Here is a 72,089-nt window from a genome sequence, read left to right as displayed (position 1 = left end):
GAGGAGGACAGTGGATTCAGACAGCTCTAGGGTGTGAATTAGGGGCAGATTGAAAACTTAAAGTGACCCTGGAAAAAATTCTGAAAGTGGCCTCACGTGGGCAGGACCAAATCACTTGTAAGAAACACAATGGTTGGCAGAGTCACAATAACAGAAGGAGATGCCTGTCACAGTTGGAGGACTTAAGACACAAGTAGATGAGGTATCCCTCTGACAGGTGGAGCAAACACAAGTAGGCAAGATTAAAACTGACAACCTCAAAAAACTCATTGAAATAACAGTAACAACAAGGGCAGACTGTGCTGTTCTCTCTTACCTGTTCTTGCAGCTATGACTACATGCTGTTCTGTCCTATCTGTTCCTGAGCACTGTTGCCGTTTGGCTTTGGAAATTGGGGTCTTGTTTTGAAAGTAAGCAAAAATTGTATTTTAATACAAAATATTAGCACACCATGAATGATTAGGCTATTTCATGCAAATACAATAATTCATTATGGCCAGATAAAACGACCTCCTAGCACAGCGGTGGCCAACTCACGGCTCTCGAGCCTCATGTAGGTACACCAAGGAGCACCTTGGTACCATGGCATGGCTTTGACCGTGAGGTAGACTGGTAGTTAAGGCCATGGAAGTGGAGCAGATGAGACCCAGGGACAGGATATCCAGGGCCAAGCAGTAACAGAGGCCTTGGCTCAGGAATTGTGCATGGCCAGATCAGGAGCCTCAGCTGGTGAGGGTGGAAGATCAGTGCAACTCCAAGGTACAGCTTTTAATCTTTACACAAAAGGGGGCGTCTCGGTATGGGAGAGACAAAGGAGAGAGAGGAAAACAGTGTTAATACTGATGGCACAGAGAACATGCTTGTTGAGTGGATTCAGGGAGTATTGAATGCTATGAGCAGTAGAACGCAAGAGTTTCCTTGCCCCTCCCAGTGGTATAAAGATAAAAAATGTCCCTGTGGGAGCCAGTATATCGGGGGCTGTGTAATAGAAATAATAATAATAATTTTATTTATGTAGCGCTTTTCTACTAATTAGGACTCAAAGTGCTTTACACTTGACAGATAAAGAATACATGAAACAGTAACATATAAAGAACATATGATACAGAAACATATATAGTAAATGTGAATTATATACAGGTCATACATAGGGGAGGCAGCCATCTTAGCTGCACTCAGGAGCGTAAGGGGCAAAATTAACGGACAAGAGACAGGGATTAGATAGTAGAGAGCCAGCTTGGGCGCACTTGAGTTATGCATTTAGAGTGTAGGGGCCGGAATTACTTACAAAAAATTACAAGGCCCAGACATGAAACAGATGGGACCTGTGGGTACAACAGAATGGAGGCGTAGTGGGCTTAAGAACACCCCAGGAGCAAGCTTGGCGGACTTGGGGAGTGGGGCTTGAAAGTCAGGGAATTATGCTCTATGTATGTTTGGAAGGAAGGCTTGGTGCCCACTTAAAGCAGAAGGTAAAGGAAAAGAATTGGAGGGATGAGTGTGTTGAAATATTCACACTACTCCCATTTGAACTCTTTAGACCATGTGGGAAGGGACGAAAGCAGAAGAAATGAGGACAATAGAAGGCATTATAAAATTATAGTTCACAATAAAAAAAACAGAGTGTTAAAAATATGTTGAAGAGGTTAAAATTAGATTCTCAAATCAATTTGATAAACTTGAATCTTATTAGCAACTCATAGCTATAGTACACAATATGGCCTCACGCAAACAATATATACATACATAACAAATACCTCATTTAATGTTAATACAATCTCTTTATTTTACTAAAAAAACTAAAAAAGTCCCACATGTTCAATAGATATATCAGTTGTTTGGGGTAACCTAGGACAGCTATATCTAAACAGTAGTTTAGTCATATGTTTGCATGAGTTTCCACCGGGTGCTCCGGTTTCCTCCCACACTCCAAAAACATACTAGTAGGGTAATTGGCTGCTATCAAACTGACCGTAGTCTCTCTCTCTCTGTCTGTGTGTGTATGTTAGGGAATTTAGGATGTAAGCTCCAATGAGGTAGGGACTGATGTGAGTGAGTTCTTTGTACAGCGCTGCGGAATTAGTGGCACTATATAAATTGATGATGATGATGATATGGAAAAATCCATATTAATTAGGAACATATTAGTCCAATTTATTCATAGATATTTATAATAATGTCAGACAGACATTTGGGAATTGGTCCCAGGACTTTGATTTTGGCCAGTGTTAATTGGGGTATGGAAGCTGGAAAATTGCTTTGTCCTTTTCGTTTATATGGATACCCTAGTCTCGGTTTCCAGCTCTAAGCCAAGTTACTCATGTGCATATGCTCCCACATTAACTTGACAGAACGGTAAGCTCAGCCCTGAGGGAAAATTGCAGCAATAATAGATTTTCTTTCTCTGCGATATGCGATGATATAAAATATATGTTATCACTGCACATTGATAAATAGGGGCCATAGAGAGAACATATAGTAAATTTGTAACACCTACTATCCAACACTTGCATATAATTTTTAGATGTGTCTGTACTTCAACTACATCTGTAAACTCTTGTATCGCCCCACATATCCTCATGTGTGGTCCTTTTTTGCTGAACACTTACAGCTTCCAAAGCAAAAAAGGACACAGACTAGGGACTTGATGATTGGGCCAAGTGTGATTTCAGTTACATTGGTGAGATTGGGGGCATGACGGGTTGAATCAGGGATGAGGCCTGGGCAGTCCAGAGATTTCTTTTGTATACAATTATTTATATGTATGAGACATGTAAGGGCTTGATAGACTACTGTAAGGCCTGTATGCAACCAAGCGCATCTTTCACATGCGCAGTGTATATGTCTGGATGCTTTGATATATGCAATCATGGCATCAGTGCTTGCTATCAAACATACTTTTCAACGTGATCCATATCACAATTGTCTTCTCTCATCTTTACCTCTTAATTTCTTTGCAGTGACTTGTACCAAATTAATTAATTGATGTTAAACAAAACTAACTGCAAAAGGAAAATCAGTCTGAAATACAGAAGCAGAGTTCAATAGAAGATATGTTATTGTGAATAACCCTGAAATATGCAATCTGGGAAGTACGACAAACATCATCACTTGGTTTACACCTAGAATCCATAGAGTGGACCATGGGTCACTTTTTAAACTTTGATATGTTTCAATTTTGCTCAACAGACCACAACTGGTGATTTTTAGACTATGCTTAAGCAAAACTCTGTTATTCCCAGAACTACATATAGGTGATCCTACGAACTAAAAGTGTAGCATATCAGTGAGAAATATAAAAAAATATTATTTCCAAGGGTTTACAAGACATGGTTAAAATATTGTGTGTTTATTAAAAAAGAGTTATCATAAATATAGTTATTAAATCATTCTGTTGGATGCTTTGTATGGACAGTAAAAGTGTCCATTACCACATTTTTGATATTTCTTTATGCTGTGGTACTAGTCGTTACAACCAGTGGTAGAAGTGTGCTGGTGTACGGTGGAATGCCATGATGCCACTTCTCCTACTGCCTTCAATGTAAAACTGTCACATTCCATTCACTTATATTTCCCATACCGTCACTTCTAAATTTGCACTTCGACCACTTGTTACAACTGTAAAGTTTAAAAACTACCTGAGTCTAGAAGTACAAGAAACACTAAGGGCTAGATTTACTAAGCTGCGGGTTTGAAAAAGTGGGGATGTTGCCTATAGCAACCAATCAGATTCTAGCTTTCATTTACTTAGTACCGTCTACAAAATGATAGCTAGAATCTGATTGGTTGTGTAACGCCCCCTGCGGGGAAAGACAGGGACAGACGCAACACAAAAGAACTTACCTTGTAAACGATGGTCACCTCCAGTCCGCTTCCGATTTCCCAGCTGCGATCCAATCCCAGCAGATCCGCAGCCGCAGTCACCTCCAATCACGTCCCTCTAAGATAGAGACAGAGATTACGGCCGTGCCTACCAGGTAAGGGCTGTCCGAGACTACGGCAAAGAACAAGGGCACAGTCAGTCCAAGCTCCTTGCCGCCTCCTCACTTTGTTCTTGCCAAGACGCGGGGGACTACAGGCACTGAAGGCCAAGACTAGTCCGAGGACTAATCCCGCCTCAAGTACCTCACACACCTGCCGGTGAGGGCCTAACCGAAAGGGGGGATCGAGCGTGATACTCACCGGGACACTCCCACTTCCGATCCGGTTCTCCTGCACCTTCCCGACTCCTGCGGATGACAAGAACACACAGCCTCCCTCTACGCTCTCCGTGAGACTAAGATGGCACCCACCAAACTGGACTGACTACAACAGCGACCCGACCCTAACAACGTTCTAATGGTCGGCAACGCAACTAAGTCAAACCACTATGACTAACTAGGTGTGGTGCACTAACGGAACTGCTCACTTACACGCTACGGGGAATACCAGCCGGTGTTCACAGCCTAAACCGGAGGGCGGTTCCTAACCCCCTCACCCAGGTCGTACCAAGAAGCTGCCTTCTTGCTATGGGGTCACCCACGGACCCTAAGGACCGGTTCTTTAAGCCCGGCTGAGGCTCAGTAGAACAGCACACTAACCCGCGGGCCGACTGCCGCACGGAACAGCCGATCGAACTGAACCGCCCGACTGCCTGTACTCGGGTATCTCACACGTGTCCCTACGTCCGGAACCACAGGTCCACCTGCACGGAACCGGCCTTGAGGACCCTTGATCAGAACCACGGCCGCCCCTGGAACTGCCTCAAGGTGTGCTGCACTGCCACCGACTCACTCAGCCACCCCCTCTGGGTACCAGTGTGACCCCGGGGACCTAAGGGACAGGGAAACTACGTGTGTTCTCCCCTGACTATGTGTATGCTGGTAACTACACTTGTCCCCACAACACGGGTTAGCACAGGAAACACAGGGAACAAGAGCCTACCTTTAATGGGGGCCTGACGTCTTGCCCCTGGACACAGTTATGTAGCACACCCCAAAATACCGTAATGTAAACTACACTCGCCGCACAGACAGAATAAATACAGTATACGGTACTTTGCACGCTACTTACCCGAGCACACCGCTGTTAGCCAACCAGCAGGTTGCTACAGCACCACAGGAGCCTCCGCTCTACTGTACCTCCTAACCACGTGTGCTCACCTCACACAGGACCGCGCCTACACTCACGAGGCTCCCACGCCTCTACCACACACCACCAGGGCCTTATGCCCTACACACCATGGGTCTCTGCCCAGCTACACACAGAGCCTTCTGCTCTGTTTCATGGGCCTCAGCCCCCTCTCTAACTCAGGGCTCTGAGCCCACTCACTAGGGCCTTATGCCCTACTACCTAGGGGTCCTAGCCCCTGCCTGTGGCCTGTGGCCTCCCTAACTGACTGAGGGCCTTGTGCCCTTAATAGCCTAAGGGCTACCAGCCCCTAACCAGGCCCTCTGGCCTTCCTATGGCCTCTAGGCCACTAACTACCTAAGGGCCTTGTGCCCTTGTAACTGGGGCTCCCACGCCCCCTGTCTAACTAATAGGGGCTTGTCCCCTTTATCATCAATTCTATGGCCTACTGGCCCACTAACTTCGTTGGGGCCTAGTGCCCAGGTCCCTGGGCCTTGTGCCCCTAATTTACCGTGCCCACGGGCCTTGTGCCCGACCGTGGCCCCGGGCCTAGTACCCGAATTTAACGTTGAATATACTTACCTGCTCTGCGCAGGATACTCAACTTGCCACGCCGTCTTCTGCTTCTTTCTCCGGGTCTTCCAGACCCTCCAGCCGGCGGCGCCTCTTCTCCGGTTCGGCGCTGGATCTCCTGTTGCTGCTGGGGCGGGGGCGCTCTCAGCCCTGACAAGGGCTCCCCGCCGGCGATCACTGCTTGCTTGTAGTCTTCGGGCGGCAGGGTAGCTCACGGCCCTTACAAGGGCCCCCTGCCGCCGCTGCCGCTGGTCCTGTTGCTGGACGTCTTGAAGGGACGTCCTTCCTCTTCTCCGCCGACGGACTTCTGCCAAAATGGCGCCACGCGGCGACTTATATAGTCGCCGGCGTGACGTCATAAGCCGGCGCGAGCACTGATTGGCTCGCGTCGGCGCCAATCTTTTGAATGGCCGGGCGCGAGCCGCGATTGGCTCGCGCATCCGGCCGCTGATTGGCCAGCGGGGAAAGATGAGCCCTGATTGGCTCATCCTTCCCCCGCTCACAGGACCTGCAGGAAAGAAGCCACGATACTCACCGCTGGATCGCTGGACGGGTGAGTACTTCTCCTCTTCTTTCTTCCTGCTGGGCACCATCGGGGACCTCTTCAGCCCCTCCAGGGGCACAGCGCTGGCGGACATCTTCGCCCTCTTCATGGGCACCGGCTCCAGCATCTTCTGTCCCTCCAGGGACACATCGCTGGCGGGGGTCTTCACCGGAGACACCCCCACATTTCCGCCGCCTTTTTCCATTGTGGTCCCCACAATCGACGTCCTCTCCTCTACGTCCACCTCCAAGGGTCGCTTACCGGCATCCCTGACTTGCGTCCACCGGATCCTTCGCGGTAAAGCCCTCTCGCGCAGGATCCACACCATCCTGGCAACTTCCTCGCCCGAAGTCGGTATCCAGGGAGTCTCTTCCTCGGCGCATGCCGGAACCTCCCATCCGTCCGATACCTCCTCGGTTGTGCGGGAAGCTTCTTCAGAAGGTGACAACATCCACCACTCTCCAGCTGCGCTCTCTAAAGTACAGTCTTCGTCAGGCAGTACTTCTTCAGCAGCTCTCTCTTCCGGGGTACTGATGGCTTCCATCCTCTCAGGTACCACCGGGCAGACATCTTCACATGTCTCCGGACACAACGTTGCCCCGTGGAGGGTCTGCTCAGTTCTCCCTTCGTCTTCAGGGACCAACTCTTCCACAGCCACGGACAAGTCGTCTGACGTATCCGAAGTCTCCAATACCCCGGCTCCAGCATCCGGCTGACGCGGGTATCCCTGTCGCGAATCTTGCTTGGACGGGACGATCACCTGCGATCCAACAGTCAGCAGGCTCTGCCGATCCTTCCCTCCAGACTCCGACTTCTTTTGAGACCATTGATGGAAGGCTTCCTCGTCCTTCCACTCGAAGACTTCTTCGTCTTCCCATTCATCGGAGACTTCTTCGTCCTCCCATTCACCAAAGAGCTCCTCGGCAACTGGGCAGTGGTATGCGAAGTGTCCAGGCAACCCACACTTCCAGCACAGCATTTCTTCCACCGGTTGCCGTTTAGTACCTCTGTTCTTCTTCTTCCTTGTCTCACAACGTTCCAGGATTTGCTTCGTGAACGCTGCCACTTCGTCACGAGAGATGACACAGCTGTATCCCTCATACAGCGGAATGATCCCCCGATGAGCCATCGTTGATCCTGCCGACTACGCCAAAATGTAACGCCCCCTGCGGGGAAAGACAGGGACAGACGCAACACAAAAGAACTTACCTTGTAAACGATGGTCATCTCCAGTCCGCTTCCGATTTCCCAGCTGCGATCCAATCCCAGCAGATCCGCAGCCGCAGTCACCTCCAATCACGTCCCTCTAAGATAGAGACAGAGATTACGGCCGTGCCTACCAGGTAAGGGCTGTCCGAGACTACGGCAAAGAACAAGGGCACAGTCAGTCCAAGCTCCTTGCCGCCTCCTCACTTTGTTCTTGCCAAGACGCGGGGGACTACAGGCACTGAAGGCCAAGACTAGTCCGAGGACTAATCCCGCCTCAAGTACCTCACACACCTGCCGATGAGGGCCTAACCGAAAGGGGGAATCGAGCGTGATACTCACCGGGACACTCCCACTTCCGATCCGGTTCTCCTGCACCTTCCTGACTCCTGCGGATGACAAGAACACACAGCCTCCCTCTACGCTCTCCGTGAGACTAAGATGGCACCCACCAAACTGGACTGACTACAACAGCGACCCGACCCTAACAACGTTCTAATGGTCGGCAACGCAACTAAGTCAAACCACTATGACTAACTAGGTGTGGTGCACTAACGGAACTGCTCACTTACACGCTACGGGGAACACCAGCCGGTGTTCACAGCCTAAACCGGAGGGCGGTTCCTAACCCCCTCACCCAGGTCGTACCAAGAAGCTGCCTTCTTGCTATGGGGTCACCCACGGACCCTAAGGACCGGTTCTTTAAGCCCGGCTGAGGCTCAGTAGAACAGCACACTAACCCGCGGGCCGACTGCCGCACGGAACAGCCGATCGAACTAAACCGCCCGACTGCCTGTACTCGGGTATCTCACACGTGTCCCTACGTCCGGAACCACAGGTCCACCTGCACGGAACCGGCCTTGAGGACCCTTGATCAGAACCACGGCCGCCCCTGGAACTGCCTCAAGGTGTGCTGCACTGCCACCGACTCACTCAGCCACCCCCTCTGGGTACCAGTGTGACCCCGGGGACCTAAGGGACAGGGAAACTACGTGTGTTCTCCCCTGACTATGTGTATGCTGGTAACTACACTTGTCCCCACAACACGGGTTAGCACAGGAAACACAGGGAACAAGAGCCTACCTTTAATGGGGGCCTGACGTCTTGCCCCTGGACACAGTTATGTAGCACACCCCAAAATACCGTAATGTAAACTACACTCGCCGCACAGACAGAATAAATACAGTATACGGTACTTTGCACGCTACTTACCCGAGCACACCGCTGTTAGCCAACCAGCAGGTTGCTACAGCACCACAGGAGCCTCCGCTCTACTGTACCTCCTAACCACGTGTGCTCACCTCACACAGGACCGCGCCTACACTCACGAGGCTCCCACGCCTCTACCACACACCACCAGGGCCTTATGCCCTACACACCATGGGTCTCTGCCCAGCTACACACAGAGCCTTCTGCTCTGTTTCATGGGCCTCAGCCCCCTCTCTAACTCAGGGCTCTGAGCCCACTCACTAGGGCCTTATGCCCTACTACCTAGGGGTCCTAGCCCCTGCCTGAGGCCTGTGGCCTCCCTAACTGACTGAGGGCCTTGTGCCCTTAATAGCCTACGGGCTACCAGCCCCTAACCAGGCCCTCTGGCCTTCCTATGGCCTCTAGGCCACTAACTACCTAAGGGCCTTGTGCCCTTGTAACTGGGGCTCCCACGCCCCCTGTCTAACTAATAGGGGCTTGTCCCCTTTATCATCAATTCTATGGCCTACTGGCCCACTAACTTCGTTGGGGCCTAGTGCCCAGGTCCCTGGGCCTTGTGCCCCTAATTTACCGTGCCCACGGGCCTTGTGCCCGACCGTGGCCCCGGGCCTAGTACTCGAATTTAACGTTGAATATACTTACCTGCTCTGCGCAGGATACTCAACTTGCCACGCCGTCTTCTGCTTCTTTCTCCGGGTCTTCCAGACCCTCCAGCCGGCGGCGCCTCTTCTCCGGTTCGGCGCTGGATCTCCTGTTGCTGCTGGGGCGGGGGCGCTCTCAGCCCTGACAAGGGCTCCCCGCCGGCGATCACTGCTTGCTTGTAGTCTTCGGGCGGCAGGGTAGCTCACGGCCCTTACAAGGGCCCCCTGCCGCCGCTGCCGCTGGTCCTGTTGCTGGACGTCTTGAAGGGACGTCCTTCCTCTTCTCCGCCGACGGACTTCTTCCAAAATGGCGCCACGCGGCGACTTATATAGTCGCCGGCGTGACGTCATAAGCCGGCGCGAGCGCTGATTGGCTCGCGTCGGCGCCAATCTTTTGAATGGCCGGGCGCGAGCCGCGATTGGCTCGCGCATCCGGCCGCTGATTGGCCAGCGGGGAAAGATGAGCCCTGATTGGCTCATCCTTCCCCCGCGCACAGGACCTGCAGGAAAGAAGCCACGATACTCACCGCTGGATCGCTGGACGGGTGAGTACTTCTCCTCTTCTTTCTTCCTGCTGGGCACCATCGGGGACCTCTTCAGCCCCTCCAGGGGCACAGCGCTGGCGGACATCTTCGCCCTCTTCATGTGCACCGGCTCCAGCATCTTCTGTCCCTCCAGGGACACATCGCTGGCGGGGGTCTTCACCGGAGACACCCCCACAGTTGCTATAGGCAACATCCCCACTGTTTCAAACCCGCAGTTTAGTAATTCTAGCCCTAAGACACTTAATATAGTTAAATTATTCCTTACAACCATTAACCATTTTCTGCTGGATCTTGACAAGCTTGTGGGTTGATAGTGAGTATAGTCTACAGTATTAGTAAAACATGATCCTTACAATCACAGTTCTTATGAGCTACTAATAATAGATGCAAAAAAAGTGTTTATTATTCATTCTGTGAAAGAAGCACTGTTTAATTCTCAGGCTTTAAACATGCCATTGTATAATTAATCCTAAAATGCAATGGAAAGTTCAGTTTATCCTCCCCAGCCTAGCTACACACATTTATTTCCTAATAAGAACAAAGCTATGTATAATATTAGCAAAATTTGTATTTTTTCTTTTTTATGCAAAGTATGGAGCAGACGCAGCAATGAGCCTAGTTTTGTGAAGAAGTACATATAAGTGAGATTATATAAATCAGATTAAGGGATGGAGAGGGTACTTCAGACTTCTGACATTTGCACACAGAGATGCACTCCTAGGGGTATATTTCCTAAAACTGCGGGTTTCAAAAAGTGGAGATGTTGCCTATATGCAACCTATCAGACTCAAGCTGTCATTTTGTAGAATGTACTAAATAAATGATAACTAGAATCTGATTGGTTGCTATAGGCAACATCTCTACGTTTTCAAACCCACAGTTTAGTAAAGATACCCCCTAGTCTATGGAGGTGTTCCCCAAGAGCGGAGAACATGCTTGCAACTTGACATGTGCTGGACAGACCATCTATGTTCTCCAATGTGTAACCAACTTTACTACTGTCCTCTATCAGCTTCATCCTTAGTTTAAAAAACAAATAACAAAATTACTAATTTTGTCAATTTTACAGAGGTGGATGAAACATTACACAATATTTTTTTAAGATCTTAATGAATTTTTGTGTGCATGATAAATTAATCCGTTTCTATTTTAGATAAATACATTATTGCCAAAAACTAAAGTGATGGTATTTAAAGAAATACTAAATTATGTGAAAGACAATTTATGGATCAATACAATGTTTCAACTAGAATGTCATGTCATTTAAACATATATACAATTGTAATACCCCCTTCGGTATTATGCGTTGTGAGGGTGTATATATATTGAATGATGCAGACGCTTCTCACCTCTGTACTTGGTTTTCAGTGCCTCCACCCTAATCACTGATTTCTGCTTCTGGGGGGTGTTCTTGAAATACACCAGGGGGAAATTCGGGAACCCTCCTGCCCAGTACTAACACACTGTGACACGCTCTGTGCTGCAGAAGCCAATCCGGCACATTTACTGAACTGGAACCACTGAATGCAGCTTTTGTGATTTTATAGAAAAATAGACATTGGTATAAATTTAAATAAACATGTGAACAATACAATACAGTGTGGATGAAAGTAGAGCACCGACTCTTACTATGAATAGCAGGTGAACACAATTACTCTCAATAAATCAATAATATCAACAGTATAAGACATAAACATTAATTGTCACAACCTTACACACTGGAGGAATATATCATATGTTAACCTTACTGGCTCCTGATACTGGAATTATCTCAAGGGGTAATTGCATATATATTTACTTACTATATATATTTACCATATACTGCCAAACACACACACTGGCAGCACTCAAACACACCACACAGATGGAGCAGTGCACTGCAAGTTGGGCATTCTGTATGAATGCCAGCATGGATGCAGCATGTGTCCAGTTTGCAGCTATTAGAGGTCTTTAAATCACTTGCAGTAAGGTACAGCAGTCACAGTATGCAACAACTGTAAAATCCTCAGCTTGTATCCTTTCTTATTAGTATCATTTGACTTGCAGTTCCACAACTTTATTTTAACACCAGAGGGATCACCTTGCGATATAAGCTCAATTGCTGATTACACAACACCATACTTGCCAACTTTTCCTCGTTGGCTTCAGGGAGATCCCGGGGGAGGTGGGCATTAAGCCCCGTCCCCTCCACTTATCTATTGCGGGGACGAGAACCGGGAGGTTGTCCTGCTTGTCCTGGGAGCACGGGAGGTCTCCCAGAAATGTGGGAGTCTTCCAGACATTCCGGGAAAGTAGGCAACTATGCTTAAAGAAAAGCAGCTAATGAATCTCTAGAGACTGAAGTGTCTTTTACATTTCTGTCACCATTACTGAAGTCATGTTGTCTTACCTGTCAGTCTTTGATTAAATCTTGGTCTCCATGAAAATGGTCACCTTCATAGGCATCAATACATGGACATAGGACACAATTCCTGAACTGTGTCATCATGCCACAGATGGCGAAGCCAAACATGTCTTGTACTGGCTCAGCATCAGGGAGAATGCCAGACTCTTCAGGGAGTGAGGGAGATCACCCCTATTTTAGGGCGTCTCCCTGACATTCAGGGAGAGTTGGCAAGTATGAACAACACTTGTTGCACATTTACCTGCCCACCCATCTAACCCTGAGTCTTCAGCCCTTGTGGCCAGGTATAGTCCAAACACCACTTGAATAATATCAGATAGGTAAATTAACCAGTTACTTATCTGCACCAGTGTGTGTCACAGGATATGAACTTGATTTCCTCCAAAAATGGCTTGACTTGTAAAATGTCTTTCTTCAGAGGTGCATGCCAACCTTCTAATACAGCTTCAAACTGTGACGTCCCAGCAGGTTCTGTTCATGACTCCACTCTGCTCTCACAATAAACACATGAATTTCCACCTCTGACATCGCTAATTTCTCCCAATTAATTTAGCTTTAATTTTCCATTGTTTAGTTATTTTACATTATTTTAATTTTCTTTATAAAACCATGCTTATCATGGGTACATATTTTACTATTTTTCTTTGGTATATTGTATTTATATGGTTAAGGATTCCAGTTTTGTAAAGGAACAGAGGAACATCACTTTAGCGTGACATTGGTCTATAGAAGCTCCACCATCTACATTTTTGCACCACATTCAGCATGTAAAGGAGGGGTGCACAAACTTTTTCGGGTCATATTGGGAGGTCATTTGAACAGTCTCCAATAAAAGTGAACTTGCTTAATCAATAAAAATATATACAATTTACTACTGGAAAAGAGAACCTCTTTGCAGTTATGCCCTACCTCACCAGCGGCGCACGGAGGATTGTCGGGGGGGGGGGGTTTCCCCCGCCGACCCCAAAAAAACCCAAAAAAACAAATACGAGAGAGAGCTGCAGCTCCGTTTCGCCAGCGCTATCCTATACAGCAGCCGCGGCGCTGTCTAAGAAGCGTCTGCGGCGGTGCTGTATACATACAGCACCGCCGCGGACGCTTCTTTGACAGCGCCGCGGCTGCTGTATAGGACAGTGGCCACTTAGTTAGCGCAGGGGGGGTTTCTAGAGACTCAGAAACCCCCCCTGCGTGTGCCACTGCTCACAAAAGAGAAGTGTGCATCACTGCAAAGTGGCAGTGCACCTGTAGAGAAGGGGGGGGGGGCATGTAGTAATGCCTTCATGTTACCATACCTCCAAACATTTAGAACCCTGAAAGCGGGACAAAATAACCCCTGTATCACCCAAACTCCGCCCACAAATGTGCAAATTTGTGCAAAACGCCACCAACTTTCCTGTTAAGCCCCACCCCTTGGTTTGAAAATAGGGATGTCCCTCCAAAATCGGGACCATTGGGAGGTATATGTTATACCGTGTAACACATTGCCCCCCACATCTCCATAGTACCAAAATTCTTCCCTTCCACTCTTGTTCAATAACAGTGTTGGCTAACCTGTGACACTCCAGGTGTTGAAACTACAAGTCCCAGCATGCTTTGCCAATATATAGCAGCTTATTGCTGGAAGGGTATGCTGGGACTTGTAGCTTCGCAACACCTGGAGTGTCACAGGTTAGTCAACACTATTCTATAACATATGTACCCCATCTTTTCCAGTGTTGGACTGGGGCACGAAGACCCCACTGGGGGAATTGAATGGTAGTGACCCAGGAAACAGTGTGCAGAGACATTTCACCTCCATTTGATCAGAAACAAAAAAAAATATCTTTAACGCTCTTTAGCAGTCATGATCTGCTAAAAGTGTGAGTGCTATACATGACATGCACATTTTATAAATTAATGTAATAAGAGAGATTTTATAGTCAATTTTGTAACTCATTGTTTCCTATTTGTTTTAATACACAACTGCTTTGTATTGCTTTATAGTGTGAGTATCTCCTGCCTTCAAGCATGCTGCAGTTTAATTGTTTCACATGGACTCCGGTGAATAATATCCCCCATAGTGTTTAAAAGGACGATTGTTTGCTCATTCAGAATATTTTAGGAGATTCTGAGCAGGAAATTAGAGATTACAGGAAGGTTTTTACTTCAAATTGGGAGATTAATCTCATTAATCAGATAAAATCATGTAATGTGCCATTGTAGTTTTTTTAATAGATTAATCCAATGGCCGCATGATCCTTTTACTTCGGCCCCAGCTCTATGCCCTGCTGTGACTTATTCTCTGCTTTGTTATAAAGTAGAGAATAAGACACAACGGGAGCAACCGACATCTACGTCACCTGACCTTCCCTGCACACTGCATGGAGGTCATACAGCACAACCAATTAGAGAAGAGTGAGCAATGCATTCTGCACGGCTTCAGTATGACAGGATTCTTGCACCCCTACTCTGTGCCATTGGGCAGCATGGTGGGACATTAATTAGCTGGAGTCATGAGTTTGATTCCCGACCAGGATCTTATGTGTGTGGGGTTTGTTAGTTCTCCCTGTGTTTGCGTGGGTTTCTTCTGGGTGCTCTGGTTTCCTCCCACACTCCAAAGATATACTAGTAGGTCAATTAGCTTCTGACAAAATTAACCCTAGTCTGTGTGTGTGTGTGTGTGTGTGTTACAGTATTTAGACTGTTAGCTCCTGTGAGAAAATGGGACTGATATGAGTGACAATTATTCTCGGTACAGTGCTGTGGAATTGGTGGCTCTATCCTGCTCCTTCCACTATAACACTTAGTCTGGTGCTTCCAGGGGCAGGCTGTACTGGGGTGGTCTTTCTCCCAGGCTGGTATAATTTTGAGTGGCGCAGCCTGCTGGCAGCTGTGAGAAAATAATATTTACGCAATCTGTTAGCGTCTTTAAGTTGTGCTGCCACAGTTGTTGGGTTTGCTATCAAGCCCAGAAGAAAGCCGTTAGCACACCCAAACTTTTCCAGCATGTCAGTGGGGTCTGATTTAGCCACTAAAAAAAGTTGTGCAGAGCAAGGAGGGTCTGCAATTATAAAGCCATCATAGTTTAACAATTAAGTATTGTAATTTAGTGCAATTAAAATGTGATCAACTGTATATCGTATCTGTTACTGGTTTTATAGATTTGGCTTATCTTTTCTTTACTGATTGCTTCTCTTGTATTCTACACAATAACGTATTAAATCAAAGTGATTTAAAACAGTAGATACAACTTCAGGTTACCATAGAAAGGGAATTAATATTAGAGATGGGAGGGCTCGGTTCCCCGAGAACCGAACCCGCCCAAACTTCAGGTATACTCTCCCGCCGATTCGGGATTCAAAACAAGGCAAAACGTCATTGTGACGTCGTTGGATCTCGGTTCTCGCGATGTTTCAAATGCATAAATATCCGCCTCAACAGCAATCCAGCGCCATTTGACAGAGGGAGAGAGAAGGGTTAGGTTGCAGGATTAGAACAGGGAGAGAGCAGTTATTACAGCAGTTATTAGAACAGGAAGAGAGGAGTATAGAGGAGGCATTTTTCCAAACATTACAAACTAAAGAAACTATTTTCTGCCTGCAGAAATTGTAATATACCAGCACAGTTTCTTTCTGAATTTGCACTAGTGTTGGGTGTCACATATTCCCCTGTAGTAAAAAGCTATTTTCTGGTGCTGAAATTATTATATACCAGCAGTATATATTTCTGAATTTGCACTACAAGTGTTTTGGGTGTCAGATATTCCCCTCTTTGAACAAATCTATTTTCTGGTGTTGAAATTATGGTGGGCTGCATGGTAAAACCAGAAGAGATTTGGGGGTCTTCATTTTATAGCAGCCTCTAGAACAGGGTTGTATTGAATAATAATTAGTTGTACCCATTGTTTTTTGACTAGTGGTGTTTGTTTACCGTGTTTGTTTCCAGGTTCAGTTAACAGTGGATTAATAACACGTAACACTAAAGGGGGTATTCAATTGTCCGCGGGTTCGAGCGCGGAAAAACTTATACCGTTAATACGGTAATCTCTCGCTGGATTTCAGCTCGCAGCTCCCTTAGCTGCGAGCTGAAATCCAGCGAGTAAATTACCGTATTTAACGGTAATCCTGCGCGAACCGCGGGATTTTCGGCAATCCCGCGGACAATTGAATATGCCCCTAAGGCTGTCAAACAAGTGTTTTGTTTATTTTGTGAAGAATATAGTAGAAAGAAAATACATAATACAAATAATAAATATAAGAAATACTTAGCTGCTGCCAATAGATTGTTCCAGTACAAATATGTTCAACAACTGATCCCTCTAGGGCCCCGTCTTTCATCAAAGAAATAAATAATTGAAAGCTAGAGGTAACAAACTGGAAACAACCAAAGGTGCACGGCACTCCTGCAGTAGTCCAAGCTGAATCAGGGTTATGGCGCAGTTTCCCAGTTTTTATTGACCAGGAAACAAGGGTCCCGGAAATCACTTACATATAAGGTATAAAAATGATTTCTTGGACTTTCTATTGGTATAATACTGATAAGAAATTTGCACATGAGCAGTAAGCACAAAGACACCACCCTAACTAGAAATGCAGTATGTGTCCTTGATTATATAAGCATTGCGGAATAGCTTGGTTATTTAGGCATTTAAAATAATATGTACATGAAAATAGCAGCAGTCATTGTGCAAGACCTGCTACAGTGTTGTATAGAGAGCAATAGAATGCTCTCTGTATTGTATATAGATCACTATAATTATCTCTGTATTATATAGAGATCACTAGAATGCTCCCTGTATTGTATAGAGCACTAGAATGCTCTCTGCTTTGTATTGTGATGACTAGAATGCTCTCATTATTGTATGGCGGTCTTTAAGATGCTTCCTATACTGTATTAAGGTAATTGAGATGCTCCCAATATTGTGCAGTCACTAAGACACTCTCTGTATTGTGTGGTGGACACAAATTTGTTCTCTTAGACAAACCACATTTGTATGTTTTTTTGTCACTCACATTTTACCTTTGCAGCTTGTCGGTAGAAGAGCCTGGGCCTCCTGTATATGTTTAGTCCTGAGGCCAAAAGATGCCAAGCAGACCCTGCTTGCCTCAAATCCCCACCTTACATCATGATACTGCTCCTGCCACATTTGACTCAGTGCTCATTGGAGTAGATAGGTCACTGTCCCTTACAATAACAGAGTACGCATCTTCTAAAATACTTTGTGCTGCTGCAAACATCTAGATAATCAAAATACAGGTTGATCTATCCCCACTCATTCCAAAACTGGGGACCAACAGATTTGCAAGAGATGCAAAATTATAAAAAAGGGTCCTCTGGCCCTAGTCAAATACATTTTTTAAGAAAAGATCTCTAAAGGAAAATACACTGTGTCTATTTGGTTTATTTTCCCTAAATGAAGAATATTGCCATTGTTTGATGCTCACAGGAAACGTCTTTTGACTGACACATCGATCTCTTCCTATAAAAACAGATGAAGTCACACACAAAATAAGTGTGTTGCTTTGCAGGACAACAAACGCGCTTTGGGGGCACATTTTTCACATTTGCAAATTACCCTTTGTAAATATTTTAACATTAGCAGCACGAGAAAATTACCTTTCAAAATCACTATAGAAATAATTGTATTTGCAAGATGGCGTTAGTCAAGGATGCTGAGGGGATAATTTCTACATTATACATATACAATTATGAAGAGATTTTATTCATATCAGCATTCTTCTCTTGCGTCGGTTTTATACAATGATTTAAGATAAAACAGAAAGGAAACCACTTAACTTGTAGCTGTGCTGTTTTAGATTTGGGTGAGACTTAATCAGCGATATGACTTGTAAGAAATGGTTATTTCATGTGGCAATAATTATGAGATGCTAGAGAGGCTTATGAAGCAGTGTGAAATAAAAGATGACAAACTCTATGGCACACTGTGAGTGAACACAAGTCACAGTTCATGCCACGCTCTGAAAAGACTAAACACTGCATACATTTACTGTCACACACTGTCAATGCTCTTATTCTGTAAACAAACAGCACTTATGACAGAACCTACAGTGTTTTATTGTGTATAAGAACATGTTTAAAAAAAGAAACCAATTTTTCTCAGATATTTCAAATGCCTTTTATTATGGGGCCATGAGTAATGATGTGAAGCTGCGGGAATAAATAGAAACAACATTCTTCTGTTATTATTTAAAATATGCATTTATAGACTTGAATTTTCTGGTTTCAAAAATATGGTTATTGTCAGGGCAAAAGGGCAAATAGTTGTAGTGTGGTATTAATTCAGACGAATATACAGTATTCATGGGATTAGGGATTTTGCAGCACCTAGTTGCCCTGATATTTTTCTGAAATTATAGTCATATTTGTAACTCCCTCTCAATTGATCTGATTCTCACAAGCGCTTTGGCCTGACAAACAGCAAGTGAGATGGAGCTGTTTGTCAGGCTGTCTGTAAAATATACATTAACATAAATACTATGTAAAAACTCCTTTATTCAAAAAATAAAAACATCCCCACACACACAGCCTTGTTCATCAAGTCATTTCTCATCTAAATTATTGGAAGAGATCCTCTTGTTCTTGTAGCTTGTAAATCCCTTTAGATAAAATAAAACCATAAGGAATGCTGATGACATTCTTCGCGAGGTGCTGCAACGCTGATGGCCGCCCTGCTGCTCATCAGTTGCTAGACAACAGAGCAACTTCGCTCTGATTGGTCAGAGCGAGGGATCTATGCCTACGCTATGAACGCTAGTGCTGGATGCACATTTGGGGGGAAAGCGATGTATTTTTTTTTTAAAAAAAAACCTTCCCTGCCCCATTCTCCCTCTCTAAGAATACACAATAGTAACACAAATTTTACGCCAAAAAATTGACTTGTGTGCAACTGAGTCGCTTCTCACACAGCAGCTTCAGGAGAAAGCACATGATGATATATGTACTGTACTCTTACTTGTTTAGTCACTGTAGACTCGGTGTACCGGAAGCAGTGATCACCATCAGAAAAGGAGGTATTGGGGAGTGTGCAGTTGGGTGCAATCGAAGACCTCAAATGACATCTAGAGCTGAAATGCCCTGAATATTGTATAAGGTACATAAAACAAATATTTATATATTTATATTTATCTTTATCCATGGGTTTATTCGGGCAATAAAACACTTAAAAAATATCTTTATATTTGAAAATATTTTAGTGTTGACAAAAACATGTTAATGAACAAAATGAGCACCGCTGATAAGCTATTCAGTCCATTATATTTACTATATTGTTTTTCTAAAAGGTCAGCACTGTTTGAGTCCCATGTATCATAATACACTTGTGTGAATTATTCAATATATGTTGCCTCTAAATACACAATTATGTTCTGTTTCCTACTCACCACTAATGGACACGAAGCATAGAATCCACGGAATTTCCTAATGAACGTGTAAAGCTTTAGTTTTCCAAGTAACAGAGGTTATTGGTAGAGATTTTAGACTAGTTCATCACTTGTACATCTTCATTAAATGATGACAGCAGAAGAGCATTTCCCAGCATCTATGCTTTTTACAGCTAGTTACTGGCCCTGACTATTGATTATGACAGGAAATTAACCAGCTCTGTGTTCTTGGAGGTTACAAGTACAATTAGACAGGTGATGTGGTTTGTTTGTGCAAGATGTGGTTAGTGGATCTGTCAAGTGACAGTGCGGAGCAGGACATGCAGTATATCTGATTATTTGATTTTTAGTGACAGGGATGTTGGCATTTCAAAGCAATTGAAATTGACTTATTCTGAAGCAGCAAGCTTCACAATAGACAGTGATTCTTCAGCATTAACTGCATGTCCGAGGTGTTCTGACTTCAGGCTGTACCTGATACACTCCTGTAGAAAGATTCTGGAAGGTAGTAACCAGTGTCGGACTGGGGCATGAAGGGCCCACCGGGGGACTGCAACACTAGGGGCCCACCAGAGGGGGTGTGGCCAGCCATCATAGAGGCGAGATCAGACACTTGAGAGGGAGTGGTCAGCCCACGAAGGACAGCTAGCACCATAGTGTAGTATATAAAGAATGCAGTGTGTATATAAAGAGTACACAGTCTTGACCTGCCCCTTAGATTGGGCAGAACAGTTACCAAAAATCAGGATTGTCCCACTAGGCTCAGAACATTTGACAGACTGTCCTACCTGTTCTTGTCACCACATGTGGCTGCTGGTTTCTTTAGTTGCGGCTTGTCTGGATCCTGGAATGTTGGGGGCCCTATTTGGAAAAAAATGTGCACATTTAGAAAATTCTAACCAGCCCCCGCGTTAAATCAATATGACCCTCAATTAATACTTAGGCCTTCCTTCAGCCCAACATTAAAGTAATAGTATTCTCATTTAATAAATATGTTTCCCTCCCTCCAGACAGCCCCAGCAATAAATTAATACCATTTACGTATAATAAATATACCTATTTCCCGCAACCGTCACTGCCATTAAATAATTCATATTCACATTTAATAGAACTTATGCTCCTCAAACTCAGCCCCGCATTCAATTATTAGCCCCCAAACCACCCCATCTTAAATTAATAGTCCCCACTATAAAATTAAATTGCCCCACCATCACCCCACAAACAAAATAGCACCCATTAGTTAGCCACAACCTACCACACACACACATTACATTACCACAAGCCCGTTGTGCCCCTTCATCACCATGCTGCGCCTCCTTATTATCACACTGCGCCCTCCATGCTGCTTTTGCTCCCCTCTTCTCCTGGCCCCCCTTCATCACCCTGTGCCATGCTGCTTTGGCCCCCCTTCATCACACTCTGACATGCTACATTGGCCCCCCTTCATCACACTCTGACATGCTGCCCTTCACACTGTGCCTCATCTCACATGCCCTTATTTCCTTATCTCTCATGCCACATTTCTTTCTTTCCCCTATCCAATGTCCTTATTTATCCATATCACTGCATTTGTATTCCCTTATAAAATGAGGCTTATTGGCATAATATTTAATTTTTTTCCACTAGTAACAAAATGTGAGACTTTCTAAAACAGGCTCACTTAACAGTAATTTTCTGCAATGAAGACTGCTGAGACATTAGAATATGTGAAATACTGTGGCTCAACAGGTTGTAAAATGAATACATAAAAAAAAAAGTACAAATAGTAGTAGCAAAAATTGTGGGTTTGAAAATGTGGCGATGTTGCCTATAGCAACCAATCAGATTCTAGCTGTCATTTATTTAGTACATTCTACAAAATGACATCTAGAATCTGATTGGTTGCTATAGGTAACATCTCCACCTGCAGATTAGTAAATATACCCCAAAGTCACTCACTAACACCTTTCAGCTACCAACTAACATAAAACACACAATCTAAACATACACAGCCACAAACAACAAACACAAACTCACAATAATACATACAGGGATATAGTTTTGGTGAATTTGGTAGCCACACAGACTTCTCTATGAGGCGTTCTGGCATTATAACTCAATACGGATGGATTGCTGTGAATTTAGGATTGCTGATATATGAAAATTTTACGTTTAAGGGCACTTATGATGCTGCACCAAACTTAATATATTATATTATAATTAGACCTTATGGATGATTAGATATTCATGCATTTATGTGTATTACTCTATGGATATTGCAAAAGCCTTTCCAAGAGTTTAAAAGGAATGCTCGCTCTTTATATACCCCCTTGGGTAGTGCGCTCCTCTCAGGCACCCCGTTTATTAAATTACTAATGGTGCTGGTTCTTGCTGTATTTTAAATTGTCCAAACATGAAACAATTTTATTTGTTTATAAATTGGAAGATCTAACACCCACGTACACAGAAATACATTGTATTCATATACTGTGTGATAAAAACATCACCCAGTTATAAAAAAAAAAGAGCAATTAAAAAACCCTCCTCCAAAAAAATTATACAATGCAGAATGACACGCTGCTGCGGCGCTGTGCGATGTACTAACCTCAGCAATGGCTCCTGTATTCTTCATGTTGCTCCTCTGGGCGCAAGGACATCTCCAGCACCCCCTACATGGTTGGTTCTTCCTCCCACATGAGTCATCTACCGATGACATCACACACATGTGCAGAGAGCCGCAGTCGCGTCTGGGCTCTCTGCAATTTCAATCAGCTGACCTGGAACCTGGCACTCGGAACAGCGGACCAGGTGGGGGCGTGGCTTACCAGCATCGGGGCCTACCGGTGGATAGTCCGGCTCACCGGCAGGCCAGTCCGACGCTGGTAGTAACTGCTTACTGTTGTGTTTATTCTAATGGCTATTCCTCATTTGGTTTGATGAAACAGAAGGAGGGCCATCATCCCCTATGCACCTTATTATTATTTCTCTTAAGCATTGCCCCCAACATTTTACTCCCCAGCATTGGGACAGAGGGCGTGGCCACATCATAATGGTGCACGGCAACGTGACGATGGGGGCATGGCCACTCCCCCAGAGCGCCTTCCCCTCCAAAGTGGGACATAGTCCTAATATCAATGTGTAGAGCAGAAGCTTTAGGAAGAATTTTGCACATCCAGTTGCACGATGGTGGATAAATTAAGTCTAGGCACATATTCCCCAATGTAAAACAAAGCTTAAAACACACAAAGGTGCTACATATATTATTAATATTATTATTATTAATAATAATAATATTATCCTTTATTTATAAAACATTTACATGTATTGCTGTACATTTAGGTGATCATGATACAAAAGAATAGCATACAATGACATGAAACAGAAGGCAACAATGGCTCTGCCCAAATGATTGTATAGTCTAAATAGTGTGCGGAATAACAAATGTACATTTAATAAAGACAGTTCCATGTTCCTGTACTCTCATGAAGCCATATGTGAACCAATACATAAGGCTAGGCTAAGCAGTATTTTAAGGGAATAATTAAAGTTGAATGACTGAAAGTGAGGGTTTTAAAGTGGTAGGAGGTTGGACTTTGATGCTATATTTACTCACTTGCATATTGCACCACTTCATACTTTCTAACCACTCTGCACACTTATAGTTTCTATAGGGGTCTCCCAAAAGAGAGGAGTAAAGCTGGGTACATACTACATATTTTTTGCACCTATTATCGTGCCAATCTCACGATAATCTAACAATTGTTAGGTCCAATATCGCATCCACGCACTCATCATCTCCCGCCTCGATTATTGCAACCCCCTCCTTACCGGCCTCCCCCACTCCCATCTCGCCCCCCTCTGCTCTATACTCAATGCGGCTGCAAACTCATCTTCCTTTCACGCTGCTCCTCCTCTGCCTCCCCTCTCTGCCTTGCCTTACACTGGCTCCCCTTCCCCTACAGAATCCTCTTCAAACTCCTTACCATCACTTACAAGGCTCTCTCCAACTCTACTGCCCCTTATATCTCTAACCTCCTCTCCATTCACACTCCTGCCCGCTTCCTGCGCTCGGCCAATGACCGTCGCCTCTCCTCCACTTTGATCACCTCTTCCCACTCCAGAATCCAAGACTTCTTCCGTGCGGCCCCCTTCACTGGAACGACCTCCCTTGCTCTATCCGTTTCTCTCCTAATCTGTGCTCCTTCAAACGGACACTTAAAACTCACCTGTTCCTCAAATCCTACCATCCATCCACTTAATCCCCTCATATCCTCTACTTGTTCTCCCCTCTCTCCTTACAGCCCCCCTTTTCTCTCCCCATGCTACAACTGGCTCCCTTTGTGCCTGATTTTTGTTTACCCTCCCTTAGGATGTAAGCTTGTATAAGCAAGACCCTCTTCCTCCTGTCTCCATACCTGTTCTTCTGCTCCATCTTTACTGCATTAGTCTGCCTGGAGTTTCTGAAGTATTGTTATTTTTTGTTTATTGCTCAGTACTGTTTCACCCTGTATAGTCTACTGTTTGTACTGTGTACGGCGCTGCGGAAATCTTGTGGCATCTAACAAATAAATGATAATAATAATAATAATTAGTGTGTATGCTCCCACAGTCATGTTTTATCACACCAAAGCACATTGTATCATTTGATTAGCTTTTATAACCTGACTATAAATGACTTTAAACGATGGAACAATGTCGGGCAGGGTCTGCAGTGTGTATGCACTCATGACCAGCAGTGTAGGCAGATCTCTATGGAGTTTACAGGGTCACGATGAGCACAGATCTGAAGGTAAATCATGTAGGTGTGTACATATGAATCAACATGCTCATCTGGACTTTCAGACATTGGTAAAATTGTTACAGAAATCGCATCTGCAGTAATTTTCTGTAGTGTGTACCCATTTTAAATGTGCGCCTTCATGTGTTTAGTGTGGACAATCATGCTCACATTCATTTACCTATTGTAAAATTAGGTCCATTGTTGCCATACTCTGTTGTATATCCCATTTTCCTATTCTGCATCAGTGTTTAATGTCACCATCCATTGTATCATTGCTGACCTCACACTACAAACTAGAACAGACTTTCTCAAATTCCTTTTCTTTCTCAATCATCCACTAATTTCTGTGAATATTTATCAAAAACTTCTACTGTGTGTATTTGTCTACCTTAAAGCTCATCACTTTATTCTTGTTAATACTGTTAAAAAAAATTGGATTAAATATAAAAGACTGAATAACCATATAAGCTGTCCTACGTACCACAGGGGTTATATGTGCGAGTTTTAGAAGCCCTGACCTTGGAGACCTCGTAACATGTGGTCCAAGATGCATCACATCATGAAAATCAGTATTTTCTTAGAATATAGCGTAAATTAAATATCTATCTGCCAGGATAACTTGTTTGCTGTCAAGTAGACTATCAAGTAGATGATTAACTGCTATATTGTTGAACCCATTTTCTTGGTTGTGTTTGCCAAAGTTGGGATCTGTCTGTGAGTGTGTGTCTATATTAGGGAATTTAGATTGTAAGCTCAAATGGGTCAGGGACTGATGTGAATGAGTTCTCTGTACAGCGCTGCGGAATTAGTGGCGCTATATAAATAAATGATGATGATGATGATGATGTTCTATTGCACATATAGCACTTCCAGGTTGTATGCACTCAAGAAGTAGGCCACATAAAAAGTCCGTCCAGTGAAACAAACTCTATGAGGAACTTTATCTATATCCCTGTTTTGCTGATGCCATGCCATGCAATGCAGATATGGTGTAAAAAAAATGGATGTTGTCACTGTATATTTTATATTTACTATTTATCTTTTCAGTGTTAAGAACAATACGTATAATAAGATTGTGTTAGCCCATAGTAATGCAAAAGTAATACACGATCTTGTACTTTAATTACTGATTTATTGCTATGACATGTATCAATGAATAAATAGATCACGCTGGAATATCTTTTACAATGGCAACAGTTGTATAATTAATTGTCATGTGATTTTATGAATGATGTCATGGTAAAATCCTAGGGAGTGGGGATAATTAATTTATGAGCCACATTTGATTATTATAGAATATCTCAAAACCTCCAGCTCAATGTCTCTCTTCTACTTTACACTGCATATTTTGTTCTTCCATGTTCCAAACATACATATTTATTATATAGAAATGACATCTGGACAGCAGCCTGGTTATATGTTATCCCTCCTGATCTTCCCCTTTAACATGTTTTTCATCTATTTAATCTTTTTTCCTGTATTTATTCAATAAATCCATAAGGAAAGTTTTTTCCTGATCAAGCTGGTAAAATACAGCTTGCAAGCAGTTGGACACCCCCAACCTAGACAATATTTTTGCAATCTATACTGTTGACAAAAGGATGTTTAATTTAATATTATGATGTTATCATCGTTCATAAATCTCCCTATACCGTATGTTGAGTAACGTACATAAATATTCTCTTGTACAAACAGTAAAACGTTATTGCAGTAGTCCTGAAAGAAGAAATTCTCCAACTGTGTTGTTTGTCACTGCGGCAATGTCCTTCATGATGGCGGTTGGCAAGAGACTAAACAGCTTTTGGGAACTGTAAGGAAATGGGCAACTTAATAGATAATTTGGAACAGCTCCAGAATGCTATTCCTGTGAAGATATAGATTATTAAAAAGCCTTTTTCAAAGGACAATGATAACAAGGGGACAGAGATACTGTAGACAGAGGCCGACTATGACATGTTATTTAAATAAAATATTTAAATAAAATAAACTTAGACCATTTATCCTTGATCAAATGGAAATAAAAATAAATATGAAGTAAACAGATAAATTAAAATAAAAATTAACTTATGTTTTTTTTTTTCATTAAACGTTTTTATTGAGATTTGTTAGGTTAACAGGGGATACAGAAAGAAGGAAAAAAAAAAAGGGAGGGGGAGGGAATATGAACACACCAATACAGCGTATGCAGGTTACAGACATTATACAGTATACAGTCTACATTCTACTGTGGCAATTTCACCTAACCCACCAGACTTGGTCTAAGTCTTTGACGGCCTAATTTAAACACTTCATCAAGGCACATCTATTGGCAAAGGACCTCCGTTAGTAGGGGGAGGGGAAGGATTATTATTAACCGGAGCACCACCCCCATCAGTCACATAGACATGCCATTCAAACCATTTCAACAGTGGGGAGGATGGTCTCATAGAGTAGGGGACATCAAGTGTTTCCATCTTGAACGCACTTTGGCTATTACTTTTGACAGGGTGGGGGGTAGCGGCGCCCTTCATGCCTGGGCTATGGCAGCTCTGGCAGCAATAAGTATATGGTTAAATAACTTATGTTTATATCAAACATGCCTATAACAAAAAAGTGAGCTACGGCTTAAATGATGATTCATCCAATAAATAATATATGATATTCATAAGTATATATGTAAAAATTCTCATGAAGATATTGTATGTGATCTTGGGCCTGATTCATTAAGGATCTTAAATGAAGAGGATCCTTATTTCAGTCTCCTGGACAAAACCATGTTACAACGCAAGGGGTGCAAATGAGTGTTCTGTTTTGCACATAATTTAAATACTGACTGTTTTTTCATGTAGCACACAAATATCAACTTTAAATTTCAGTGTACAAATAAGCTATCAAGTATTTGTGTGCTACATGAAAAAAAGTCAGTATTTAACTTCTGTACAAAACAGAACACTCATTTGCACCCCTTCCATTGTAACATGGTTTTGTCCAGGAGACTGAAATAAGGATCCTCTTCATTTAAGATCCTTAATGAATCAGGCCCCTTGTTATCAATCTCACGTAATACATTTGCCCTTTGTTGTCAGCCATTTTAGGCTGAGAATGGCTGACAGTAAAACCACTGAAGGACATTACTAATAAGAAGCCCGATACAAATGTGCCCATCTACCGCCATGATGAAATTATTTCAAGTATCTTCTGTTCACATAAGTTCTGAAAACGTTAGTATAGATACTTAAGAATGTCAGTGGGAGTTCTGCCTCACAGCACTGGGGTCATAAATTCAATTCCCGATCATGGCCTTATCTGTCTGGAGTTTGTATGTTCTCCCCATGTTTGCGTGGGTTTCCTCCAGTTTCTTCCCACACTCCAAAAACATAATAGTAGGTTAATTGGCTGCTATCAAATTGACCTTAGTCTCTCTTTGTCTGTATGTTAGGGAATTTAGATTGTAAGCTCCAATGGGGCAGGGACTGATGTGGGTGAGTTCTCTGTACAGTGCTGCGAAATTAGTGGCGCTATATAAATAACTGGTGATGGCGATGATAATGAGTCATACATCTACCTCTAAATATTTGCCATAGGAATGGATTAAATTATCTGGGAATGCAGCAGTTTTTCTGCCTTATGTACTGTATACAAAAGTGCATGTCCAGTTTTGGAATTTGCATCTGTGAAATCACTCTGCATCTACAGTTGTGGGGGAGAGCTGGAAATATGCACAAGGGAAAGGGTAAAAACATCACTTCTCAAATAAATCCTACATACTATGGGGGGAATTCCCAGCGATGAGCCACCAGACATCACACGATGTCCAGCTACACTTGTTTCCAGGTTCTACAGTACCCAAATATCACAGATTTTCCTGCGCACCTTTATGGTATGCAAAATATCCATGCTGTAGCATCGCTGCAGAGTGGCTTCACGATCGTTCTGAATGCAATCCGCAGAACATCGCAGGGAATTCCCTCCCTATGACTGTAGAACCACCACCTTCATTCATTTTAACTTTCTTTTTAAAATACTGCTCAGTCAAACTTCACTAACGTTTTAAATAAATCATTAAAGTGAGGCAGTGTTGGGACTGTCTTTATTATGTGTCCCTAACATACAGTTAGATGTTTTAACACATTAGGTGAAATGTGCTTACACATGCATTTCCCTGTATAAAGTAAGCTGGAAGGTGAAAATATGTCCCATTGACATATAGACTGAGGATTAATCTTTACAACCTCTGAAGATGTGTAAAACTCAACCTTAAAAGAGTCTGAGGCTCCCAGTAAATAGGAAAGGCCCTTTAAATACAGTCTCTACACCTTTTAAGTCTCATTTAAATATTGTCCTGCAAAACTAAACCCCCTTTTGATAAGTTGGCGGAATATGAAGCATATGAGTGCATCAAGTTCACATTTAGCTGGGAACACCCTAATCCACACAGTACCTCCCATCAGGAGAGAACATCATTCACCCCAGCTATCATGACATGATCAACCATGTGCTAACCATAAATATGAGTAAATTTGCATAAATATAGGTACATGATATCACAAGACATCATTTGCTCTACAGACTTGTGTGGCTGGATCTTCCATCCCCTACATGAAAATGGGAAGAAACAAATTATTATATAAATTTACTTATATTGGCTATGCAGGGCATCTTGTATATATAAATGTAAATGTCCATTCATATGTATGGATATGTCAGTTTCTGTGGATGTTGATATATAGCTAGCTCAAGTAACTGCTGTGTACATGAGGGCTAGTGAGAGAAATGATCCCAAGGATAGACCCCTTCCTGTGTATTCATATGCTGTAACTGTTTTTAAATCTCATTTTTAGATACCTAATTGGTCTTAATTGTGTTCTGAGCATCACCATAATGCCAACTTTTAGTATATTGCTGTGTTGAAAACTTCTCCTTACAAGAGGAAGGCTCTGTCTCATGCCTAACTCAATCAAATAATGAGCTGTACTGTTTCCCTGGAACCCCTGGAAGTAGACCCATAATAGCCTGATCGCCATGTAACAGGATTAAAATCTACCGAGATGCTTAGCAGCATTTTGTGGGGCTTCATTTAAAGCAACGGAGTTCTGAAAAAGAGCTTCAAAACATACATGCACTTTTGAGATGTTGATGTTAATACACTGTGCTTGGAGACAGGACCAACACGGCTGTGGAATACTTTATGTAAAAGGGGTGTGCCCAGTGGATGGGTGTGGTTTAAAGTGCCAATGCTTATATATCTATAGCTTTCAGCAAGGTAAGCCCAGCTCTACATCTACTGCTCATGAGGAAATGTCACTACAGTTTCACTAGCCATTAAGAACAGCTATAACTAAGAACTTTAAATTCGCCCACTTGTTGCCCATCACTGCTCCAGACAGTCCAACGGGATTCTTGATCCCAGCCAGTCCTGTCAGCCAAGTCTCTGCACTTACTTCTCCACCAAGGTCTTTAACCCCCCTCTGGTTCCCGCACTGTCGGGTGTCAGGGGGATAGCACCACCTTGTTGTCATACTGGATTTGTGCCCTTATCTCCTGGAGATCAAGGTCTGCCTCTAGTCTATTCATACATCTCTACTACTACTGGCTCGCTGAAGTTGAGAGAGAAGGGTGCATACACTAGACTTTGTCCTTGTTTCACAATGGGACTTAGGGCTAGATTTACTAAGCTGCGGGTTTGAGAAAGTGGGGATGTTGCCTATGGCAACCAATCAGATTCTAGCTGTCATTTTGTAGAAGGTACTAAATAAATGAAAGCTAGAATCTGATTGGTTGCTATAGGCAACATCCCCACTGTTCCAAACCCGCAGCTTAGTAAATCTAGCCCTTAGTCCTTTTGGATAGCCCGGATTAGATGCTCCCTCCCCAAGTTAATCCATTTGGTACTTTTGTTGGACTGACCAGCACTTCTGGTTAGATGATTGACCACTGCTACATGAAGTCCTGGTATTGTACAGGTAGCGGTCTGCAGCTTCCAGGCATGTAGGAATAAAAGTAACAGTTCCAGGGTGGTCACAATTCTTTTAGGGGGGAAACTAAACTACATGAAATGAAACTTTACATACAAACATTTAAGAAATACAGGAAAAGTGCCCACGGCATTCTTCCTATTGAGCGGGGGTCATAGGCAAACGCAGGGGAAGGGGATACTTTCACTTCCCTCTGCCTCAGCGTATTCAGGAGGCTTGCTGCCTTTACCATCTGCTGCTGCTAGGTGGCAATCCTTTTACCTAGAACAAATCCAGTTTGCAGGTCATAGATTCCTGCAAACTGCTGCTTTCTTTCATATTCTCTGTCAATAAGCACACACGATGAAGTTCTTTGTGATATAACTAAACAGTTTATTATAAATACTTATCAGCATACAGACATAACAGGATCTTGCATGAATATTACTAGAACATTCCTGTACAGAGTAAATTTCTATTATACAGAGTGATAAGACATTTAGTAACAGCACCACCTGCTGTCCCTCCAGTGTAATCACTCAAATAACATTCACAGTCTGTCGTATATATCTTGGAATATGTCAGCACTTGCAACCACAAGTTTCATTGTCCTCAGATCCCCACATACTGGATATAAGCAGAATCAGAATAAAACACTATGGCTATGGAGTAAATTTATCAACCCTTCAAAAAAAATAAAACATTAAGGTGTTGTCCATAGCAACCAATCGGATCCTAGCTATCATTTATCTACCACATATTAGAAAATGATAGTTAGATCATATTTGCCAACTCTTGAATTCCAAATACGACTCACAGACTCCAGGTAGAGCAGGCAAGTCTCCCGGATCCTGCCTATACGGAGCCAAAATTATGCGATTTGCAGTGAATAGCTTAATTTTGCCCCCCTGTAAGAGAAATGATGATTTTGTTGCAGGGGTGGGGCCAAATTGTTTATGTTCCCCGCCCCCTTCTGCCCTCCAACCACACCCCCTCCCTGGGATCTCCTGGATGCCGACAACACAAAGTTGGCAAGTATGAGCTAGAGTCTGTTTGGTTGTTGTGAGCAACACTGAGCGGAGATTCCTACTATAATTGACAGCAATGTACACAGTGCGATGTCCATGCGCCACATTGCTGGCAATTGAATATCCCCCCTAAAGAATGATGATTTTTTTTTTTTTTTTTTTTAAAGAATAGATCCCAAATGCAAAAGAACATGTCTATAAAGTATTTTGCCGTATGTGCACCATTCTTTACAATTCAATTGTTTGGCTAATGGACAAAAATACCACTGAACAAAGAACAGCTAAGTAAATACATATTTGTTTTCTAATCTTCATAGTACACTTCCAAGTTTACCTTATGTACTGAAGTTAGATAACATGTATAATGGTCATATCATTTTCAAGTGACTGGCAAACAGAACTTGGCACACTTGGATGTGTCCTTGGAATAGAAATAACTTGTACTGCTGCGTAGAGCAGACCTGCCTGGAATGTTCCATGCTTGCACTCTACTCATCCTCCTATATACAGCAAGCAACATAGCTCAACAGAGGGGGAAGGGGAGGGGTTGTATCCTGGGGATGTTCTATATTTACTACAGAATGTTTGGTATCACTTTTTCAGATACGCCTCCGAGGTGGACTCCTGCTTCAGCAGATTTCAGTCAGTGCTCCCCTGAAAGACTCTGAACTATGTCATTTTACATTCCAGAAGCTGCTGCAAGTTGAATAATCTATTCTGGCGGAGACATGGTGCGGTCCGGTTTTTCTACAGTAACCTGTTAAAAAGATTTCAAGGTGCTCTATCATGGAAGTTTGCGTATTCCGTTGTTATTAATTTACATTTTAAATTAGTTTAACCACATAGCAACCTCTGAGAAATGTTCTTTATTAGAGATGCACATTAAAAGAAAGTTATTAAATCGCATCAAGAAATCAGAGCACCAGCATGCCGAGTTGGTGACAAGGTATCACACAACCCCAGGGCTGTCAGACATTTTTGGGCCCTCTACTACTTTACAAAACAGGGCCACTGCCTGCCTCACCCGTCATTCTACAAAACAGAATTCTCCCTGGTAGCTAGTATACCAAGTAGATCCCATTCTGGTGGTAGTTCTACAAACATGAGACAATTCTGTTGGCTAGCAGACAGAGAAGAGTCCACTCTGGTTAATAGAATAAATAGCAGAGTCCATTCTGGTGGCTAGTTTACAAAACAGACCTCAATTAAATGTCTAGAATATAAAACATATTCCCAATCTTGTGGTTCATATACAAAGCAGGTCTCAATCTGGTAGCTAGTATATAAAGCAGAACTAAAATCTGAATGGCAGTAGATGAAGAAGACCTACAATCTGGTGGTGGTCATGTATTTAAAGTTCATTTTCGGTTCTGGGGCTAGTATATAAAACAGCTGTTCAATATAATGCCCAGTGTATAACAGACTTCTAATCTGGTCACTAGTGTATGGCAGGCCCTAAACCTGATAGTGTTTACAGAAGACCTTGAAACTGAAGGCTACCATATGGCAACCACCAATGTGGTGGCTAGTGTACTCACTACACCCAGGCCCCACCTTTACTTTCTGCTTCTTGAAGAGCCATCGAGAGCTATCAGTAACATCTCGCAGCTGGCTTACAGTGTACTTAAGTATCAAAGTCAAACACTATTACCGAATTAATAGCCAATGCTTTCTGCTTAATACTAACGACACCTCCTTTCGACTTTTCACCTTATAAGCAATAAGCAAGTGGCCATGTGGACAGGGTATAAACCTGGGTAGGACCAAGCCCTCTCTCCCACAGCCACTCTCCTCCATCCAATCACAGACTAGCTATGTGAATAGACTGTGCTCACTGTGTAACATGACAATCACTAGGAAGGGAATCAAGAAGGGGAAATTAATCTGGTCAGAAGGTATGCGAGACACCCTATAGCGACCTCTGATCTACATCATTGCTGAGTGAAATGATGAAAAATGAATTACATTTGAATGCATTGTTACCCTGAACCACTTGTAAAGCATGTGTTTTGTGGGTGTGGAATTTGAAGCAGGAAGTTACCAAGAGGCGAGGCAATTGCATACTTTTAGCAATATAGAATTTAAATATTTAAAGCTTGTCGTGGAACATAACCCGTTACGTTACTTGTGAAAATGTTTTAATAGTGGACTAGTTTTCCTTTAGCAGGTGGTTGCAGGTGTGGCTGAATTATACATGGATTGTTGCTGTAGCAAAAGCTGCTCCTCTAATACTGTGAAAAGCTATATGCTGCTTTAATAAATGGAATAATGCACAAGGGGACATTTGTAAAAATAAAAAAAATACCAAATTTTACTGAAAGACCAGTTAACTCCAGTTATTTTTACCAAGTAACGTGTCTTCCAGGCATGGCAATTTACTAGGTCAAGACAAGGTGACCTACTTTGTTTCATTTGCTTCAATGTTTGACAAATACAGTGTGTGCAAGGGCTGATGTGAAACACCTAAACTCAGTAGTAGGGACATCTTTTCCAGGTACAAATAATTCCTGATAAAACTATATCATAAGACTATCATTTCCTGTTTCCTAAACACCCAAATTTGGCAGCTTTTTTTTTTTTTTTTTTTTAAAGCTGTCTCTCTCCATGGATTCATAGAAAAAGAATCAATTTTCTTTAAATATTTGTAATTTAAAAACCATATGAACAAGGCCCATGTTTATTTAGTAGCCCATGTATTTTTGTAATGTAAGATAGGGGGCTATATATGAAAGAACTCTCTTAATTAAAGATGTTCATCTTCGTATTCGCCCCAGCTGTTATTCAAATACAGCCAAATAAGGCTCATGCAGTGAAGGGCGCAGGCAGACACAGGCTGAACAGTGTTGATTGGCCTGCTGGCAGTTTCATCTGACACTTGGTGCAGATATAGCTGTTCACTACCAAGGCCGACAGCCCTGGATTTTGCTCAGTTATCTTTGAAAACAGACATCCTTTCACAAACACACTGACTAAGGAATCAAGGCCAAAGAGCACTCAGCAATAGTCCAGAAAGTTACTTGCTGTGCTGGAAAGATTAAAGGAAGGCTATCAGTTCACTGTGATCCTCTGATTGGAGATCCACATTGGCTACCTGGGAGTGCACCCCTCTTTCTTAGCCTCAGTGACAAGGTTTGCCAACATAGCCATGCTTCTGTATTACAAAACCCTCTTACACTTGCTCAAGATCAAGAGGGAGATTAGAGACTGCTTGGCAGTCACCATTTCCAAGTCATGTGAGCTAAAGTGGATTCTTGCTATTGTCTCTGCTAATGAGCTCAGCTTAACAAGGTAACACTGAAAACTGCCTCCTAAGTAGGGTACTAATAAATTGAGGATTACCAGAGCTGAGGGATGTTAGTTTCTTAAGTTTTAATATCTGCTTCCTCCTTATGCTGCTGATGGAGAAAAGGAGCTGAAAAGATATCGAAGTAGAATAATTGAAGTCGTTCTAAAATAATAAATATTGATTGTAATAGTTTTCTGTGCGATTGCGATAAGTATGCTTCATCATGCCAGAGTTAATTACACAGTCGTACAGGTAAACAGAGAAAATACACACACATTTGTATAGTTCACATTTAATAAAGTTTCGACTCACATTCCTTTAAGAATTAGAGTTTACACAAAGATAAACCTACATTAAAAAGGTATTTATGGTTCAGGTCCTAAGAAATGTATGGTGTTTGGTCTTCTATTAATTCACATTCCACCAGCAGGAACCAGTATCATCGGAGAAGCAATCACACATACCGGTGGCTAATTATGACTAGTATAAGATTAATTCTCATAGATACTCTATTAATGGTTTAGTTTAAACCAGATTTTAGACGGTTCCCTCAGGCAAGACACGTACACAGCTGTTGGAATAAGTTGCCCCCACCTTCAGAGAAGAATTGCTTTTACTGACCTATGACCTGCACTGTACTGGACTAATCTGAATCCTAAGCCAATGAAGAACTCTTTTAGTGAATGACTCTTAGTGGATCCAGTGTGCAGCGTAATGCATTGGTTATCTCTTTGTGCGTTGGAACCACATTTATCGCATCGGACAATCTTTATTGGCGACGGTAGAAACCAAAATAAAGTGGACACAACTAAACTTAACACAACGCAAGTTCACTGTATTAGCCAAAATACATTTTAAATAACAGGGGTCTAGCATTGCTCTGCAATATGTTGCTACCACTTGCTTGGTTCAGACAGACAGGGGTGTTATGCCAACCCCAGTACATGTGAATTGAAAATTCTCAAGGAAGACCCATAGCATGTTTAAAACAGGCTGGGCCTTAGCAGCAGTAGACCAGTGTGGGACCACTGGAGGAACACCGCACCACAGGTAAGCTCCCTATTTTAGCTTATCATGACCCGCAAGCCAAAACAAAACTTTAATTTCTGGGTCAAGTTCTCATTTATATGGTTATACACGTAATTGCTCAAAGTTTCTACAGAATTAAGTGGCTTCCAGTAAGAATACACAGTTGCAGTTATGTCTCACTATTTCCTCATACTCTAGTACTATATGGACCTGTTACACAAAGATAATATTCTGCTCTAGTCATACTGCCATTGTTACATACACAGCCAGGATGCTCTTCATGCCCAACACAGACTTCTCTGACCAGTTGTTTCCTAATCTCTTATTAGCTGCATGCTACTAGTTTTTGCTTTGTGACAATAATTGTACATTCTGTTGGGAAAAAGGAAGTTTAACACATTATGTCATGACCACCTTCTCTATAGTACGTTAAGTAGAACCTTTATAGGGGTAGCAAGTCAAAGCGGTTAAGTAGATCATTAGATGTTGTTCTTAGAGAGCAAGAGTGACATTGCCGTACTAGGGGGTGGTGGTAGGGGCACGATTACTGATTTAAACATGCAGAGTTGTACAAACAAATACATGGGACAGATGGGGCTGATCTTGACTTGCATGCACCTTCCTTTCATCCACCAAACCTACAAGCAAGTTGGTTTATATAAAAGAGCTACTAATTATATATAGAAAATATGTAATAAGCCAACAGTTTATCTGTAAGGTAAAGTGTAAAATAGCCGATAGGACAATTGTAATACATAACCTTGCATGTAACTTTCGTTCTCTTACATTCAGGCATGTTGTGGGAGATTTTACATCTATAAAGTTTTCAAAATGCTTTTAATATTAGGTCTAGTTGCGTTTCAGATTTGTAGCCCTTTAATATAACAAATAGCTATAAACTATATAAACAGCAATGAGTGTTGATTATCAAAGCAGTAAGAACACCTTTGTTTTAGATACATCTCCTGTTTATTTGCAAACCTCAACACAACTCACTAGAAAGAGATGCAATGGGGGCATTTAGGAAAGGTCCATAAAAATACACCATAAACAATATAAAAGTAGACATCTGCGTGCATTTTCTAAACCGCAATAGAAAAATGATAGGAAGTGATTTGTTGCTATGGGACACTGTACTTTTATTGCAGTTACCTGTTCATCCGTAATTCCTAGTATGTCTCTGCTAATGCTGAGAAATTTGGAGGAGCGTATATGACAAAGTAAAGCTGTAATTACCGAGAAATACATTTATCCAGGTAGTCTGTTAAACAAGCAGCAATGTTTTGCTGACAGAAATGGACCTGGTCATACAAACAAAACATGATGACAAAGTGGAAAACTCATGTTTCCATAGACCTTGCAAATAAAAGCAGGGGCTGCACAAAGCGCTTTCATTTAACTCTATGGAAGACAGCAGCACAGCCCGTCTTTCTGCTGCACAAACTCAGCATGATAAAGCTACCAGCCTCTCCCCTAGGGGGGTGTATGGCAGGTGAGAAAGAAAGCTGGTTGAGCAAACCCTTTAATATATACTTCAGCTTCATAGAGACTCTCTAATGATGTCCCTGTTTTGTTATTATGATGGATTCTACACTGCCTACTGGTCAAACATAGCATACACGCACGCAGGTTTGTTGGGTATGGTCTATAGAATTTTGGCAATGCATATTACATTAGAATAAGTTTTCTGTCTCTAATCTTGTTATGTGGCCACCAAAGCTTGGGTGTGAACTTATTAATGGTCACTGGAACATTTTTTTTTTCCCTTATATGCTATAGAGCATATTAAAATCCACATCAAAGTAATACAAGTTCTAGTAAATCCAGATGTGTTGTTGACAGATCATACTATACCACAAGGCATATACTGTTTTTGATAAGGCACAAAGCAAACATTGTCTTTTTGTTCATTACTGCACAGTCAGTTTTACATTGATGTTCATAGCTGCTAACTCAGCCACAAAGTACCGAAATACATAGGGCACAGACACGGTGTCAATTGCATCTGACCGATTGCAGACTGTGCAGTGGTGTTTCCTGTTGCGCATAGATGACCAGGAGGGGGGAGGCTTCTCCAGCAGAGGAGAAAGGAGGCTGCCACAGGCTACACAAACATGGGCCTCCGACCTATCAGAACAGTTAAAAAGTCGGTCATGGAGAAGGAAGGATGTTCCATGTGCCAGCAGGGCATCACGCTCCATCTCTCCAAAACGTATACCTCCTTGTATGTTTCTGCCACCCACAGGCTGGTTGGTCACTCTGTCCCGAGCGCCCGTCGTCCTGACTTGGAACTTGTCAGAAACCATGTGACGTAGGCGCTGGTAGTAGACTACACCAATGAAAATGTCTGCCTCCAGCTCATGCCCACTAATGCCACTGTACAGTTTCTCTGTGCCATAGAAGTTATATCCAGCTGCCTTTAACATTTCACCAAAATATTCCAGAGCAGAGTTCTCTTCAGAGAACGTGAAGGGAGTGGCATCATGGCACAAACCATGGAGGGCTGCGGATTTACCCGCCATGCTCTCAATCAACATTCCGATTGTCATTCTGGATGGAAAACCGTGTGGATTAAATAGAATGTCTGGCATCATCCCGCTTTCTGTGAATGGCATATCCTCTGCCGGCCAGAGCCTACTTAGAATGCCTTTCTGTCCATGCCGACTGGCAAATTTATCCCCAATGGTAGGATTACGTGGCACCCTCATAGTGATGCACACAGATTTAAATTTTCCAATACCCAGGTCGTTGCTGCAAACTTTGATGTTGTCAACAACGCAGTTCTCTTTACTCCTAAAACACAAAACATGACAAGATAATTAACACAATAAGTCAAATCAAGCAATATTTAAATGAAACAAAAAAATGCTCCCCGACACAAACAGGTATTAGGTAAATACAGAGAAGAACTCTGTCAAGCATACTAGGCGATAATTCTTGGAAAAACAATTAAACTAGAGCTCACTTGTAAAACACAACAAAATTTTCTCCAGTGCTTTGATTCAGATAGCCATAGTACGGATCTCCAAACTGTAGAACAGCGCCCACTGGTGGCAGACCATCTTCATCCAATTTATCCTTCACCCGTTCATCTTCCAGTTTTATACCAAACACTAAATTGTCTTCTGCATCTTTAACTTTTTTAGAGAGATCGATAAAATCTGTTTTATAAACACTTCCATGAGCAAATCCTCTTTCCCACGAAGACTTGTTTAAAATCTGCAAAATACAAACAGACATCATAAAGTGATTTCCAAGATAACTGTATTAAGTAAAACAGACTGTAAATCAGACTTTTCAATGGTATATAACACCTTATACTTGTCATCATCATCATTTATTTATATAGCGCCAGCAAATTCCGTAGCGCTTTACAATTGGGAACAAACATTAATAAGACAATACTGGGTAATACATACAGACAGAGACGTAAGAGAATCCAGCTCGCAAGCTTACAATCTATAGGACAATGGGAGTTAGAAACACAAGGGCATGTGCTACATCATATTGCACAATGGACCAGCCAGACTGCAAAGGTAAAAGTACTGAGTGGGCTATGTGTGTTGCAATGTTGGTCAGAAGGTTGTTGTCTTGCGTTAGCAGTGTAGAGGATGGTAATACGGTAATCTAGGGAAATTAAGATGATGGTTGAGGAATATCATAACCTTGTCTGAAGAGGTGGGTTTTCAGTGAATGCTTGAAGGTTTGAAGACTAGAGGAAAGTCTTACTGTGCGTGGGAGGGAATTCCACAAAGTAGGTGCAGCCCGGAAAAAATCCTGTAACCGAGAATGGGAGGATGTGATGAGTGGAGGAGAGACGTAGATCTTGTGCAGAACGGAGGTGTCGAGTAGGGAGATATTTCGAGACAAGTGAGGAAATGTATGTTGGTGCAATTTTGTTGATGGCCTTGTATGTTCGTAGAAGAATTTTATATTGGATTCGTTGAAATACAGGCAGCCAATGTAGAGACTGACAGAGTGGCTCAGCAGAGGAATACCGGTTTGTAAGGAAAATCAGTCTAGCCGCTGCGTGCAAAATAGATTGTAGGGGTTCAAGTCTGACTTTGGGAAGACCAGTAAGGAGGGAATTGCAATAGTCGATGCGGGAGATGATGAGTGCATGAATTAATGTTTTTGCGGTGTCTTGTGTCAGATATGTGCGTATTCTGGAAATGTTCTTTAGGTGTATGTAACACGATTTAGATATAGAGTTGATGTGGGGAATAAACAGCAGTTGTGAATCAAGGATTACACGTAGGCAACGAGCTTGCGGGGTGGGATTTATGGTCATGTTATCAACAGAAATAGAAATGTCAGGCAGGAAGCTTCTGTTTTTGGGTGGGAATATTATTAATTCAGTTTTTGAAATATTGAGTTTAAGTTGGCGAGAAGACATCCAAGATGAAATGGCAGAAAGACAGTCAGTAACGCGAGACAACACAGATGGTGAAAGATCAGGAGAGGATAGATAGATTTGTGTATCATCCGCATAGAGAGGATATTGAAATCCAAAGAAGCTTGTTAGTTTTCCAAGAGACGTGGTGTAGATAGAGAATAGCAGAGGACCTAGGACTGAGCCTTGTGGAACTCCAACTGATAAAGGAAGCGGAGCAGAGATGGATCCAGAGAAATTAACACTGAAAGAGCAATTAGATAGGTAGGATGAGAACCAGGATAGGACAGTGCCTTCAAGACCTAGGGATTGTAGCGTTTGTATGAGGAGAGAGTGGTCAACAGTACTTGTGGCATATTTATATTGCAGTGTATACTGAGAAAAGGTTTGAAAAAAATCTTTTTTTTCCAAAATATGGGTGATTTTGTACTTTTGATTTACCACAGGCCCACTTCCACCAGACTTTTAGTTTGCATTCCTTCAGGTAGGAGCTGGTAGCTGTTTCTAGCAGAGTGCCAGGTCTCTGTGCCATTTCCAGCAACTCCTGGCTGCACCAGATCTAATGCAATCCATGAACTGAAAAGCATAAACAGCCCTTCACATCAGATGGACCTTCACTCTAAGTGAAAATTCCCAAGGGATTTAATGTTGGTGTGTTACAATCAGCTGTACTCAGATTGTGAGTCTGCTTGTTCTGATTCAGACAGGTAGAAAGCACAGCCACAATTAGCAACTCATAAGCGGTTACCAGAGTAAACTAGCTTTTTTTTATTTGCCTTTTGTATGATATAATGTAAATTGGGATGAATGCATACAAATTATTAAAGGATTCTACCTAGTTTTCTACGGTAGCGGCTTGCAGAGCACATTCGGTCACTTATCACCTCCAAAAGTGATGCTGTCAATCTACTTATGGTGTGATATTTCACTCAATACAACAGCTTGGGGGGGTGAGGTCTAACAAGGGATATATGTGACATCATCAGGGGTGGGGTATGATGTCACTTGGGTGTGGCCAGGCCCAGAAAGGTCAGAAAACATGGAAGAGCTCAGACAAGACAACTCCCTAAGTTACTGAGCAGCAACATAGAACTGTCTCCTACACATTCCTTATGCTAGGCACAGCTCTAAGGTTAGGGTTTATTTCCCGGTTATAGTTAAAATGTTTGATCTATTTTCAGCCTTAAAATGGCACAATGTTTCTAAAGGTTCAACAGTTACGTGTAATGATCCCCAAAACATGAGATGTCAATTCTGTATATCAGCGACTTACCATAGCGTCCTCCATATCATATCCGGTGTATGAAATAACAGCTACGATAGCATTTGTACCAACAGGATAGTTGTCCAGGTCATAGTAATCATACATGGAGGGCCGCACCAGAGGGCTCTGCGGGGTTTGAAGACGATAAAGTTTGTTGTCTGAGCGATCTTGATAGGTTAGCAGTGGAAAGCCCATCGTTTGTTTACCTGGAAAGCGGAACACAACAGATTACAGATGATTCACACCTAAGTCCCTAAGTAGATCTGCATTCATCCGGTTGACAACGTGCGTTATCCAGAAAGCACAATTTCAGTAAAACTGGTTACATATGAGTTACATTACCACTGTTATCTATGAAGAATCCCCCTGCCTGTAATTGTTAACACAGTGAAAATGACTCTTTGCTGTATTACCAATACAAGAATAGAGTTCCCAAATATATATTCATTTATTCATTCTTTGTAGGCAACTGTAGTTCTTATTGGAAAATCCCAGTGAATGTAATGAGTTCTCCCAGTGACTATTGAGTCTCATCATGGTATCTTAGAAGATGTTACATTATTAGTTAGTAAAACATAATTAAGAGACACGTTAGTTTTAAGACTTCTACAATGACTACTTCATTTCTCATGTCTCCACCTCGCAATGTCTCTCCTTGTTCCAACCTGATGCACCACAGAAATACCTGCCTTATTATTAGTGGCTCATAATGCTGCTGCCTAGAACAGCCACATGCACTTTCCCCACCATCAGTTTATTATTATTATTAATTCTGCTACCTTATCACGTGTTGCCCGCACCTCTTACACTGTAAGCTCAGTTGGGCAGTGCCATATGTCATGGCACGCAATGTGTTTGTCTCGTGATCTCAATGTACATAGTTGCAATGCCGCAATTTTATAAACACTGAAACAATTAATTGTATGGATGGAATAAAAGGGGTGAGCGATTAAATGCTCATTCATGCAACTTATTTTTATACCAGGCAGGAAATACTACTTTAATCTGTGCAATAAGATTTCAGCGAGAGATTCAGATACCTCAGGGTAAAAATCATACATCTTTTAGGCATGATATTCTTTATTCTCGCCAAGCTGCAATAATCACCTGGTTAGGAGTAGGGGATTCTGCCTTACGTGCTACAACTTGTCAGCTGACTGTGTAGGCTTGTGTCTTGGATGAAGATGCTCAGATTAAAACTTTAATCACGTGGACAAATTCTGAACAACATATCAACCCAATAAAATCAGGTCTGCTGAGTAATGTAGAATGGTGACATACAGTACAGTAGTAGGACACAGGTAAGAAAATAGTAACCTACCCATCTGGCACTGGTACATGTTCCTGGGGCTCTGGTTGTGGTCAGAGAATGGAATGAAGTTAGCTACAACACTCATCAAGCTGTGAGGAAAGAGTTCCTGGTGAGTGGTTACTCCAGGCACAATTTCACCCTCATATATAGCCACATTCAGAAAGACCTGTAAGAGACCAAGGATCAGAAACAGATTTTCATAACAAAAGAAACCCCAAAACAGCAACAAAAAAAGACAGCTGGCAACGAATATACAAGCTGTTACACATTGACATTAAATACAAAAGTGGTTTTAAATATCCCTCACATTTGGCTCTATGCATGTATATGTAACCATGCCAGTCCTCCCAGACCTAGACTGAAATGTAACATTTTTCAATGCATCGCCCCGATTTTACAGTATTATATGCACCCATCCAACATTTAGGCGCCTGTTGGTAAAGTTACAAGTGTTTAACTAAGAAAATGACCTGGGAAAAAGCTGTACATAGGACAGATATCAAGGAAATATTTTCAGTAGAAGAGTAATACTATAAAAAAAGATGGTGTGATGAAATCACAATTCCTTCTAGCGTATGTCAACATGCTTCATTTTTGGGCAAACCATATACTCACTGCCCCATTCTTGTGCCATAGAGGACAGAACAGATTTGTCCATGAAACATACCTGCTCTAATGCACCAATCAGCTCCTCTTTACCTACAGCCAAATTCCTGACTGGACGCACCATCCGGCAAGGGGTGGTAAAAATAAAGAGTCCGGGATATAGACTGGCTTTCCCAGTCATTGGAATGAGCACTATCTCTGTCCACGGAGGGATCTTCCTTTCCTGTGTTACCTACCATAAATATGAAACAAAAGCTGTACTATGAGATATACAAAAAATAATTTGTCATTGTAGGACACATAACAGTTACTTGAGAGCAGCAGTAAATGGAAAACCCCTTTTAAATACATTATGTAGCCCATTACAGTAATGTTACTATATGTACCCTCATTGGCATGGCGTGACTTGCTTAGGTGAACCATATTCTAGTTCTTTCAGCTACGTCAGGGTGTTGTAATTTATTCTGCACCCAGTGTAGCAGGGAGGTTTCTGAATTGACCAACGAATCTGTGAAGGGGATGGGGTGGAGATTTTCCTACTTACCTGTCAAGAAATAGTATTGCGTCATATTTTTCTTTTGCAAACTTGCAAGTTTATGACAAGGGCTATTATCTGGCCCCTACCACCAAACAAGCAGTGAGTAGGTACCTCCATGTGGCTTATAAACACCCTGAATCAACTAATAAATAATAGTACAGCATTTCGAAATTAATTAAAAACCTTCAAATGGCTTTTACCCTGACTTTGATATTTCATACCAACCAGACAGAATCCATCCACTATCAGCTAATAGAAGCCCTCTCTAATAAAAAGCCTTCTTATAGTCTGGTACCAGAGGGCTCCATTTACTTGGAATGAGGTAAGATCATCGAGACCAGCAAAATAATTTAAAAAAATGAATACCTTAAAGTTTCGTAGAGTGTTCACAAGATTAGAAGCAAAGTCTGTCTCTATCCAGCCCACCATAGCACCATCCAGCATAACCTGGTAACAATCAGCAAAGGGCTTCGCTGGAATTCCATCAACTGGTGTGATGCCTGAAGAGAATACATCAAAGTTAGTGTGCTCTAATAAAATACAGCTATTAGACTTGTGATATATACGGCATGCTCTGGAGTCCGGCACAGTACAAAACATTACAGTGCTCTCCCTCTTCCTGGTTACTGCAAAGGCTATTTTATAGTACTTTAATGGACAGTATCCCGCCAATTACACTTCTGTACATAACACAAGATCTGGTCCTGTCATTAGTGGATTACAGTGTAAGCACTGAAGTAATGATACATACAGGAGTGTATTCAGCCAGATTGATAAAATGCTGGGAAAGGATAGGACACTGATACCTGACAACTATGTACCAATTTGATAACTTTTATATTTTTTGTAAGTGTTTACTATATTTTAGGCATGGTGAGCAAAATTACAGAAAACCCCCAAGTCCGAACCATTCTGACAATGGATCCTGTAGAGCTTCAAACTGAACTGCCCATATAGCACATGATCAACTGTAAGTAGCAATTTTTGAAACAAACAAGGATTTTAAAAAAAATTAAGCTACGTTATTCCCATCATGTTTATTATAAATTTAACTATTATATGCTCAAATGGAATTATAGGCAAATTCATGATTGGAGTAGCAGTTTTTCAGCTAAAATAAAGGCCGCATACCTCCAGTCTGCATATAGATCTACCAGTATAAAATAGAGAACGGTTATTGGCCATACCTAGTGAGCACAGCATGACCAGCAGGTGAGCATTGAAGGAAGTCTGTGTCACTATCTCACACACCACAGTCATGTGGTTCATAAGTCCACAGGGCTCTCCGTCCGGAGTGTGTACCGGGCACAGAAAGCCCCAAGACTCTGGAAGAAGACGACGGACGGCTGTGGTCCTCATCTTGGCAAAGGCGGCACCTCTGTGCACACAGCGAAAGTGAGAGAGGTAGCGGATGAAATTCAGCTTGTCTGCAACTACAACTAGACCAGTATTCTGAAGCATACCAAGACCTAAAAAAAATTAAAAATAAGAAAATACGAATTTAAAGAAAAGAGAAAACAATTCCTTGCATTTACAAATATTTTCTACATTTCAGGACAGTTAGGTAGAAAGCTGGCTATGTCCTACATAAATAATAGTTTATTGTCAAGAATAAGGCTCACTCTTTAGAGGATCAGAAGTGGAATAGAACCACAACACCAGCCTACCACTGTATCAATTATCCGTGTAACCTTGCTCTTAAAAACTCACCAGTTTTGGAGCGCAGATTTCCAGTAGCCAGCAGGTATTCAAACTGCTTTGTGAGATCAGAGGTGTTACTGAATATTTTCATGATGACTTCTGTGCTCAGGACAAGGTTAGACTTCTGGCCCTTCTTGTCTAGAGTAAACTTAGCTGCCACCAGCCACGACTCCAGCTTCTCCTAAATTCGAAAAAAAAAAAAGAATGTGTTACACTGTCAGGTGGTAGTTATTGCCACAGTGCTCCGCAGCAAGTAACTACTTATCCAAGTTATCCATTAAGGAGGGGAGTGATGTCACCAGTCGTGGCCACTTTTAAAACTTGCTATTGTTGAAAATAAAAGTTGTATTAAATGATGCACAGGGCATTTACAACACTTCCCTTTTTTGTGCTTGTCAATCATTTATTTCCATCTCTCATTAGAATGGTGTATTTGTGTTGCCCTGGTATGACATCTCTATTGTGTTCTCTGCATTGCACACAGTTGTGTCCAGTGTAGCTTTGTGTCATATCCCAGGGCAAGGAAAACAAACAGCTGTATTAATGATATAAACACCTGCCTAAAATCCACAAAATGATAAAGCACCATATTTAAAGTGTCATGAAGGTATGTACAAAACAATAAATGAAGAAAGTCACCTGAAGGTGGACAACCTCCTGTAGGATACATAAACACTTGGGAAGGGGTTCTTGAATGCTCAATGCACAACCCGCCCCAACCCACACGAAAAAAAACCCCAAACATATGGAGAGCTCAGTGTGGGGTAACTGCATAGCAACTCAAGCGAAGGGGAACCAGTGCATATATACATGGTATAGTTTCAACAACTGACATTGGAGGAAAGTAAATAATATAAGTACTAATTAAACAAACTCAATTTTAAGTAGGATAATGTAAATCTCGAATGTATATGTTGTGGAACTTTAGAATCCACTTTTCTATTACACCGAACGGACAGCAGGTGCTGGGACCTTAAAAAACAGAAAAAGACTAAGTAAATGGAATTAAACCCTTTACAATCCAATAAACTCATTTGAAAGGGACAGACTTTTATTTTTATTAAATATTTCTGTTGGTAGAATATTGTGGTATTTTAAATCTTATCCCTCCAGTGTGTCTGAACTGTGTTGTGAATACCTCACCAACAAGTGAAGATAGGTCCTCTAAGGACCTAAGAACTGGTCAAATTTAAATAAACTATTAGACATCAATGTTAAAATAGGAATACATAGAAAATTAGGTACAACTAGCTTGATGTGTTTGTGTGGATGATCTGTCGTCCTCTCTACTTCTAATTATTTTCCTGTCTGCTCCACTAAATCTGATCAAACGGCATCTGAATTTGGTCTTGCAAGGTGGAATCACAGATAGGACCAAATTGACTGAACATGGTCCTGTTTGTTTTACTAAACTGGGCACCAAAACCTGCATGTGTGTGGTGGGCTTATTCCGTTTAAGCTGATTTCACTATAGGCAAAGCAGATGTAAGCTTGTGCAGATCATGCTTATAAAAGCCTATTGCAGCACACAGAACAGATAACATTGCCATATCTAACCCAGCTACATACCTTTATAAACATCAAAAGCAGCTGTCCTGGTGTTAGGACCTCCTGAGTCATTAAGCTGTCAGGATTCTCCTCCATGCACTCTTCTTTGGCAAATGTGAAAAGCTTTCTTGTCATATAGCAAAGCATGTTAAATTTATCTGTGTTGGATTTCAGATGTATGCAAATGCACTGACTGTGAAAGGAAGAGGAGATCATTATTAGAGGCTATAACAGTATCATGCAGGGAAAGGGATCTAGAGGAAATAAATGCATTTCCATACTGCTCATATGGGCACCAAAATGAGTCTATATGTTTTGTGTGCATTTTACATCTGGTGACATAGTACATGGCAGGCACGTGTTCACAGAGTAGAGAAACGACATTCTCACATAAGTATAGCAGGTCCCCTGGATACTTAACTGGCGAGACATGGAGGCATTTCTTAGGAAGCCTATCTTCTGCGTGTACAAAGCCCTTGGTGTAAACATACATGATGATAAAGACACTGGCAACATTCTGATTAACTACTTGCATATTGATCCATCCAGCAGATACCATTTAATTCATTAGCATTGCAGCTATATTATTTTAAGTTGCGTCCATCTATCTGCACTTCTTATTGGCTAGTTGGACTGGTGCAGTAACAAAGATTTGTATTGGATTGATAAAGTGGGGGTATTTGTATTTGATTATATTTTTCTCTGGATAGCACAATTTTCACATTTATAACACGCACACACAGTCAAGCCACATACCTACATTGGGCATAAATACCCACTTGTATGCCGGATGCAGAAATATTTCTGTTTTGAGCTGGATACTTGCGACTCAACACATACATTGTAAGTGCAAATTTACAGAATTTTTATATACTGGGAAAAAAAAAAATTAAATCAAACTCTGAATGAGGTCCAGAGTACAAAAAACAAACAAACATTTCACTATGTAAAATGGTCATGATATGGAGCTACTGGATCAATTAGTGACAGAGAAAAAAAAAAAAAAAAAAGATTTCAGAAAGATATAAGGATATTTTCCTTGTAATGGTGTAGTAACGGCTAGAGGTATTTAATACTGAAAAGACTACACCAAACTTTAGCAATGCTATAGCTAAAATAAACAACACTTTTCGGTTTCTAACTGCACTGAACGACACAAAGCTCTATGGTAAAAGCATCTGTCAGAGACACTTGAAGTGCTGGACACACATGGATCAAAGCATGTTAAATTTTTAGTGCACCCAGTGTGTACTATGGATACATTTACACTAGAGATCAAGGACCTCTATGAAAAGAGGTGTTCTAGATGCAGCCACCATGCAGTGTATGAAGCCAACTGGACCACAGGTAAAATGCTAAACATATTTGTGACAGGATGGACCGCCTATACCACCCTGTCTTTGCTGCTGGGAACCGGCTGGGCTTACTTTATCACCGTTCTCTTTCATTATCCCAAATGTGCCCTCTAACCGCAGTAGAAGGAGCTTACAAATGCTGCCACCACTGGACTCCTTACAGGCATCCAGTAACGGGTTTCTTCTCGGTAACTCACGCTGCGAGTATACCCTGTTACTGGAGTACCTGGGCTGGTACTCCTGACTTCTTACTATGGATCAGGAGTGCTGTGGATGGTTACCCCCTAGCCTATCACACTGACCAGAGCTGCATGGGTAGCAGGCAGAGTGGTGGTACTGGAAAAGCTGGGTCTAACCTCAGAAACAGCCGGAGAACATATTAGATTTAGTGTCTAATCTGCAGGTCACAGAAATACAGCAATATTGGAACATGTTTTCAAGCAGGTCTTTGAAGCAAGTGATGTATATTTGCTCTCACACTGGTTGAAGGTACCAGTGATCAGGTCAGATGAAACTAGAAGAACATTTCAGTGTACAAGACAGTGCTTTTTATACGGATTTGGACACAGGCTATTTTTAAAATCAGGATGCAATGTGTTTACATGCACTGCAGAGCCATCAATATTTACACTTATCTATGAAATTCTAGAGATGCTGTGATGTTCTGCATCTGGTTTTCAGATGCAGAGAATCTAGGAGCCAGTCTTAATTAAAATTTCCTGCCTTCAATGTTGGACCTTAACACATCAAAATATCTAATAAGCATGGGGCCCCTGTTCAGACAGTCCAGAATACGCATTCCCAAAGAAAGGTACAAACCCCAAACAAGCCACTTCCCCACATCACAACACACAAAAGACTTTCACCCACAAAGGCTTATTGCATCAGATATATACCTTAAGAAACAATGCATCTCCTCTAGCAAGGTTAAACAAGAAACAAATTTCTTCCCCTGGTTTCAGAAATTAAAGATTTCCCTTACCAAAATATAAACAATATCAAAAATAAGTGCATGTGCAATTATATAAATAAGCGCCCTGCGCCATTTCCTTTAAATACATTTATACCATAAGTTATTTATAAGTGATCCAGTCACAATATTAATACAATGATATTTCACATGCCACGAGAGCACTGCATGGCTTACTCTATAAGGTGCTCAGCCACTTGTTCATCCGTATACCAGTCTGGGAGGCCAAACTTGACGCGGAATCGCTCTCCGAGATAGTTGAGAACTTGTTTTCGGTTGGTACATCCTTCCTCTATAACAACTCTCAGCATCTGTGTGACACAGTCTCTGTAGAAGGAATTGTCCTCCTTGCCTTTGATCAACTCTGAGAAAATCTGATAGTCTGAGAAGCTAACCAATGCCTGCAAAAGAATAATGCAAAACAATGGAAAAATGTAACAATGACCAAAACATTTTCATTAATGTTTAACCACAGACCACATTTGTTTCCAAATAAGTCACAAACCTATTAACCTGTAAGAACCCATACAATGCCACAAAATTCTCAGTGAGAAAAACAATATTGCCCATTGTGTGGGAATGTTATTCTTCTGATGTAATATCTGAAGCAAACAACAAATTGAATACAAAGATCCATCAACCGGAACGTAACGAAAAATCAATACATATGTTAACTGTGAGATTATAATTGATGAGCAATGACGTGATAACTGATGTGGAAGTTCTCAGTATTAGAAAAGACTGTTCTCATGTACTATCATCATCATTTATATAGTGCCACTAATTCCGCAGCGCTGTACAGAGAACTCATTCACATCAGCCCCTGCCCCATCGGAGCTTACAATCTAAATTCCCTAATATAGACACACACTCACACACAGACAGAGAGAGAGGGAGACATACCATACCTCTCCTGTATATTTAAAGTACTGAGCAGATCTGTATCCAGCATTCAAAGTTTTTAGGATTATTCCAATCTCCTTATAACCTTACCTTCAACCTTATAATCTACAGTTATTTACCCCGTCAGATAAAACACAACAAGTGACACCTAATATTGACCTTAGTTATAGGTTCAACAATGCACTTTGTTAAAGTATTAAAAAAAAAAAAAAAAAAAGACATAAAAACCCCCACAAACGAACAAAACAAAAAAGGAAAAAAAAAACCTTTGTTCCGTTTGGCAAGCATTTGAAAAAGGTAATAATGATTAACTAAGTATTATTTGTCTTGTGTAGTGTACATTACACTAATACAAATGTGTATGCTCGGTTCAGGCCCAATCATCTCCCCAACAATAAATGTATAGTGCAATAACTAAGCACACAAAACGAGATTGTTCATTTCACGTGATATCATCAGCAAGACTAACCTTCAGCGCAAAGCCCAGAGGAATGAAGAAAAGCTCTTTCTGATGGATGAAGTTAACCATTATAGAGCCATTTTCTATATAATGTAGAGTCATGTTTATGGCTGTGTGTTCATCTTGGACACAACGTACAGTGATACCTAGAAAAACCAAGAGCCATCAGCATCAATATATTTATAATTCTTCGGTTCTTAGAGAAGAACCCCGGCAACTGTGCTGCTGGGACCTTCACTAAGCACTAGAACGGTCCCCACAAATGATGTATTTTATGGAGATTAAATTGGCAAACAGTCAATTACACGTCTAGATCTAAATTATTGGGTCTGTTTGTAGTTTTAGCCAACAGCATCACTAAAACCAGAAATAAATATAAAATTACCATATTGACTAAAAAGAAAACTAAAATGAATTACCGTATTCAGTATAACCAGGACCTCGACTTTTCCATTTGGGGCGAATCATGGCAATTGGAAAATTCCTCCTGGGCATAATAAGCATTCTGATCACCTTCTCTATTCCATTTATTATGAAATAGCCACCCATTTCCTTGGGGTAAATATTGAAATGCATCATATTAGATTACATATAATTTTCATTTATATACATACATCATGATAGACCTTTCCAGAAAGGAAGATGCCAATTTATTTTACTAAACTACTGTTCCCCGCTCATATTAAACAAAATTTGAGGTACAGTTATTGCTGGGAGTAGACATGTTACAATAACACTCATCTCTCTTGCTATTCCCCTGAAGGTCTTAGAACATACACAAGTGCAGGGATTATTTTAATTGACAAGATTCTACTACTACTCTGCTAGTGGGGAGGTCATATTGTAAGGCCCTTAGTCAAGTATAGGTGGCATTTATATGACTGGGTCAGTAATTATGACACTTACTTTTCACAACGGAAAATCCTCACAATATGGCCCGTTAGAGCACACTTGAGGACCAGAGTTAAGAAATCCTGCTCAAGCTAAATAATGTAGAAGATAACAAAACGGTTCTGGTGTTCCAGGCGTTATCATCCTCCTGTGTGAGAATGGAGCAGCCCCTGGGACTCCTGCTAGGGGGGGAATCACCTAAGTAAAATCTTATACTAGCTGGTAATGCAGCTTTACTAAGAAACTGCAAGTAGAAGATATGTTATAATCAATAGTTACCAATTAGCTTTCATTAGTCAGAATACACTAGGTAGCTAAAAACTGATATCTAATGATATTCTCACCTGTTCCTCCTCGTGATGCTCAATAAGCTGCTTTGGTGAAAGACCATACAAGTTGCAAAGTTTGGATTTTACCATGATTGGAACATATCCAAGGGATTGTTTTATGACATCTTTCTGTACACCATTTACAGACCAGCTTACATCCACCTATAGTAAACATCACACGGCATGTTAGGCATAATGGATTCAAAATCATGTTAGTGTACATCTCTAGGCATCTAAGACAATGTAAATCATGGTTATATACAGTATCAACTATTAATCAGGTTATATACAGACCAACTAGTCCAAAAGAACTGAACCAGGTGGTTCCAGAGATATTATCTGTAAAATGAATTGCCCTTAACTAAGGTTTTGCTGGGAGAAGAGATTCTATCAATTAAAGAGGACTACAGTAAATCCGGAACAAGTGCATGGGACAAATAAGAATATTTGATATTTTAAGAACTCAAATAAGAAACACATCCAAACCAATTATGAAATAGACATCTCATTGACCAACCAACAGACCAACCAGCATTTTTCCCATTCTTACATATTATTGCTTTTCTTGTATTCACGTGAAGAGCTGCAAAGTAAAAGTATGTACTGCACCATAGACTAATATGTTGATTGCCCACGTATTTTGCTAGTGTAAGAAAACTGAAGTACAAAACATGCCAATGTCTTCAGCCACATTGAAGTATACTCACAGTCAATTTTCCACGGTAAGTACATCTTCGCCCTCTGCATTCTGCAGGGTAAACCTTAGGCTCTTTGCAGAGGCTTCCCTTCGGTACCATAGGAAAACTGATAGCTGCATCCACAATGGCAAAGGAGAGGCGATCACTTTTAAAAGTAAACTCCAATGGTCTAATGGCCTAAAGAGAAAGAAATGATTCATAAACATTTGCACTGCTTGTTGCTACAAGATGGGAATCTCATCAAAATACTAAAAGTGCAACATCCTTGCAACCAACACATTGAGCCAGTTGCTTTCTCGTGTGCTGTCAAATGCATGTCTAGTGCTCAGAACATGTCTGAAATCAAACTGCTCAGACATGGTCAAAGCTTTATGCTGTCACCAATTTCCAGATCCAGTCTCAAACATGGAATATTGGTCCCTGAATTTTTAACTTTTTAAAATGATCAACTAAATAATAAGACTGTTGACAGTGGCTACAAGATATTTAGGGGATGTAGTGCTCAATATACAGAGTATATTGCAATTAATTGCGAATCTCTGCTGCTAAGTGCCTGACATGAAGTGCTGGGACTTGTACTTCCACAGCCTATACTTTAGAAAACTCGATTGCAACTTTTAAAGTATGGCTATTAATTAATAAATAGTTATTCCGTTCAGAGTATAAGTTGCCGGGCACCTGTAGATCCTCACCTGCACTGCCAGGTACAGCCCCTCTGTCATGGCCTGGTTAAAGGACTCGATGTGTGCTTTTGTGAGCTCCTGCAGCGAACGTAGCTGCTTTCTCCCAGGCTTTCCATACTCAGGATCAGTCAGTTTTTTCAGACTAGGCTGACTGGACATTCTGTGCCATCCATGTGCAGTTTCCATGGTGCAAATGTGCCCAATAACATCCACACATAAGCTGTGCAATGTACAGATCTGTCCTACATACACAGACGTGATACAGGCAGCACATGTGCGGAGAAGGGGTGGGCAGCTCACTCACGCCGTGCTCTATGGGTTTCCGCCAATGAGAGACCGCTGTCATTCACGTAATTTGTAATTGCTAACTAAAGTGTCTGCAGTCTTATGAGCGGCCATTTTTCTGAAGACCAATATATTGTAAAAGAAACAAGATGATAAGACGAAACCAGGCGACCATTTTTTAGGAGTCTCACATTGAGAAATATGCAATACTCTACCCCTTTCAGTGGAGACAAGGAGGCATGTCTTCGGTTTTCTATTTACGCAGCGGCTTCCTGAAAGCTGGCAGTGACTTTTGGCATAATGTACTAGGTCATCGTGGCAGAGTATTGTGTGCGAAAAGCAGGGGTGAGGTTTGTCTGTACCTTTATCATTTATGAGCGATTGATGTTTTCCCGAATTTATGTTATAATGTGCAATTAGTATAGTTTTATTTCGTGAATATAGAAAATACTTTTTCCTATTACTCCATTATAAATTAGTTGAATTTGGCAACGGCGAGATTAATAATTAAAAGGAAATAGTTAATTTATAACATGTATCGTTGTTAACAATATAATTTTTTTATGTGATTAGTAAATCAAACTAATTTAACGCTATTTGAAATGTAAATAGGAAATCGATATGCTTAAATGTCTATTAACATTTCTTGGGGGAAAGGAAAACATATTTTTTACACGACTAAGTTAACCTGTCAACAAGTCAATATCTAATGAAAATGAGACGCAAAGTTAATGCAACCCATCAAATCAAAAGCCTGGCAGATCCTTGTTAGATTTGCTTATATATATATATATATATATATATATATATATATATATAGCTATATATCTATATATATCTAATATATAAATGCTTAGTGGCGTCTGTCTGTCTGTGTGTGTGTGAAAAAAAAACAACCAAGTTGCAGCGCCACCTGCTGGGCAGAGTTATACACTGACCTACTAAATTCTTAGTGTGTGTGGGGAAAATAAATCAAAAAGGGCTGAAATTTGGTAGGGCTCAAACTCATTTTCGTGAGGTAATTTTACCTCATGAACACACATGTGTAGAGGCGTGCGTTAGTGTGTGTGTGTGTGGAAAAAACTATTTTCTCAGAAAGGGCTCATCCAATTGACCTGAAATTTGGTATACTGACATTATTTGACAAAAAAATTAGAATAGTCAAGTCAGTTAACTTCCATCATCCCCCCTTCCCCCCGTGGGAGGGGTAGTAAAGGCTAAATTTACGAGTTGAGGGGTCAAACTCATTTTCGTGAGGTAATTTTACCTCATGAACACACATTAAAAAGGGCGCTTGCGTCGGGAACTAACGCTTTTCCCCTGAGGAGGCCTGGCATGACAAGAACCTTTTTAAGACCTTAAGTAGCTTGATTTGACTAGAATGCATGAGTATCATGCACGGGTTAACTTGTGTATATATATATATATATATATATATATATATATCTATAATATAAATGTCTAGTGGCGTGTGTTAGTCTGTCTGTGTGTGTGTGTGGAAAAAATGAAACCAAGCTGCAGCGCCACCTGCTGGGCGGAGTTATACACTGACCTACTAAATTCTTAGGGGCATATTCAATTCCGATCCGATGCGCGTTACCGCGGAAAATGCGCACTACTGCCGGTAATACGGTATCGCAATAACGCAGCCCTGTGGGCTGCGAACGAAAATCCACGTTATTGCGGTACCGCGGATTAGGTTCGCGCCCGTTCCGGCGCGATCCCGCGGATCGGGTTCGGAATTGAATATGCCCCAAAGTGTGTGTGGCAAAAAAAATTCAGAAAGGGCTGAAATTTGGTATACTAAGATGTTTTTAATTTGTTAATTTAATTTGTTAATTGTTAAAAGTGTTTATAAAGATTTAAAACAAATATATATATATTTCTTGAAGGAGAAGTGACAGTTGGGAGTGGTTGGTGGTTGCCGGGGGTGACAGTGGGGAGTGGTTGGTGGTTGAGGCCTGGGCTATGGCCCAAATGCAGGACAAGAACCTTTTTAACACCTTAAGTAGCTTGATTTGACTAGAATGCATGAGTATCATGCACAGGTTAACTTGTGTATATATATATATATATATATATATATATATATATATATATATATATATATATATTAGGCTTATATATAAGCACTCAATTCACAATAAGTAAATCAAAGCTTAAAAAGCTTGTGCATAGTTCATAATTCAAAGAACAGGATCCATAGTTGTTGAACAAATGAACAGACCAAAATTTGTATTTTTCTTATTGCTGGATCCTATATACATATATATATATATATATATATATATATATATATATATATATATATATATATATATATATATATATATGGCACTTTGGTATTTATGGTAAGTAGCGCAGCCCCTACTGCTGTGTCTATGAAGCATGCAAATGTTGTTGCTTCTGAGCATAACTAATAATAACAATGATCAGAAAACAGTGATCAGGGATAGAGGTCCAGCTAGTATTCAATAACTTTGATGGTAAAACTTGGATGGATGTCACAATTTAAAATCCATATTAATTTGAAGCAACACAGTTTATGCACATTTAAACCTTTCAAATACTTGCAGATCCTGCTCCCCGACGTTTCGGCAATGGTGTTGAATGGTATTAAGGCTGTGTTTTTTGACTTGGATAACACATTGATTGACACATCAGGAGCCAGCAAGAAAGCTATAGAGGAGGTAACTAATATTTTTTATACTGCTTTGCCCCAGAAAGGAATATATTATCTTACACACAGTATATATTTATATTTATATAGTATATAATTTAGTAAGTGAGTTTTAACTGCAATTATAGAGAGACTATAATGTGGACAATTATATTGTTTCTACCGCTCTTTCCCACACATTGTGACATTGGCATGGATCTATCCATGGAAGGTGGTGGGAGCTGTTTGCTCAGTGAACTTGCTGAAAGGCTTAAGTAATCGTGTTTGAAGACCAAAAGATCCAGCCAAAAGTATAACTTACAGCCAGCTCCTGATTGGATGGCCATGGCATTTGTGTAGTTAGGTGCGTGCTGTCATTTCTACACATGCACTGGATTCCTTGTCTCCTGAACTCATAGATCTTTTGTGAAGCCTTCCAGCAAAGAGCAGTGTAGTTCTCAGCGAATATAGAGATCACAGTCACGTCTTGGAAGGTTGCTGTTTGAGCAGCCCTTATGCACATGATCAAATTGCTGTAGAGATGACTTTACGTGTATCTTAAAGGCATTTCCTCTGGAACTATGCACAGTCCTGACCTCCTTTGTGTTTATTAACTGAACCATTTCTTTTAACTGTACAGGTGGTGAAATTACTCATAAACAAAAGCAAATTCAATGAAGAGGAAGCTCATATTATATGTAAGGATTTCCAAGCGAACCTCCTTCATGAAGCTTTTGATCCCACCAAACTAACGATTGATGACCTCCGGGTGCTGCACTTTGAGAGAGCCATGCAGGAAATCCGGTCTGGAGATTATAAATGCTTGGCCAAGGAATGTTACCAGCTTTGGAAAACGAAGCGTTTGCAACTCATGACACTGTCGGAAACTACAAAAAATATGCTTTGTGAACTCAGAAAGTCAACATGTTTAGTCCTCCTAACAAATGGAAACAGGCAGGTTCAGAGGGAGAAAATTGAGGCTTGTGGTGCCAATCCATTCTTTGATGCAATAGTGGTGGGAGGAGAACATGCTGAGGAGAAGCCAGCGCCATCTATCTTCCTTCACTGTTGCGATCTTGTGGCAGTGAAACCAGAGGACTGTGTGATGGTTGGGGACAATCTGGACACAGATATTCAGGGTGGACTGAATGCAGGATTGAAGGCAACTATATGGTTAAATAAAAATACACATGTAACTAGCAATCCCAGCCCTACTCCCCATTATACAATACAATCTGTGACTCACCTACCTGATGTTCTAAAGAATTTACAATAGATTAGAAACTATGAGCACAAAGCTCTCACCTTGAGGTACATACATACATACATACATACATACATATCTACATCTGCCCGCAGTACAATACAGATGCTCCATTTGTTACACTTTGAATGGAGCAGAAACTGATAAAGTAACAGATCATTGATCCCCAGCAATAACAGCACACTGTACACTTCAGCATCTATAGCAGCCTTATGACAGACCATTGGCGCAGCATACACCATTTTCTATACACGATTGTCAACTATTCACTATAAATGCTTGTATGCATTCTGGGGGATAAATATATAATGCTCTGATTTCTGCAACTCGCCAATATTCGGCGACTTTAACAGATAAATTTAAAATGGCAATGCCTTTAAGAGTAAGTTTTGCCTTTAAAGACATTGCCTTTTTAAATTTAGCTGTCAAACTCACCGAATATTGGCAAGTTTCAGAAATCGGAGCATAATCCATTTACCCCTGGGTCTGTTTTCTATAGAGATTAATGATTCTTGTTACACCCCCTCCCCTTTGTACCTGTTCATTAGAGACAATGAGAATAAACCACCCATGTGTACATTCCCTAAATTTCATTCTCTTCCAGTGTTGCATTTTTGAGATGACATCACATTTGTAGTGTGTAGTTAATTGTGTGATTCTTATAGTAATATAGTGCTATTGCTATAGCAATAATACTACCAATTTGAAAACAACAATGAAAAAATATTTATAAAACATTCACAAAATCTTACATACAATTGTTAATACTTGAATTAAATTATGTATTCGCTACTTGATTCCAAAATGTCATGTCGCTTGATTGAGGAAAACTTACATTTTAAAGCTTCAGGGCCATGATTCTTAAGTGATGGGAATTCTCTGAAATCACAAATGATGTAATTGTGATTTGGCCAGGTACCATATAGGTGCCAGTAGTTGCCCATCCCATTATAGTCAATTGATGCAATAAATTGCTTTAAGTACACAATGTAGTTAAATTGCAAAAATGTCCTATCAATAGTGATTAAAAGCAAAACTACTGCAAAATAGCCGACCACTGTTAAGGAATTAATCACCTGCAATCAAGCGAATGAAACTGGCTGGTGTAATTTAGGCCTTAGTTCCGTTGATGACTCTGATCTTTATTACTCCATTGCTGAATTACATTCCAGATATTGTAGCTCCAGTCTCACTGTATGAATATAGCTCTAAATTAGGTGGATTTATACAATATTGCATATGGTGTTCTCATGACAGTTTTGCATCTTGCACTGTTCAATTAATAAAAATGACTTCTAAAGCAATGCTTTGAAACACAGACCACTTTTATTTTATTGTATGACTTGTGTGCAATGTAAGGATGGTGTGCTGTAGCTGCAAGAAGTAAAAGAAGGTTCGACAGTCACAATACAGTAAGAAAAGGTGTCTGGATACAACTGCTTGTTTCTACTTGATTAGATTGCAGATAATTCTGGGCATTATGCAGTGCCATCTTAACAATACTATGGGCCCCCCATAGTGTGTATATATACATACATATATATATATATATATATATATATATACATACACACATATATGTGTGTAAAAAAAAAAAGTGGTATATATTCATATATATATATATATATATATATATATATATATATATTTTTTTTTTTTTTTTTTTGTTTACACACACACACATATGTATGTGTGTGTATATATATATAAATTTAGATCGATCTATCTGTCGATCACTTTTTTTTGTTTTTTTAAATCCCCCTTAATTTACTTTTCAGTTGCCCTGTTCTTCGAGTCGAATCCTCTTCTGTTCTTCATCGCTGTTCTGTGCTCCTCCATGCTGTGCTCGCAGTCAATGTCGGGCGTGATGATGTCATCACGCGAGCGCATCAAGGAAGAAGGGACCAGGGAGTGAGCCGGATCGTCACCTGACCTGAAGTCAGGTGACCGCAAAAGGCAATTTTTTATTTTTTTTTATTTTTATCGGAGTCCTGCCTCGGGCCCTCTTGTCCTGCCCATCGTGCCCAGTCGGAAAGACGGCCCTGACATTATGAACTAACTTACAGATATAGCTATTCAAAGCTTGCTGCCTTGTCTACCGCAGAAGTTCTTTGAAAAATGCGCACATTTTGAAAATGGGCTAATAGAAATAAATCAGTTACTGCCATCTACGCCCAGACACAAGGCTCCAGGTACTGATGGTTCACTCTATTACCATTACAGACCCGTTGCTCCTACAGATGCTCTTAGTCTAAGGGGTAAATTTATGAAAGGTGTGGGTTTGAAAAATGGAGATGTTGCCTATAGCATCCAATCAGTTATCATTTATTTAATATATTTTACAAAATGATAGCTAAAATCTGAATGGTTGCTATTGGCAATATCTCCACTTTTCAAACCCGCTGGAACCCCTCAGCTTGATAAATTTACCCCCAAGTCTGTTCTAGAGGGCTCCATAATTTTTGGCATTCATTTATAATGGATAGACTTACTTATTTGAGTATAAAGGAGCAAGCAGCCAATCTAGGATTAGACAATTAAAAAAAAAAAACATACTTGAGCTTCAAAGGGGTTCCTCTGAATGGGTTATACCTGTATTCTACTACAACAGTAGCCGTTCTCTCCCCCATATTCCCACGTTCCTTCACAAAATGAAACTTGTCAGAGGTAACCTCTTTCCCAAATGCGATTCATGATGTGTGCAAAACTTTTAGCAGTACATGTTAGCAGGCAGAGGGAACAGCGGAGATAAAATATTTAAATTACTATTGTTCGAGGATATTGTCTTACTTACCATTAGATCACTGACATCTCTGCTAAATCTGGGAATTTTCACAGATACATACACATACATTTATCGGGTGGTAAAATTAGTGAAACGAGTTACTACATATGGAACAAAACTTAAAAGACCACTAAACCCCTAAATTGAAATGTTCAGATAAAAACCATAATAAAATACAATATTGCAACAATATCTATCTTACCTGACTTGGTGCCCCAGGGTACACACCCCCACAGTTCACGCCATCATTGCTCATCTCAGTCTCGCCATGTCCGTGTAGTTGACATCAGCAATTGTTTCCTGAGAGTTATGACGTTATGACTCATTAGTGCCTACACCTGCATTCTGACTATTTAAAACACCTGTTCTCAGCAAAGTATTACTACTGGTCCTGGTGTGATCTGATGCCGATCACAAATCTAACTCTGCAGGCACTTAAGCTGCTGTGACATCACTGGCCCACCTCTGTGTATGAATTAACCAAACCACACAGTGTAAAACAAGTGTGCCACCCTGTCAGTCACTGTCTGCCTCTTTAGTTAGAGAAAAACCTTCCCTTAACATGGCAACCTCTGCTTAGGAGTGAATGAGAGCGTGATGGACATTTACTTAAATAGAATAGTCCAGTTTTAATTTATATTACTATGCTCAGTAATGCATAGAAGTGGTTTTACTTAATCTTTAAGTTTCTTTCATTAAATGTCAATTGTAAAACGCTTCGGAATTTGCTGGCGGTATATAAATAAATGTTGATGATGATGAAATGTCCCCTATATATGTGAAAGGTAAGGAGGTCTTAGGTATTTAGAGATATGTATTATTTCTACAAGTCTCTCTACGCCCTTAATTTCCTAGATCTCTGGTACAATGCATTTACATTAACTATTGAATGGCTCATAACATTTCTTGTAGAGGACACATGTATTAGTTACAATAAGCTTGTTACCCACTCCTTTATTACTTCAGTAGAGAGACTTTTGGACAAGGTTTTTTGTATGTTTTTTGGCAGAAAGCGACACATAGTGGGGATGTTGGTGCTGTTAGGAGGTCGCAGGGAGGGTTGGCTGTTGGACATGTAAAGGATTATTATGCAGCCAATTTGAGAGCTCTATATTTTTGGGTTTCTAACCAAGGCTACAGTAAGTGGACAGAAATGAAAAAGTAATGAACGTCTCCTTGTCATCCAAATTCTTTGTTATGATAAGCAAAGTCCTCAATACATGCTCCATACCACTACATAATAGTATAGCATATTTTCTAGCGATGTCCATCTTTATAATTACTTTAGTCTAAAGTAGCCAAGCTGCTTACCAACATGTAAGGATGACAATGATGCTATTTCCCCAATGACTTATCTTTGGGTTATCCACTACACACCGTTCCATACAGGAGAGGATACTAATGAATCACATCCTAAAGGCGGCCTATTGCCTGAGCAGTGACTTTACTAATTCCCTGCTAATAGATGTATTCAATATAGTCTGGATCCCCTGGAGTATTTATATTTGCCAACAGACTTTAACAAAGGTACTTGTTGACTGGAAGGACTATGCTGTCTATATAAACATCTAGACACCTTGCAATATCCCCTCTAAATACACTATATGGACAAAAGTATTTGACCACACCTGTTAATTATTGAATTGAGGTGTTTCAATCAGACGCATTGCCAGAGGTGTATAAAATCAAGCACCTAGCCATGCAGTCTCCAGTTGCACTCAATTGTGATAGAAAATGGGTTTTTCTGAAGAGCTCAGTGAGTTCAAGCGTGGTACTGTGATAGGATGCCACCTTTGCAATAAGACGGTTGATGAAATTTCAACTCTGCTGGATATTCCATGGTCAGCTGTAAATGATATTATTAGAGAGTGGAAGCGTTTAGGAACAGCAGCAACTCAACCACAAAGGGAAAGACCACGTAAACTTACAGAGTGGGGTCAACAACTGCTAAGGTGCATGGTGCGTAAAAGTCGCCAACGCTCTGCTAATTCCATAGCTTAAGAGTTCCGAACTTCCACTGGCATTAATGTAAGCACAAAACTCTGTGCGGCGGGAGCTTAATGAAATGGATTTCCATGGCCGAGCAGCTGCATGCAAGCCTCACATCACCAAGACCAATGCCAAGCGTCGGATGGAGTGGTGTAAAACGCACTGACACTGGACTGTGGAGCAGTGGAAACCTGTTCTGTGGAGTGATGAATCACGCTTCTCTGTTTGGCAGTCAGATAGGAGACTCTGGGTTTGGTGGATGTCGGGAGAACGTAGCCTGCCTGACTGCATTATGCCAACTGTGAATTTGGTGGAGGAGGGATAATGGTATGGGGCTGTTTTTCTGGGTTTGGGCTAGGCCCTTTATCTCCAGTGAAGGGCAATCTTAATGCTTCAGCATACCAGGTCATTTTGGACAATGCTATGCTTCCAACTTTGTGGCAACAGTTTGGGGATGATCCTATTCTATTCCAACATGACTGTGCCCCAGTGCACAAAGCAAGGACTACAAAGACATGGTTTGAGGAGTTCGGTGTGGAAGAACTTGACTGGCCGCACAGAGCTCTGACCTCACCTTTGGGATGAACTGGAACGGAGATTGTGATCCAGGCCTTCTCATCCAACAGCAGTGCCTGACTTCATAAATACTCTACAGAATGAATGGGCACAAATTGTCACAGAAACACCTCAGCATCTTGTGGAAAGTCTTCCAAGAAGAGTGGAAGTTGCTATCGCTGCAAAAGAGACCAACTCCATATTAAAGTATATGTATTTGAATACAATGTCATTACAGTCCCTGTTGGTGTAATGGTCAAGCATCCGAATACTTTTGTCCATATAGTGTACCTGCTGAGACACACACACTGGGTCCCCACAGTCAGGCAGGAGAAATACTGTATGGCCATCTGCATTGGCTCCCTTGAAATTAATGCAATCAATGCAATATTTATAAAAACAGTTATGTCAGAGACTGCTGTGCAGAATGTTGGTCATAATGGAATGCAATTGCAATGCTAGACCAGTCAACCATTATCTAAGAACTATTTTAAAGAGGTGGACTTTTTTGTTTGTTTGCTTTCATGGAATAAGACTTTTTTGCTTGTATTTAGTAAGCAACATAAAAATTCCTTACATTGACATTTTATAAAGAATTCATTTTTGTATTTAAGCTTCATCTGCCAGGGATAAACTTTGATGCCAGTAGCCCAAGGTGTAAGTGTTTGTACTCAGAATACAACAGCCTCCATGACCCCCACCTCAAATCCTTCTTTTATCAGGGAGGGCTAATAGAAAAGTTAATGAAAGAAGGATTAATGTTTGAGCATAACAAGGTAAGATATCAGGTGGAGACACAGAATTGCCTGCAGCAACATATAGGGGCATATTCAATTAGTATTCGCGGCCGAGATTACGCGCGGCTGCACGGGTCCCGGTACTGCAACATCGTAGATTTGGGTTGCGCACAGAAATCCAGGAACACATAATCCTAATTTAATACCCCCCTTAATGTTCGTTTTCAAATTTAAAATCAATTTTGATCTGCACTATGCAAGTATGAACATTTTATTCTGCACAAAGCAAATATTTTCTAATAGTCCACATGTACCTGTGCAAAAGCATTTCTGCTCCATTATAATTAGTCACAAATATTTTTCCTGATTGGCTGCCTATTTGGATTACTTATTTGTTATTTTGATTTGCATTACTGCAGGAAGGAAGATTCCTTATTTACAAAGCAGTAAACCATTGAGATGGGTGTGTTTGTTATAGAAAATGCACATTTTACATTCACTGTGAACGCTGACAAGTAGCATCTCTGGGTTGTTGTGGGGATTATACATTTGTATGCATGATATACACCTGACCCAGATATATTGCAGTGTTTTTAGATGGACATACCTTGAGATATATGCACCTCACTAATCACATGTAAGTGTGTGTTTTTTGCAACAGAATTTCTCTTTCCTGCCATTGCAACATTGGGGTTTAGTAGGTGGTACAGGAGTATGGCACTTTATACATAACTGCTTTGAACATAGCTCCTCCCCTAATATGCTGCTCTACTCCAGGAAAGACTCAGTTTTAGAAAAGTACTTAGCAATTAGGGCATTTTTTTGTGGACTTTTGCCTGTTTTTATTGTTTTGGATTTTTTATAATATTTTTATATTTTAATTTTTTTATTTAGGATCGCAGGGACCCTTAATTTTTAACCTGAAAAGTGACTATCCTGGGGGCTACCATCACTCTGGGTCCCTGCATGGGGTGTGCAGCCTCTGGGCTTCCCTCACCCCTGATGCGGCAGCAGCTGCTGGGTGAGTAGATGGTGGTGTTTATGGCATACATGCTGCGGCTCAGGAGAGTGATGCTGTGAGCAGCTCCTCTAATTCCCCTGACAACGAGCAGCTCCTCAGAGTGGAAGCTATCAGCAGGGGAGAGAGAAATGTCCGTGTGACGTTACTTCTTTGAACAGTAACTGTGACTAACGGTCAGAAAGAGGAGGAAAGCACCGGAGAGCAGCTAAGTATATTCCATTATATTAACAGCATTACATATAAACGGACGCATATCCCTTAAGGAGGCAGCCATTTCTGGGTGGGAATAGATGAGGGCAGTAACTCCTCCTCCTCAGATGGTTTGGCGGGCTCTCCCTCACGGAGTCCGCCACTTTTTATTTATCACTCGATTCTTACAGTTTAATGTACTTTTCAATCCTTGTCCCAGTCTAAGTATATACACCAGAGCATCGGTGCATTATGTGCATTATTATTTCATGTTATCAGGTACATTTTGGCCTTGCTATTACCGGCAATGTTGTATGTATTAGAAATATAAAGAAGATTGCCATATTGTGTGAAAATAACAGGGCAGCAGTAGTCATTTTGCTTGTGTTAACTAGGGATGTGCACCGGCGACTTTTGGTGTCTCATGTTTTGTGTTTTGGATTAGGATTTTCGCGATGTTTTGGGTTTGGATTTGTTTTGCAAAACACCTGCCGAAAGGTTTTGGTTCGGATTTAAGGTTTTGGATTCGGATTTTTTTTGAAAAAGGCATAAAAAGTTCAAAAATCAAGTTTTTGGGCTTATTTTCACTCCTACGCTATTATTAACCTCAATAACATTCATTAACAAGCATTTCCACTAATTTACAGTGTATTCTGAACACCTCACAATATTGTTATTAGTCCAAAACGTTGCAACGAGGTATCTTTCTGGACTGCGTAGTGGAGTGGTCCCCACAATATAATAAGAAAACCATCAACTGGTCTTAATCACACCAAAAAATGTACCTGGACTGCGTAGAGGAGTGGTCACCACAATATAATTTAAAAACCCTGAACTTGTATGATTCGCACCAATAAATGTATCTGGACTGCGTAGAGGAGTGGACTTTTACTGCTGAATGTGTGAACTTGGTAATATTGCAGTACCAATGGGCTTATACTGCAGGATTGGTTTGGCAAATTTTGTTGTAATTAAAAAAAAATTGAATTAGTTTTTTGTATATTTTTTTTATTAACTTTTTTTAAATTTTTTGTACACTTGGGAATATTGGGGAAATAACTATGCCCTTAGAAGCACAGAGCACGGGACATAGGACCACTGGACTGATACTGCAGAACAGAACACAGCACAGCACAGCACAGCACAGCACAGAACTAAAGAGCACAGCACGAGATCTACCAGAACAGAGGACCACCTAACACACCCTCCCTCTACCCTGATCAATACCCGAGTGAAGATGGCGGCGACTAGCGGGGAATTTATAGGTTCCGAGTATCGCGAGATCCGACAACGGGATTATGACTCGGAGCCTCGCTTTCAAGTTTTCATTTGGCGCCAATACCCGGATCTGTCTAGGATCCGACTCGGATCGGCAACGTTCGGGTGGGCTCGGATTCAGGAAATCCGAGTGCGCTCATCTCTAGTGTTAACTAAGGTAATTACCATGATTCTCAAATGTCCATTGTTATGTGTGTTGCTTAGTTTTGGTTTGTAATCAGAACAATGTCTCAACATAAAGGTTATTGTATCGAAATGTAACATCTCCTTGGAAAAGTACTTCAGGGGTTAAATTCCCCCTCCACAGGGAACACTCAGGAGTTGAGTGAATTAAGCTACCATTGTTCCTTCTGTTTGCTCCCTATTGTCCACTAGTGAGCTTTACAGTCAGCCAGGAGCCAGACCCAGCAGGGCTCATCTGAGGGAAAACACCTGTGGAAGGTAGGGGAGGGGGTTGAATAGTGTAAGCAGCCCACCAATCTAGACCTTTTGCAACTCTCCTGGGCAGAAGTTCCCAAGGGGGGATTATGAAGTGATAAAAGAGGCTACCTTGGAAGCTGAGGGAGAGTGTGACTGACTTTTGCCAAGAGGTGATGCTGTCAGAGATTCTTTATGGAATAAATCCCACTGGATTTATTTAGACTGAGTTCCTCACTTGTTGGACCTGTTATTGTTAAGGGGGTTGTGCTGTGGAACATATCTCACTGGATTTATTTGAACTGATTTCCTCATTTGTTGAACCTGTTACTATTAAGGGGGCCGTGCTGTACATATCCCACTGGTATTTTTTGGACTGAGTTCCTCACTTGTTAGACCTGCTATTGTTACGGGGGCCATGCTGTATTTAATCTGCAGAATAAATTATCCTTCTATTTTTCCTCTGAGTGATTTGGGAACCACGTATCTCACAAGCAGTTTAGTAAATATACCCCAAGGTGCTTTCATCAGACCATTTGGTATGAGTCCCAGTTATTCTTACAGGATTCTCCGATCTGTATATAACCTTCCCCAATCCTGGTCTACCTGTGCCTCAAGGCATGACATTTTAATGCACCAAGAACTGCCCAATAGTAATTGTTTTTTATGATACCAGTTAATATCCAAACAAAAACACAATGGACACAATATTATACTTTAAATGAACTTTATTGAACAGATTCACAAAACAAATAATATACTATTTCTATTATTATTATCATTAACTTATAAGGCACCACAAAGGGTCCGCAGCGCCGTACATTACATATACAGAAAACAGAGACCCAAGACACAATATGATACAGAAAGAACAAAAATATATACAAACACAGGTAACAAGGTAAAGCACATCAAATTATTTCTGGGACAGTTAGTGAAAAGGATGGTAGAAATCAGTGATAAGTAGGCCGAAGCTAAAGAAAACAGGGCTAGCGAAGCCGGCCGAGAGGTACAGAGGGTGATGGAATAGTAGAAGGAACACACAAGGAAAGAGGGCTCAACTCCTGAGAGCTTACATGTTAAAGGAAAGGGGGAGACACAAACAGGGTGGTACTAACTGAGGGAGAGAGCAAGGACACGGGAGTTAGGAGGAGGGCTGATAGACTTGAATAAAGAAATGAGTCTTAAGGGGACGCTTGAAGCCTTTGAGAGTAGATGTGTAGGTAGAGATGAGATTGGAGATGTAGGGAGGGGAGGATTGCTTAAGAGCTTTAAAGGTGAGGGTGAGGAGTTTAAATTTAAATCTGTAGGGCATGGAGAGCCAATGTAGTGACTGTTGGAGGGAGACTGCAGAGACAGAGCGGCGGGAGAGAAAAATGAGGCGGGAATCAGCACTAAGGATAGACTTAAGAGGGTCAAGGTGAGAATAAGGTAGGCCAGAGAGAAGGAGGTTACACTTTTCATAGTTACAACACTGTAAATGGCATTTGAAAATATCTGAACATACTCAATAAAAAAGTTGGAAAAAGAATTCCCCCAAAGCTTCCTCATTTACATCAATAGATGATATCTTCTTTCCCTTTCATGTGCTTAATTGTCTTGAGCAGTTGTGATTATAGTTGGAGATGAAAATACTGTAACACGCGCACTAGAAAATGTATCAATTTTCCTTGAAGTATGTACCCGTTATCCTTGCAGCTTGTTGGTCGCCAGGTCCCTTTACCGCTTTTCCTTGTAATCTCTGTTAGTAAAAGAAAAATTCCCCAAAAGACCTTGTTTATCTCTTCAGTAGACTCTTAAATCAAGAGAGAATATCTTTCTTTTTTTTCTATGCTTAAATGTTTTAAGCAGTTGTGGTTGTACTTGGAGATGAAAAAAACTGTATAACCGGCTCTAGAACATGTACCAATTTTCCTTGAAGTATGTACCCGTTATCCTTGTAGTATGGTGCTTGCCAGGTCCTTTTGCTGCTTTTCCTTGAAGTCTCTGTTAGAAAACTAAAAACTCCCCCAAAGTCCTTGTGTATCTCTTCAGTAGACTCTTAAATCAAGATAGAATATCTTTCTTCCTTCTCTATACTTACCCTTCCTGTGCTTAAATGTTTGGAGCAGTTGTGGTTGTACTTGGAGATGAAAAAATGTATAACCGGCCCTAGAACATGTACCAATTTCCCTTGAAGTATGTACCTGTTATCCTTGTAGATTGTTGTTCAGCCTGGACCCTTTGCTGCATTCCCTGTTGTCTATTAGTAAAATAAAATCTCCCCCAAAATCCTTGTTTATCTCTTTTGTAGACCTTTAAAAACACCCCTGCTCTCTAATACAGTTTCCTCTCTTCCTCCTCCGCCATCTGCACACGTCTACCCTATGCCTCTTTTCCACCTCTCCCACCCTCCTACCTCCACAACCTCCCGCCTCCCACCAGTTCCCATACTACCTCCATTCCATTCCCTTCTCCCCAGCCCCCCCACCTACACCTCCCTCCCCTTCTCCCCAGCCCCCACCAACACCTCCCTCCCCTTCTCACCAGCCCCCCACCAACACCTCTCTCCCCTTCTCACCCCACCTACGCCACTCTCCCCTTCTCAACCCGCCCCCCACTTACACCTCCCTCCCCTTCTCCCCAGCCCCCCACCTACACCTCCCTCCCCTTCTCCCCACCAACACCTCCCTCCCCTTCTCACCAGCCCCCCACCAACACCTCCCTCCCCTTCTCACCCCACTCTCCCCTTCTCCCCAGCCCCCCACCAACCCCTCCCTCCTCTTATCCCCAGCCCCCCACCTACACCTCCCTCCCCTTCTCCCCCACCAACACCTCCCTCCCCTTCTCACCAGCCCCCCACCAACACCTCCCTCCCCTTCTCACCCCGCCCCCCACTTACACCTCCCTCCCCTTCCCAGATTGTGCATCTCTCTTACCAGTTCTTGTTCTTCTCTCTTGCTTGTTCTTGCAGCTTTGTTGTCTTCTAGCTGGATTCTGGAAATTCGAGGTCCTGTTTTGAAAACATGGAGCAATTGTATTATAATGCAAAATGTTAACAAACCCTGAATGATTAGGCCCTTTAGTCCAAACGCAACAGTCCATTATGGCCAGATAAAACTACCCCATAGCACAGGCATATATAGGCAATAAAATATATGAAAATTGTTGTCAAAGAGCTATAAAAAAATACAAACCTTTACCAGCCCCACCTGACTATTATTCAGTATTCTAGTGACCCTAGAGACCACAGAGATCATCCTCATAACCGTTGCACAATACAAAGACCATGCCCCTAAAAAGCTACTCTTTTTTTTAAATGTCCCACTCAGCAATTTCTTCAACCCCCTTTATCTGCCCCCCTTTAGCCACCTCACCTGCCCCCTTCAGTCACCTCACCTGTCCCCTTCACCCTGCTCAATTGCCCCCTCCAGCCTGCTCACCTGCTCCCTTCAGCCTGCTCATCTGCCACCCCTCCCCCCTATACATTAGAATAAAGACTTACCTGCTGTGGAGTCCTCTCTTCAGCGCTGTGTATGACAGGCAGTCTAGCAGCGATCGCTGCCCAGGCTCTTCTTACTCTGGTCACGTGAGATGTGGAAGTCCTGATCTCATGTGACCAGAGTAAGAAGCGCCCGCAGCCACACTGACAGGCAGCTAGCAGCGATCGCTGCCAGACTGCCTGTCATGTGATAGTGACAGTCGGGACCGCTTCTTTAGACTAGGGGCGGTCCCGATGACTCCAGCCCCAGTCACATTTAAAGAAAAAAAAATAAAAATCCTCATAGCCGCTACACAATACAAAGATCATGCCCCTCCAAAGCTACTCTATTTTTTAAATGCCCCACTCAGAAATTTCTTCAACCCCCTTTATCTTCCCCCTTCAGCGATTTCATCTGTCCCCTTTAGCCACCTCACCTGCCCCCTTCAGCCTGCTCACCTTCCCCTTCAGCCACCTCACTTGCCCCCTTCAGCCTGCTCACCTGCCCCCTTCAGCCACCCCTCCCCCCGAGACATTAGAACGGACTTACCTGCTGTGAGTCCTCTCTTCAGCGCTGTGTATGACAGGCAGTCTGGCAACGATCGCTGCTAGCTGCCTGTCAGTGCGCCCAGACTTTTTTTTACGCTGGTCACATGAGATGTGGAAGTTCTGATCTCTTGTGACCAGAGTAAGAAGCGCCTGCGGCCACACTGACAGGCAGCTAGCAGCGATCGCTGCCAGACTGCCTGTCATGTGATAGTGACAATCGGGACCGCTCCTTTAGACCAGGGGTGGTCCTGATAATTCCAGCTGCCACATTTACAACAAAAACAAACAAAAAACATCTCAGCGACGCTGCGCTCCCCCAGGCTCCAGCGCCCCAGGCTGCAGTCTGGTCAGCCTATTGGCTGATCAGGCCCTGAGTATAATGGACATCTTGGCCCTGATTCAAGGATCTTAAATGAAGAGGATTCTTATTTCAGTCTCCTGGACAAAACCATGTTACAATGCAAGGGGTGCAAATGAGTGTTCTGTTTTGCACATCATAAGTTAAATACTGACTGTTTTTTCATGTAGCACACAAATACTTGATAGCTTATTTGTACACTGAAATGTGAAGTCGATATATGTGTGCCACATTAAAATCATTCCAGCTGCCGGAATGGAGTGCAGACTGTATTTTAGCCCCGGAATGGAGTGCAGACTGCATTCCCCATTCATTTCGACTGCCGGAATGGAGTGCAGACTGTATTTTAGCCCCGGAATGGATTGCAGACTGCCTTCCCCATTTATTCCGGCTGCCGCAATGGAGTGCAGACTACATTCCCCATTCATTCCGGCTGCCGGAATGGAGTGCAGACTGCTTTCCCCACTCATTCCGGCTGCCGGAATGAAGTGCAGACTGTATTTTAGCCCTGGAATGGAGTGCAGACTGCATTCCCCATTCATTCCGGCTGCTGGAATGGAGTGCAGACTGTATTTTAGCCCTGGAATGGAGTGCAGACTGCATTCCCCATTCATTCCGGCTGCTGAAATGGAGTGCAGACTGCATTCCCCATTCATTCCGGCTGCCGGAATGGAGTGCAGACTGTATTTTAGCTGCGGAATGGAGTGCAGACTGCATTCCCCATTCATTCTGGCTGCCGGAATGGATAGGGAGCAATAGTAGAGAAGATATCTGGCAAGCATACCAAAATACAGTGTACAGGCCTCTAAAAGAAAGTCCTCTTTACTGAAGAGTCAGCAAGCAGCATAGTGCGCTAAATGAAGCTAATTAATTCCGGCATTTATTCGCAAAGTATGCTTCTAAAGGCGTTTAATAGTTGTTTCCGCTAGCTGTTTTGGATTTAAACATGACCCAGAGCTTCCTTAACTTTTATCAAAGATTTGAGGCATGAGTGACGTCAGTTTCTCTTAACCGCAGAGAGGGAACGCCTACTGTGCTTAAGTTAAAGTCCATAACGCCTACTTTACTCAAGTGATCTCTCATCTCCGCCCAGTCTCCTCCCATTCCCACCCCTTGCTACTCAAGTGGTCAACCACCATCACAACACCATCGCAAATGAGTTTGCGTTTGAGTTGCCTTTGAGTGCCGTATCTGCTGTGTTTGAGCAGCGTATGTAGTGCTTCCCGTTTTCGCGCATGCGCAGAGAT

General features: G+C 41.7%; 2 protein-coding genes across 3 annotated transcripts; one reads left to right on the top strand and one right to left on the bottom strand.

Moving 5' to 3' along the window:
• Window positions 1-34,897: 34,897 nt before the first annotated feature.
• On the bottom strand, window positions 34,898-53,590 carry POLR1B (RNA polymerase I subunit B). The gene is made up of 15 exons (XM_075203765.1): window positions 53,306-53,590; window positions 52,623-52,790; window positions 51,931-52,077; window positions 51,115-51,247; window positions 50,705-50,841; window positions 49,510-49,733; window positions 47,029-47,200; window positions 45,469-45,640; window positions 44,946-45,227; window positions 44,125-44,258; window positions 43,282-43,452; window positions 42,624-42,780; window positions 41,312-41,508; window positions 38,611-38,864; window positions 34,898-38,438 (listed from the first exon to the last, which is right to left on the bottom strand). The coding sequence occupies exons 1-15, from the start codon at window positions 53,480-53,482 to the stop codon at window positions 37,556-37,558; spliced, it is 3,408 nt and encodes a 1,135-aa protein (XP_075059866.1). The 5' UTR covers window positions 53,483-53,590; the 3' UTR covers window positions 34,898-37,555.
• A 268-nt stretch (window positions 53,591-53,858) lies between these two features.
• NANP (N-acetylneuraminic acid phosphatase) lies at window positions 53,859-58,818 on the top strand. 2 transcript variants are annotated; one of them, XM_075200719.1, is made up of 3 exons: window positions 53,859-53,926; window positions 56,158-56,271; window positions 56,881-58,818. In XM_075200719.1, the coding sequence occupies exons 2-3, from the start codon at window positions 56,182-56,184 to the stop codon at window positions 57,514-57,516; spliced, it is 726 nt and encodes a 241-aa protein (XP_075056820.1). In that variant the 5' UTR covers window positions 53,859-53,926; window positions 56,158-56,181; the 3' UTR covers window positions 57,517-58,818. The 2 variants fall into 2 exon arrangements, with proteins under 2 accessions (XP_075056820.1, XP_075056821.1); XM_075200720.1 differs by having other exon boundaries at window positions 53,891-53,931.
• The last annotated feature ends 13,271 nt before the right edge of the window (window positions 58,819-72,089 follow it).

This window comes from Mixophyes fleayi, chromosome 3 (assembly GCF_038048845.1).
Source record: "Mixophyes fleayi isolate aMixFle1 chromosome 3, aMixFle1.hap1, whole genome shotgun sequence".
NCBI lineage: Eukaryota > Metazoa > Chordata > Amphibia > Anura > Limnodynastidae > Mixophyes > Mixophyes fleayi.
Note: the sequence above shows the minus strand (reverse complement) of the source record. Positions and strands in the feature narration are given on the sequence as shown.

Bases quoted from the DNA above. Each gene is read 5' to 3' on its own strand.
- POLR1B (XM_075203765.1), bottom strand. From the start codon at position 53,482: ATGGAAACTGCACATGGATGGCACAGAATGTCCAGTCAGCCTAGTCTG. The intron at 50,842-51,114 runs GTAATTCATTTT...TGGTTTTTCTAG, and splicing joins TCCTGGTTATACTGAATACG to GTATCACTGTACGTTGTGTC. The intron at 41,509-42,623 runs GTAGGTTACTAT...TCCGCTTTCCAG, and splicing joins CATGTACCAGTGCCAGATGG to GTAAACAAACGATGGGCTTT.
- NANP (XM_075200719.1), top strand. From the start codon at position 56,182: ATGGTGTTGAATGGTATTAAGGCTGTGTTTTTTGACTTGGATAACACA. The intron at 56,272-56,880 runs GTAACTAATATT...TTAACTGTACAG, and splicing joins GCAAGAAAGCTATAGAGGAG to GTGGTGAAATTACTCATAAA.